Source organism: Neoarius graeffei, chromosome 2 (assembly GCF_027579695.1).
Source record: "Neoarius graeffei isolate fNeoGra1 chromosome 2, fNeoGra1.pri, whole genome shotgun sequence".
Classification (NCBI taxonomy): Eukaryota; Metazoa; Chordata; class Actinopteri; order Siluriformes; family Ariidae; genus Neoarius; species Neoarius graeffei.
The window spans coordinates 13,861,464-13,933,552 of record NC_083570.1 but is presented as its reverse complement, the minus strand read 5'-3'; the positions used below and the strand labels follow the sequence as shown (position 1 = coordinate 13,933,552).

General features: G+C 43.8%; 2 protein-coding genes across 2 annotated transcripts; one reads left to right on the top strand and one right to left on the bottom strand.

Annotated features, from left to right (window-relative positions):
* Nucleotides 1-16,974: 16,974 nt before the first annotated feature.
* LOC132881421 (tripartite motif-containing protein 16-like) lies at nt 16,975-24,394 on the bottom strand. The gene is made up of 6 exons (XM_060913875.1): nt 23,696-24,394; nt 18,972-19,067; nt 18,604-18,837; nt 18,334-18,493; nt 17,716-17,775; nt 16,975-17,609 (listed from the first exon to the last, which is right to left on the bottom strand). The coding sequence occupies exons 1-6, from the start codon at nt 24,284-24,286 to the stop codon at nt 17,071-17,073; spliced, it is 1,680 nt and encodes a 559-aa protein (XP_060769858.1). The 5' UTR covers nt 24,287-24,394; the 3' UTR covers nt 16,975-17,070.
* A 26,381-nt stretch (nt 24,395-50,775) lies between these two features.
* On the top strand, nt 50,776-54,163 carry LOC132881419 (protein NYNRIN-like). The gene has a single exon (XM_060913873.1). The coding sequence runs from the start codon at nt 51,092-51,094 to the stop codon at nt 53,411-53,413; it is 2,322 nt and encodes a 773-aa protein (XP_060769856.1). The 5' UTR covers nt 50,776-51,091; the 3' UTR covers nt 53,414-54,163.
* Nucleotides 54,164-72,089: the final 17,926 nt, after the last annotated feature.

Sequence of the window (72,089 nt, the reverse complement as noted above, 5' to 3'; positions counted from 1 at the left end):
TCATTGAAAGTCATTGAGCAGTCATTAAAATTCTAAAAGCAATTCATTTTATTTTGAAATAAATAGATGCTTTACAAATAATTCATTGACATTGATTATATGCACTAAAAACTATTGAAAAGTGTTTAAAATGGAGAAAAGGAGAAATAGAGAGGGAAAAAAAGAGTTGCTGCAGAAGGCTATGTAGAACGAGCTTCCCAAATAGCCAATTAGTGCACCTCGTGCGTCCCAGGTGATCAACCTCGTAGGTTACGTCCGGTCGTCGCTTCCTGTTTTGCGGTCATGTTTACGGTTGCTGCCTCGTGCGCTGTCTGATCCAAACACAGATAAAACCTGTTTTCATCCACGGGGTATGACCTGAAAATAATGTTTTAAACTGAGTTGGAATAATTCTTTATGATGTTAAACACTGGTTGACCGGTATATTGTTAATATTTAAACTTTATTGAGCAGTGTGAGACCGGATGATTTCTGTCGACCGGGCGAGGGTAATTGCTGGAACGCTCGTTCCTAAATTGATCTCTCAGTGAGTGAAAGAAAAAAAACACTCTTTAACTTGTTTGGTTGATTGCAAAGCATCTGAAAGTTGTTAATCGGTGCAGCTGTGATGCTAATGGGCCATTGACCTGAACTTAGCAACTTAGCTTGTTGGTGTCACATCTAAATAATCATTTCAGTGTTGTTTATTGTTATTTACTAAGGCTACATCCACACGACAACGAGATTTTTTTTTTAAATATCGCGTCCACATGGGCAATGGATCACTAAAATTTCAGGTACATATGGCAACGCAACGCTTGCTGAAAACAATGCAATACACATGCCACACCTCTAGGTGCGCTGTAAGACGGTCCCATCTGAGACACCAGAACAATAGAAGGGGTTTACGCATGTGCATAAACCCCTTCTTTTATAGCATCAGCCACATAAAGTTTTGATTATTAATCAGTAGCGTAAAATAGTATCTATTGTCTAATACACTTATTTGTATTTCATATTAAAACGTCTATGTAAATTAATACATAGAAAGCCTGGCCAGGCGCTGAACGTTCTTCTGCCTTCACTTTAAGAGAAATTCAGGGCGAGCATGAGCCTAGCTTCTTCTGTGTCACTCACCCTTTCACTGTCACACGCACTCACCTTCTGCTCGTTTTTTGAATGGAGACGCGGAAAGAGGAATGAATGGGGGTAGATGGAGAGAGAGAGGAATGAATGGGGATAGATGGAAGCCGCCAACATTCTGATATCCTCCAGAATTCTTTAATGGTCCGGAATAAATTGAATGCTACACGTTGATGGATTACTTTGTTCTTCTACACCCTTTTTGAGGAATGTATTGTCAGACTTAAACCAACATCTGAAGAGGTGAGATCGCTCCTTTTTTCCCTTTTTTTTTGTTGACAACTCGCATCGAGTTCGTTACACTTCTACCCGGCGTGAAGCACTCATAGTCATGTGGTTATGATGTCATCGTAAACAAATCCGTTCTACTCATCCAGACGACTTCGCAACGGCGCCGTTGCCAGATTTTTCCACTCTGGAACCCGTTCTCAAAAGATTTCGTTTTGGGGCACCCAAAACGCCGGTGCCGTGTGGACGCCAGGCCGAAACGATAAACAATTTTATCAGATTCACCTGAATCCGTTGCCGTGTGGACAGGGCCTGAGGGATATTTTTCTAAGCTGTTGTTCATTGCATATGTTGAAAAAAAAATAAGATATTGGTGAGACTGCTTGATGGGTTGTTTTATAATCAGGGTACAAAGTTTGTGTCACAGGGGTCCAAAATTCAAATTGATTCAAATTGGTTCTTGTACCAGTTTTTAAGTGAAGGACAAGTTAAAGAACAGATTTCAGGTAATTTTTTGACATGTGTGTATGGTAGTTTTGTGTAATCTGTTATAAGATAAAGAAGATTAAGTGTAGCTTTAAGCAGGGCTGGGAGAAACAAATGAAGTGATTCTCGGAAAGGACATTTTTTTGACAATTCAGAATCCACTACTTCCATAGTGCTTTTAAATATAAGGCTGTAAGCTTTGTGTTATTTGTTTCTAATATGTATGTCCCAATATCTTGACCACGTTTTAGGATGAAAATAATCATTTTAGATATGTTATTTTATATTGAAAAATTAGCTGTCTCGGAGAGGACTTTTTTTGACATAATTACATACTAATTTGATCAAAATAGTCTGAAAACTTACTGGCATTCAACATTAAAACTTAACTATGTTTCCAATGATATGGAACCAAATATTTGTTTTATGGTATAAAGAATGATTTAAGTGCATCCCTTTTGGAGCTACCTGTGGTCAAAAAAGCACTTTTTCTAAATGACACGAGTAATTTTGCTAAATATGACATATATTGCCATACATTCACCAAAAATAACGTTATCACCAAATTTTTTTGCATGGTAAATAGAGCTATCACAGGGCTACAATAAACAACCAAGTTTATTTAGTCAAGCCTTTTGATATTGAAGATAAGTGTTAAATGTGTTTTTTTTTAGCTTGCGTACCCTGATTGTAAAACAACCCTGATGTGTGTGCTTGTGGTACTTAAAGAGGTAAATATTTAGTGCAGTTTCTCATTGTTACCGGTGCAAGGAAAGACAGTTAAGCACGTTAGGCCTTAATGCCTCTAGCTACCATGGGGTTTCTGAATTTAATGCAGTTTTCTACCAAATTAAAGGGTACTATACAATATATTTTTTTTAATTTTGAAAAATATTTTCTTTGTTACTAATGTAACTAAAACTATTTCAGCTCTTGAAACAGTTATTAATGTAACTACAGTACTTGAATATAATTAAAAAAAGCACTTTGAATGTATTTATAGTTTCGCAACTACAAATTAATACTTGAACTCTTGAACTAAAGACAGATTTGATTTTTGTTGTACAACTAAACCTTTTGAGAGCATGATTTAAACCGGTTAATGCAAATGAGTATTATTGATTGGTGATAATCAACATGCTATTTGGATCTGCTTTCACCTCTCTGTAGGTCAGGTTTTTCTCTGTGACTTCATTTGATGAGGTCCCAGCCACGGTCCACCGTCTATCAGGGCGTTTCCAGCTGGGTTCGTGTGAGGTTTCCAGAGATCCAGAGAGATTGTTTCTAGAGTCCATGAGCCATAGATTCCCAGTGTGAGCTGGGTGGCGAGCCACATCGAAACCACCGATATTGAACTGAGAGTGTTGAAGGATTCCTTCATTCCCCCTTCCTCACGGACTGTGTGGTAGGACAGAATACACATACACTGATACACTTGACACGGATCTGAAGAAAAAGGGCCCCAACGCTAACTTTGGGACAGAGGGTTTTATTTTGCCGGCTTTATTATTTTAGTTGTTATTTTTCATTGAATGCCTTGCAACAAACTTGTATTTTCATTGTGTTATTGGTTATTAATAACAAGTGGCCACACACAAAAAAAACCTCAAACCACTGTTGCCTGTGTCTTTTGATTACTCAACAACAAAGGCTCTCACAAGCTCATAGTCTTCTATTACTGGTCCATCTATTAACATTTACTATTACTTACCTGTGCTCTGTTATTACATCATAACAAGGGGTACACTAACATCATAACCAACAGTCCAACTGATTAACTCAGAGGCAGGTGCACTTTTTTGTGAGCAGACAGAAGCACCTGAATCACTCTCACAATCATCTGCAAGACTCGGACTCTTTCCCCTTCCTGATTTTTTTTTTTTTTTGCAGGTTTCTGTTTAAGACTCATCTTTCTCTCAGGTTTCTTAAAAGGAGCCTGATCAGTATCTAGTTCCTCTTGACTCATTGGCATTTCAGCCTGCGATTTAATCGCTTCTTTGTTTTCAGTCTCATCTAACATGTTACTAGTATCGTTTTTTTTCCACAATCGTATTCTCAGAAGGTTTGCTAACATTTTCACTCAAATTATCACTACTATCCTGAGCCCCAACATTCCGCTCCTCTCCCTCCGCTCGTAACGGAGCCGGTGCAACTATGGGCCACCTCGCTCAGCAGCAGAGGGTTGCGCTTCTGCACCGGGTTCCTCAGCACCAGCGCTGGTTTCTGAATCGCGGTTAACATCAGTGTATCCGCTTGACGCACTTGCTACCTGTTCTGGACAAGTTCGAACAGCATGTCCTGTCTTCCCACAACCAAAACAGCGCATAGATTCAGTGGACACAAACACAGTACAGGTAGTCGTCGACTTACGACCGATCGACTTTACGACCGTCTGGTTATGACTGGCAAGTGTTTCCCAGCTGAGCAAGCTGAGCGTACGACAGTTTCTGCCCCAGCTCCTGGCAGTGCCTCTCGCCGCGTACAACGGTTTCCGCCCCAGCTCCAGGCACATGCGCAGTCTCTCTCGCGCTCCCTCGCGCACTCCATCATACAGTTTCCGCCCCAGCTCCTGGTTTATGAAACTAGCAAATCCTCCCACCAGCCCGAGCGCTGCAACAGCTGATGATGACGTAGACGACCCACAGCCAAGCACCAGTGATGCCAGCGGTCACTAAATTTTGTATCTTGCTATGTTTTACATTTGTATTTTGGTACGTTTCAAACTAAAATGTTTTCTATTTTTCACACCTGTATTTTGTATTTTTTGTTTTGCACATATTAAACGAATTGTACTGTACGCAGTGTAGTATGCAGTGTTTGACTTAAACCAAATAATGAGCCAAGGTAATGAAATACCTTTCATTACCTGAGTTTCTCTCCGTGCTTCCACGGAAGGTGGTCGCATTCTGCTCTCCCTCTCCCTCCTTTTTTTCCCTGCTTGTGCTTCTGTGTTTTGTCTCGTCTGCTGTACTTTTTGAAGAGACTCTTCCTGCATTACTTTCTAAACTAAAAAGCATGGAATTGATAAACTGGTCTCCTAACAAAATTGACACAGTTTTGGGTTCGGGGGAACCTGTTTGTCCTGCCGGAACGTTTGCGGCTGGTTACACGATGGACGCGTGGGAGCGGTGGCAGATCGTGTGCCTGGCGATTCTTTCTGTGGAGGACATTGAAGATATCTACCTCTTCGGACCCATGATTACAGGACTTTTGCTGATTGGATTAGGCATTGCCCTGGTATATCAAGGAAATCAGACAACGGTGACAGCTGTTCAAAGCCCCACAAAGCTGCCCGATATTGGAATGGTGGGCAAAGCTGTTGGCGCTCGGACTGTGGACATTCAGAACTTTAACCACAAAATGGTTGTTATCTCGGAGCAGCTTTCAGCTTTGCAAGGAATACGTTTTTCGGAGATCAATTTGAATTTGAATAGAATGGACAGATATGGACAAGTGGTGAGGACGTGCAAAGACTGCGTCTGGAAAGACCAAACAATTCATATCTTATCGACATTTGGCGCCCTGAGACAGCACCGGCCTTGTTTTAGGCCGTTGCTGAGAAAACATTTCCCCCTGAAGGTCAATGCCGGGAGACGCTCTCATTCCTCGCATTCCTCTCTAACTCTCCGCGGTCACCATTTTTACCCCCAGTGTGACAAGCGGGTGCGTGACCAGCGCCTTCATGGCTGCAGGAGCGGACGGCTGCTTGCTTGCGCTGGATTACCTCCTCCCCCCCCCCCCCCCCACACCCCTTACTCCCCCCCTCATGTCCCGTGTTTAAAGTGTACCTGTGTTGTAGTTGTACTTATGCAAAGGTTTTTTTAAATGTTCCCACACTGTACTCCTGACAGGAGCATAGTGTACGAGGTGTTCTTTTTTTCCTTATCTCTCCTCATGTTGTGTTTCCTTTTTATCTTTATCCCTGTCTTCCTGTCCTGTCTACCCTATGTCAATTGTATGTTGTATATGTACGGACAGGTTGACGGCTAATTTCGCTGGTACATGTGACTAGTGACAATAAAGGGCATCATCATCGTAAGAAAATGTTGATAAAATAAGACTTTAAAATGCTTACAATATCATTGCACATCACAATATACTTACATTCATTTAACATAGGCCGACTTACGGCCAGATCAGTTTACGACCGGTCAGTCGTAACCAAACGCAGTCGTAAGTCGACGACTACCTGTATAATCAAAGTCATCAACTTTAAACTTCAAAACAAGATCCGATTCCATATTACAATTATTCAAAATCATGTATGTATATCGTCTAAACGACGCAACATGTGTCACAAGTGCTGATTTGGTTCCAATAAGTATTTTCTTAACTGGAGATACCAATTTTCCATACCGACCCAACTCTCTGACCAACATTTCATCCTTAAGGAAAGGCGGCACATTTGATATCATTCTTCTCCTGGCAGGTGTGGAGAGAGGGAGCACGGCGGTAAACAACCCATTCAGAGTCAAGCCTTTTTGAACTACCTCATTCGCCTTAGCTGCAGAGCTCAGAAAAAGAACAATGGCATTATTCATTTTAGACGCAGCAAGCACCTTTTCATGTCCAACAATGTTTCCTACCGCTACACTGCACTCATCCACTCTGATTGGCGACACCACTTTAATTCCGTGAGTGCTTCAAACACTTCCGGGCCTGGAGTCGCCATGCTTCCCAGTTTTAACACTGGTTATTGGCGACTCACAAAGTACAGAAGCGCAAAACAAGGAAATTCTTTCTTTACACACAGTTTAACCAACACACACACAATTAGAAGAAAGATAGAAGAGAGAAAATACTCTTTCAAGCCACAGTGGGCACAACTCACGCTCACACACACTCCTTCCACTCACTCCCAGCATGCACTCCGACAGAGAGAGAGAGTCTCTGAGTTTCGTTTTCTCTGAAACGTGAAGTCATTTCCTCTTTGTGTGTGTGTGTGTGAGAGAGAGAGAGAGAGGAGGAGGAGCACAAAGACAGAGTTCATGAATGCTCCTCTGTTAACCATTTCTTGGACACAGTTTTTCTGAGGCAAAATGAAAACCTCCAGACTGAACAATATAAGATTCTATCCTGTGTGTGTACGTGTACACTTGTACTCTACTCTCTGCAAAACTCACATTTTCCAAGGCATCTATTAACAATCAGAATAACTGACCTTGATACTAAAAGTTCATCCTTAATTACATCCATTTTTTATTTGATCCATCTCCATCATTCATGATGCCAGCTCTTGTAATAAAGTACAAAAAATAAAATTCACAATATTTTTGAAATGTGATGACAGCTACAGCACTGTGAAGAAGTCTTGTCTTCTGTACTTGGAAGGAAGGATGCGAAGATCAAACATTTGTATACTGAATGTGGCAGAGGAGCTCGGCTTAAGCTCTCCAGTCTCTGATTCAAAGTTGCTTAGAGAGACTCTGAAAATGGATAAAGAAGCGCTGATTGACAGATCTCACCGAGCTCTCCAACCAAAGAGATCAGATGGGAAACCCCGAGCCATAATAGCAAAGCTGCATTATTATCAAGACTGCGTCGAAGTCCTCCGCCGGACCAGGGAGGCTGGTCCACTGCAGTACAATGGATCCTCCATCTTCCCTGACTATCCACTGAGTGTCGCCCATGCGAGATCGGCATTTAATGATGTCCAGAAACTGCTTCGAGGACAGGACGGCATCCGTTATGGAATACTTCATCCAGCCCGGCTCCGGATTACATACAACGGGACTGAGAGACAGTTTCATGACGTGACCGAAGCTATGGCTTATGTGAAGGCAAACATCCTCTAAAGACGGTTCTGTCTCACTGTGCTATGGAAGAGACTTACCATAATACTCACGGCATACTTTGCGAACTGTTTTCCCCGCCTTTTCTTTTTATTTTCTCCATGACCTTCATTTGGTGAGTAAGTTTATGGTGAAAGCGGAACAGTGTAAGGTAAGGATTGTGCTCGGGAGACTAGTGTAAACAGGATCACTTGCTATTGCTGATCACCACAGTTTAGAATCTAATTTGCTGTATTAGTCATTCACACATTCGGTCATCTCTGTTTCACAATTATATTTAAGAATATTGAATGACCAAGAAATGTCTATTGTTTAAAGGGCGCCACCTTTTTATTTTTTTCATCGTTTAAATTACTTGTTACATTTAGACAAGAGCAGAGCAACCTGCGAGACTAGCGTTTCCTCTCACAAGCACGTCATGTGTGGATTTTTTTGGGAGGGGTTTCGTAGTCACCACATTCCCATTGGTGGCTGGGGATGGGAGAACATTGCACCCAACTCTTATTTTTTGTTTTTTCCCTTTTCTGTTTTGTCCATTAATGTCTTCGTAGAGGAGCTTATCTTTGTATATGTACAACCAATCAAGTCCATCATATATTACGATACCTTTAAATGCATGTCCCCTATAACAGAATATGGTTAGGCCACACCTGAACGTGAATGTGAATAAACCAGGTGGTTGTCAGGTCACCTTTGTGAGTTGGAATGTTAAATCCTTAAACCATCCAGTGAAGCGTAAAAAAGTATTTTCACATTTAAATCAACTTAATGTAGGGATTGCTTTCCTCCAAGAAACCCACCTTAACACGTTCGGTCATTCTTTTTTTTTTTTTTTTTGCTGCTTATTATTGTAAAGCGACCTTGGGTTTTGAGAAAGGCGCTATATAAGTTGAACATATTATTATTAAACTACAAGTACAAAGAAATAGTGTTCATGAAGGCAAAGCTTAGACCAATAGTCATACAAAGAAAAAAAATAATTACACTAAAATAGACATTACATATTGATTTAACACATTTAATTATTGTGCTGGGCGGCACGGTGGTGTAGTGGTTAGCGCTGTCACCTCACAGCAAGAAGGTCCGGGTTCGAGCCCCGTGGCTGGCGAGGGCCTTTCTGTGCAGAGTTTGCATGTTCTCCCCGTGTCCGCGTGGGTTTCCTCCGGGTGCTCCGTTTTCCCCCACAGTCCAAAGACATGCAGGTTAGGTTAACTGGTGACTCTAAATTGACCGTAGGTGTGAATGTGAGTGTGAATGGTTGTCTGTGTCTATGTGTCAGCCCTGTGATGACCTGGCGACTTGTCCAGGGTGTACCCCGCCTCTCGCCCGTAGTCAGCTGGGATAGGCTCCAGCTTGCCTGCGACCCTGTAGAACAGGATAAAGCGGCTAGAGATAATGAGAATGAGATGAGAATTATTGTGCTGGCCCTGTAAGGGAGTGAGGGGATTGTGGACTCGGCCGTGCTGTGTGTCTCTTTAGACTTGCTGATTAGTTCCTTTTCGTGGACAGGGGGCTTGGAGTGAAGCTGTTCCACATTAGCTGAACTGGACAGGGTGCAGGCCAAAGCTCTCCGGCTGTATTGTGGAGCTTTCAGAACAGTTATATACAGCCATATAAAACAGTTATCTGTTCAGACTCTATGTCCTCCCTAACAAGCATCCAGACTGGGAAATCTGCGTGCAGACAGGATCTTTTAGATGAAGTTCACCAGATGATTTTCAGAATAACTCAGCTAAAACTCATTTTACAGTTCACTTGGGTTCCAGCACATACAGGTATTGAGGACAATGAGAAGGTAGACAAGTTGGCAAAAGAAGCACTTAAATCAGAGCGAGTAGAAGTACAGGTTCCACTTAGCAAATCAGAATTTAAAGCAATAATCAAAGAAGGTGTTCTGAAACTTTGGCAAGACAAATGGGATATAAGGGGGAGAAAGGTAGGCATTTATATGGTATTCAACAAGCGGTAACAGTTCAAAAGATCAGCTCATTCACACGACAGGAGGAAACCTGGTTCACCAGGCTAAGAATAGGACACACAGGACTGAACAGCGGTCTATACACAATAGGGAAGCATGAGACGGGAACGTGCCCATACTGCAGAGAAACAGAAACCGTGACGCATGTACTTCTGACATGTAGGCAGTACTCTGAAGAGAGAGAACATCTTAAGAGGGGAACAAAGAACTCGGCCACATTGAGCAACCTATTGAGTCTACCTGGAACACAGTTTACAGCCAAAGCAGGAATAGATTTTCTGAAAGAAACACAACTAGCAAGAAGAAATTAGCTTTTTTTTGTGTGCTAATTTATTTACTGATGTCCCAATGTGATCACACCTCAGTCCAGTAGATGGCGGTAATGCACTAAGCTTGCAAGCTGCCAATAAAAATCACAGAAGAAGAAGAGTGAAGCTGTAGTTGTTGTTGGTTTTTATTCCTTCATTTTCTCAGCTGAACCCTGGAATGCATCTGTCTGAGTGTTGGTTGGTTTTGTGTTGAACTTACCTGTTAAAGTTGCAGAAACAGTTCATATTTGATGTCGGAAAAGTTTAAAAATGGAGCGATGCTAATGTGCTAGCCTGTCAATGGGTTTTTCAGTGTAACGTTACCATTAAGTTAATTGCTAATTGTTCGTTGTGGTCAGTTAATGAGAAATTGAACTTGTTTGTGTATTTGTGTTGTGTATGATCAGTGGCGATCCTAGAGTGATTTACTCCCCGGGCGAAACCCCCTGCTGGTTAACAGCTTTACATGGTCGTTTAAACATTTCTCGTCGTGTGTTGTACGTCGCGGACGCGGCCCGTTATAAATTTGCTGTTACCAGAATGGCAATGATCAAGTCGTAATGTATTACTTAAGACTCTGTGTAATGTCATAGTAGTGTAGTACTATGGTAGTAAAGTCTTTTTGATGACTAGTACAACGTTCCGCTGGCGGGATTGTACATATTATGGGGCTACGACAAGTTAGGCACACACACACACTGATGACATCACCTGCGCAACTTTGGTATCGAGGGCTACCGCATGACGTCACCGCGCCACGAGATTTTGTTAAGCGCCATATTGGAAGACCAAGTACACATCTATGCAAGTACATACATTCATAAAACAAACTACACCTGAAATGTAGCCAGGGCCGGTTCTGCCCTAATCTGGACCCGGGTGCAACATCGCGCAACCCCCCCCCCCCCAAAAAAAAAAAAAAAACCACACCAGTCTAAATCAGAACAACCATCACATAACTATAACTATAAACATTTTATATCAACTATTTTAACTAAATGGGCTATAATAAATAAGCCTGCAGGCAGCCACGGCGGGCTGCCTCAGAAAAGTAACCATTTGTCCTACCTTAAAACTCGTTTTGCATTTTCTGCCTCCTTTTTTGTATTTTCGACCCTCTGTTTATTTTCTTTCCTTTTCTGAAAACCCAATTTGTGTCCAGACATTTTGTTCTGCTACCAACGAACTAACTTGTCAGGTCTCGTCTCTCAAGCCCGCGATGATTCCCGTGGGAGGGGCAACAATTGATACATTTTTACAAACAGCCAATAAACAGCCAATAGGGAGGTTGCAACGTTCAGGCTCTCCTTTGCTCAGAGACACTCAGTAATGCACTTATTCTCTGTCTCCGGGCAGAAAGCTCCTTGGTTTGCTCCCCTTGTGTCTCAATCACAGCTGGTATTCTGTAGAACGACTTCTTTTCACCTTTCCTATCAGCTTTGTTGGAACACCCTAACGCAGCACAAAAGTTTACCATTGTAGGTTTATGATGAACCAAGTGCCTCGTGGGTTTAAATTCCGCGCGCTGCCGTTATTTCCCCCTGATCACCAGTTTGTTGGTCTTCCAATATGGCGCAGGGTTTGTTTACGTCCGGTTTCCGGTGACATCAGTGAAAAGGGTCTGTGGGCTTCCCCATCCAAAATATTCACACACACACACACACCCGCCCGTCTTGGTTTTTTTTTTTCGGGGTTTTTTTTTTTGGGGGGGGGGGGGACCTTTTTTTTTTTCGCGCCCGCACTCGTGCCGCCGCCCCGGGCGGCTGCCCAGTCGGCCCGCCCCTAGGACCACCCCTGTGTATGATAATGGTGTTAAATAACAAAGCCAAGCAACATGTAACATTTTTTATTTTTATATTGCAGTTTCACAGCGATTCAACAGTAAACATTTGAGAAACTCCACTGGTGACTTGGTGTTTATAGAGAGCATGCACGTGATGTCACGAGGTCACGTGATATTTGTTTATCTGCCATCTTGGACGGCAAAGCCGCGCATAGAACTTAGACGAACCCGTTCTAATTATCCAGTGTGTGGGAGTAGATCTTTCGAGAACGGTTATATCTTGTTCAGCATTTGGTTGTACCAATAGACGGGGGCAAAAGGAGGGCCTGTCATTTTATAGATTCCCCGCAGACGAGGAGAGACGTGCAAAATGGGTGTCCGCTGTGCGAAGAGAAAACTGGTACCCCAGTTCTACCAGCCGAATTTGTAGTGAACACTTCATATCAGGTAGGTGTAATCTTCTAATTCAATACTCCTAGTACATCTGTTAAGTTGATTTTCGGATTGAATGATAACTGCATACTTAGAAACTAGACAGTCTCTAACGTTTAAAATGGCTATGCCTAGCCCTACTACCCTGGCCTAGTCTATGACGATGTTTTATCTTTTTGGCTCATATATGCCTTTGAAAGGCCAATCCATAGTAGGGATGGCGAAAACTAAAAGAAACTTGACCGACCACCGAGCCTCATTAGCCGGTTAAAGTCGGTTAACCTATGAGTTTAAACAGGGATGCAAACGGCGGATGCGCCTTTTTCACGGCTGAATCGCACAGATCCGATTTTTTTTTTTTTGGGGGGGGGGGCGTTGGAGTGTCTGAATAATTTCACCAAAGTAAATTCTGTATTAAAATTACTAAATGAGCAAATGCCATTACAGTCCATGAAACATAGGAAGTATACAGTAAGTATGAGAAGAAAACAGTAAATCAGAATGCTGCGCACATTTGTGCAGCTTCCGCGAAAACGTGCGCAGCTTTCTGATTTACTGTTTTCCAGACAAAAACACACACATTTACAACCCTGTCATTATCTGGAACTGAGTTTAGATTTTGAACATTCTTACGACAAAACGTCCTGCATAGTCTCTTTATGATAAACGTCTTAATGCCACTTACCCGTGAGGTTATCAAGTAGACATTCTTCTTCGGAACCTTCCAGAGGTATAGTTGGGATACCCATCCCGCAACAAAATATTTATAAGCTTCCAGGCTCTTGTAAGCTTTGAGGGCTTTGCCAGTGTAACACGATTCACGATTAACAAGAAAATTGTAAATGTCGTGGTAGGCCAGATCGGGCAAATCGCCGGCACCGCAGCTCCGAATTTCCCTGAACAAGGATTGCGGCAAGTTGTACGGATCTGCAATCCCCAACCTGGAACACTTTTCCACGTAACGCTGCCTCACGTCACCTTCAAGATGCTGAACAAACTTAGACAAGTTATCGCGCGATGCAGATGGGGTATTTTCCGAATTTTCTTGGGGATTACTCCCTGGATCCATTACGCTCGCGCAAGGTAAACAATCCTGATGCCATCCAATATGGCGGAGTACACACGTGCGGGTCACGTGACTGCACATCCTCTATAGACGAGTTCACAAACACGGCAACGCACAAGGAGTTGTGGGAAAGGTCAAAGGTTAAGGCCTCATAAACAAGCGGAAGTAGAGCACGTCAACAATGGCGGAGGCTACAGGCTCGCTGTGGGGACACTGTTGTGTTGTCGATTGCCACAATGGACGTCGACTGCTTGAACAGTGGATGCGAGAAGACTGTAGTGTACATTTAAGTGAGTGTATACAGAAAAAATTATTTGAATCCGAGCACACAGTTTAACGCAAAAGTTTGTTTATATCCCGACCGTGTCAGCTGTCAGATTCATGTTCATGGACCCGCCTTGATTTTCACTCTCGCCGATAATCATTGTCTGCAGTGAGTATTATCATGAATGCGATCACTTCCTGTCGCTGGGCACCCTTATTCAAAGGCATCATTAGCCAACCCCTTGCATCTGTGCGTTTAATTGATCTAGTAGATCTTGTTTATTTCAGTATCTATCCAATCTAGCTTTTTCACATTTATATGATGTAATTTTAGGATTCAAGCACAATGTTGGCGCCTGCACATGCCCTCCACCTTTCTTGCTGTTCACCTTTCCTACTGAAAGGCAGAATCCTGATGCACGGAAAGAATGGATTCGGCGCATTAACATTAATTGGACTAATCTATGACTGATGAGTATAGTAAGTGATACTAGTACTGATACAATAAAACAGACGACTGTAATCTGGTAGGCAGCATGACTTATATTATTTCTCCGTGTCAGATATATAACTAGAACTATGAGTCGTTGACCTGTCAAAAACTGCAGTGGGCGTGGCAGTATCACCGGGTACATACCTAGATTTTTCTTCATCTTCCTTGGACGGTACAGGCTGGATTTTCAAAATATCTGTGGCATATGCAAGCGCCCTTAACTCTTCTACCCCCATGGTAGTTGGCAATCCCCGTTCTCTCATATGCCTCTGCAATTCTGCCTTCTTCCATAAGGCCTATTTGCTAAGGTTTGGCTTGTTTGCCGCCATGTTTTCATCTCCGATGAGGCCTCGACCTTTGACCCCTGCGCATGCGCGGTGATGCGTGTGAACTGGTCTATTGAGGTATTTCACCCACGTGACCAAGTCACATGATGCAGCCATTTTGGACGGCACGCTTAAGTCCTTCAGTGCAAGGCGGTATGAGATGGTGGAGACCTTTGCACATTTTAACAAGAAAGTAAGCTGTGATTCGTGTTAAACTGGATCTGTCTTTTATCACAAACACTGTACCCAGCCTTGGTATGGAGCCAAGGTTGTCCACAGAAGTCAACAGTTTGATGAAGGATGACCCCAGCAGTTTGAAACGGTACAAGGTAGGCTATGTTCACAACACTGTCTTGTTACTCGGGGGATCCGAGATCCCCTGAAACAGACATGAGATCCTTTGAAAACATGATTTGGGAAATGTTGGGGGGTCTCTAAAATATCGGCAAAATGATGTTTATTGACATAGCAATCGTGTGTAACGGGAAGCGTTTGCATATCCGAAGTGTTGTGTTTACATGACAACGACTGCTGCTGCCAGGTTGGTTGTTGAGTAGCCTGACTGTTGTTTTTTTTTTTCTTGCGTGTGGTATCATTGTTGACGCGAGGTTGTTTTTTGAACATGCCAATGCGGACACGATTTCCCCTGATGAGTTATGACTTCAGACGCGATGCGTGTGTGGAGTCCGCGTGATATGTGCGTAAGATAGGCTTCTCATGTGTTTGGAGATCCGCGCTCTTTTTTCTTTTTCTCTTTCTTTCTTTCTTTCTTTCTTTCTACTTAATTTCCCTGTTTATTTCTGTGTCCCGTTTCTTTCTAGCCTCTGTTATTGCGTTTTATGTCTGATGTCTGCTACATGCAACCCTAGACAAATTAACACTGCCTTGTTTCACTGCTCAGATGGGTTAACAAACACTGACCCATTTACTGTTTGCTATATATTTTATCAAAATTGCGTTAACTGATAAACTAACCTGAAATGAAATGATCACTGCAAAGTCTGGAGTACTCTGTTGGCTCCCAATCCTGTCTTTTCACAGCTGTAATCCCTCTTGTCTGGGTCAGTAGGAAACCGGTAGTGATGTGTCGGTCGCGAACGATCCGGTTCAAAGAGCCGGCTCTTTGAAGTGAACGACGGGAGCCGGCTCTTCGGTGGGAGCCGAATTATTTTTTTGTCCTTAGGTGCCTCAGAGAGAGAGAGAGAGACTTTCACAAAAAAAGTTGCTGTCCGATTGCGTCTTTGTGTTGTCTATTACCATTCAAAGAAAAAAAAGTAGCATGGTGTACGCCTACTTTTTTTGGTTGATGTCATTCACAGCTGCGAAAATAGGAAAATTGGTGTAATGCTTAAAGCTGTGGAGCGCAGGGGAGAGGAGTCTGTGAGGCACCTGAGGAGGGGAAAATCAGCTGTGTATTTTATATTGGTAATATAACACAGTTTTGCATTATGTTTGTGAGAAAATAATTTATTAATTGGTAAGTTTTATTTCTATAGCTAGATCATTGTTCCACTGCTATACTTTACAAAGCTTTACAATGGCTACAAAAACTAAAAAATAAAATGGAAAACATCCTATTGATAAAATATAAATAATAATGTAATTAATTAACTAGTTAATTGCAGCAATTAAATCAAAAATAAAATCTCAGGAGTCGTTTGGGAGCCGAAAGAGCCGGCTCCTTATAGTAAGAAGAGCCGAAAGAGCCGAAATTCCCATCACTAGAAACCGGTAAAAGGAGCGTCCTGCACGCTGTCCCTGTCTGTTGTGGCAGCCCACAGCACAACAAGCAAACGCCATGGTTATTTATAGAGTGCTTACTGACAAATTAATCTATTCTAGGTGTCTGTAACACGTTTTTTTTCAAGCCGGTTCTCCCTCTCTGTCTGCAGCGTTAGTATGTAGCTTGACGTTCAAAATGGCGGACACCGGGGCGTCACGTGACCCTGCGACGTCAGGTGAAATACCTCAATTGAAGAACTCTGTTCGCGATCTGCCAAGACCACAACAACTAACAAGGGCAGAATAATTATATTCCAGTCCTCCAACAACAGATTTACAGTTTATCACAAGATGTTTACAGGAAATTGTGACTGAATATACAGGACAAGGACAGACTTAATGATTCATGTGGAAGATTAATAATTGGTGAACTTAACAAAACAGAAAATCCTTTCACGATGCTAATCTGTTAGCTGTTATGCTAACATTCCCTGAATTCTTAGCTTGTTAGCTATGTACATTATCAACCCTGGTGATTTATAGAAAGAAAAAAAAAACAACATTCACTGAGAAAAATATTTGAGGAAATGTTAATAATTTAATAATATTATACACTTGATGTATTGCTATAATTGAGACAGTCAGTAGACAGATAATATAATGAGATACAGACAGAAAAACACATTACTGCGATTCATTTTCATTTCCTCTGAGATTACAATATGATAAGTTTGTCGAAGTGATACAATGATCATTGATCTAATATTAATAAAACTGTAAAGCTGGAAAATTTCATTTGAATATTTAAAAAAAAAATAATGTGCCAGCAATTATAGCAGTTGTTTATGATAATGCAGATGATTGGGGTTTTTTTAATTTTCTGATTATTTTTATATAATGGTCACAATTATAATATTAAATCTCCTAAAAGACAGAAAATGATCTAATATAAATAAATATTAGGAAATCTAAAATACTTTCCTCATGTTCCATCTTTATTGGACTTAAACTCTCTATATAAAAGTAAAGCTGTTCATCTTAATTTTAAAAATGTCAAATCATTTAATATTTTATTTTGGATCACACAATCTCACAGTTGATCCACAATAATGCAGCCAGAACCCAGCGTATAGAGGCTGAGTGAATGTGGTGTGGACTCTGCGGAGGAGCTTCATCGTGTCAGAGACGCTGTAGAAGGACAGAGTTCCTGCACTGTGATCCACATACACTCCTATTCTGGAGGGGGATGGAACTCTGAGATCAGTCTCAATGTTGTTGTGCCAGAAAGAGAGAGGAGAAGAAGAAGAAGAACACTGCAGACTCCAGGACTGATTGTTGAGTCCAAACCAACACTCATTACCCGGTCCTTTCCTTCTGATGTCTTTATATGAGACTGATATGAACACATATCCCTTACTGCCCCACTCCACCTCCCAGTAACAGCGTCCACACACTCTCTCCTTACACAACACCTGACAGTAGGAGTCAAATCTCTCTGGATGATCAGAGTACGGCTGATTTCTCTCACTGCGCGTCACCACTCTGTTCTTCTCAGACAGAATGAGGTGATAATGTACTGTGTTGGGATCCAGAGTCAGATCACAGAAATCTAAACACATGAGAAATGTGAACATGTTAGATATTAATCACAGCATAGATTTATGTGGAGAGTGAGACACTGTGTGTGTGTGTGTGTGTGTGTGTTTTACACGTACAGTGCAGAAAATCTTCTCTGCTCTTTGGTTCTGAGGGTAAAATCATCTGAACTGCTGCAGCTGTGGAGACACAGAAACACAATGGAGATGAAAAATCAGGTTCTGTAAAAGACGGAAACAGTTTAAAGTGATACAATTTGTGCCTGATGTTTAATCAGCGTTTTATTTTAGAAAACACATTCTCTAGGTGTGGGATTTAAATGTGATTTTTGAACGACGGAGAAATAAACTTTATTAATAACATGAGCACGAGCAGAGAGCTGCTTTGGAACTAATGACTACAGAATAAATGTTATGACTGAATAAATGTTATTCATATGACTTATGAACTCTCTCTCTCTCTGTCTTTGGAGGAATGTGTGAATAAATGTGTGTGTGTGTGTCCTCTATACTTTATTAATAGTACAATCACTGAAAACAAAACAGAGGCTTTGACACTATTAAGACCTGAATAAAAAGTGTAAGTGTATAAAATCATCTTTCCAGTCGAGAGCAGCAATAACAGGAAGTTCACGTCATCATCTGAAATCATTTCTGTGTGTTTTGGGGAAATCTGATGTCTCTCTTTACTGTGCTGCAGAGAAAGTAAAGATTTCCCAGCAGGACGATTTCTCTCACCATGTTCAGGGATTTTGATGAATTCCTCCTGGCAGAATTCCTCGAGTCTCTTTTTCAGATCAGAGAGAGATTTCCTCACTCCATCAAATGAGAGATGTTGATTGACAGTGATGCTGGGTGAGTCCTCACGTCCAGAAGAGACACAGAGAGACTGGAAACTCTACAGAGAGAAAGAAAAAAACATCATGGAGAAGGAGAAAGGTGGAGAAATATTCATGAGATTATTCAGACTGGTGTGTGTGTGTGTGTGTGTGTGTGTGTGTGTGTTACCTGGAGGAAATGGATGTGATCGTGTGTGTGTGAAAGCTGCTCCAGCTCAGTGACTCTCCTCTGAAGATCAGCAATCTCCTGCTCCAGTTGCTCCAGGAGTCGTTCAGCTCGACTCAGTTCAGCCTTCTCCTGATCTCTGATCAGCTCCGTCACCTCCCAGCGCTTTTTCTCCATGGAGCTGATCAGCTCAGTAAAGATCCTCTCACTGTCCTCCACTGCTGTCTGTGCACTGCGCTGTTAGGACACACACACACACACACAAGATTTAAAGCTCATCTATCATTCCCTCTCTTACTGGGACTGTAAATGACTCGTTGTCCATGTTGTGTGTGTTTCTAGGAGCAGCTCTGTCTCTGCTCACTGCTCACCTTTATAGTGTTCACAGCCTGTTTCAGCTCCTGCACCTTCTTCTGCTTCTCCTGGATTCTCTGCTGGGATTTCATCTGCTCCTCCTTTAACTCACTCTGTGAACATTTAGCTGTTTAGAGGTTTGTTATTTTTCCTCCACTTCCTCCTGCATCTGCTCCTTCTATATACATGAGCTCACACCCACACGGCTAATGTTGTTCTAATTGGCAGAGGAGAGATCTGGCCCAGTTATGCTGGCGTAGAGCATCGATGGGATTTAAACTCATCATCTCCTGACTGGAAGGTGAATGTTTTTTGCTGCATCATTCAGGAGGTTTAACTGTTAATGAGTTTATCACATTTTACACAGCAGTGTCTCGAGCTGTTCTGTAAAGCGAGTGTGTACTGTGTGTGTGTTTAATAGTTGTGACTTGTGTGCACATGCTTAAGCTGTAAAAGTCTGGATGATGGTGCCACACCCAAGATTTGCCCTCTGAACAACAATACATTAAACATTCTCTTAAAGCAAGACAGACTTTTGATTTCATAAAATCAGTGAAATTTAGTTCCCTCTGAAATTTGGTCATTGTGATTCATGTTTATTTCTGTAATATCTCAAAAAATATCAGGCCCTTCTGAGGCTGGGAAGTTATTTAATTTGAGGGGATTAAAGCAAATAATGTGCATGAAATTGCGCGCTTTGCGCAGTCAAGTAGATAGACCGCTGTGCACATGTTTTCATCGTATGGGCACTGACCCAGTTACGTCATTTTGCTGTGAGACGAGGAGCTAATCATAACATTCACATTGCAAGTTCAGTGCTCAAGTTGTGACAGAAAATATGACGGCGCCAATGGATCCTACACATCAAATGCTGGTTCATCTGTTTCTCCCTGTCGTAAATATTATAATTAGTGAATAAAAGGCTGCAATTAGACCAAATATGTATCTTTTTGAGGTGAACTTGAGCCTGGTCACTCATCTTGTTGAAGCTCGTTTTTCATTGAGCGTATTCTAGCCAATAATAATTTGGCAAAACGAAAATTATGTATTGATTTCACAATGTAAATATTATTCCTGTGCATTACATAGTTTTCGTAGAAGGTCCTTTTTTTATCATTGCGATGGTGAAGACCGCTGAGTGAAAATGTGTGTAATTAGACGATACACCTATATTGCACAACTTCTGGTGAACAACCTCTCGATTCACTATCATACTGTGCACTGCATTTCACTGAGCAAGACAGTATACAATTATTTTCACTGTGGCAGTGGGGGCGTGGGCAAGCACTGGTTTATGAATGGAGAGTGAGGCCTGTGCTGTGTGTGTGTGTGTGTGTGTGTGTGTGTGTGTGTGTGTGTGTGTGTGTGTGTGTGTGTGTGCAGTGAGGATCTCTTCCCCTGGCTGAAATCACATCGGTACTGTGACACACAATTTATTTTGAAACTGCTGAAAAGCGTGTTTTGTGTTAAGAGACAGTTTAAAAAATAAATGAACGTGACATTGATCCCGCCTGCCTGTTTCAGTGTCCACTATATCATGAAGCCATTACGTTCATCTTTTTGATTTTTGTGTTTGCTAATGTTTTTGCCAAGCATAGTGATCAGAAGTAATAGTTTTGGGAATACGAACCCTCCACTATCTTTGTAATGCCACTAATAGACTTTCCTAAACTCGACTTTAGTATAACCTCGTGAATTTCCTGTATAACCCACCCGTTTCAGACATGATCCCGAGGAGAGAAAAAAAATCCCTAAAGTTTGATTGAAGGAGTGATAGGATAGAGATATAAAAAGTCCACACACCCCGTTGAAATGATAGTTTTTTCTGATCTAAAAAAAATGAGACCACGATAAATCATTTCAAAACTTTCCCCCCTTTAATGTGACCTATAACCTGGACAATTCAATAGAAAAACAAACAAATCTGTTAGGGGGGAAAAACATAAAATAAATCACATACAATAAGTTGGTTGCATAAGTGTGCACACCCTTAAACTAATACTTTCTTGAAGCACCTTTTGATTTAATTACAGCATTCAGTCTTTTTGGGTCGGAGTCTATCAGCCTGTCACATCTAGACTTGGCAATATTTGTCCACTCTTCCTTGCAAAAGCGCTCCAGATCTGTCAGATTGCGAGGGCGTCTCTTGTGCACAGCCCTCTTCAGGTCACCCCACAGATTTTCAATTGGATTTAGGTCTGGGCTCTGGCTGGCCCGTTCCAAAACTTTTTTGGGGTCATTGTCATGCTGAAAGATGAAATTCATCTTCAGCTTTTTAGCAGACACCTGAAGGTTTTGGGCCAAAATTCACTGATATTTAGAACTGGTCATAATTCCCTCCCCCTTGACTAAAGCCCCTGTTCCAGCTGAAGAAAAACAACCCCAATACATGATGCTGCCACCACCATGCTTCACCGTGGGTATGGTGTTCTTTTGGTGATGCGCAGTGTTGTTTTTGCGCCAAACATACCTTTTGGAAATTTGGCCAAAAAGTTCAACCTTGGTTTCATCAAACCATAACACATTTTCCCACATGCTTTTGAGAGAGGTGATGTATATATTTTTGCAAAATTTAGCGGGGCCTGGATGTTTTTCTTTGACCCTACCTCACAGTCCAGACATATGGAGAATATAGGAGATTGTTGTGGCGGCACGGTGGTGTAGTGATTAGCGCTGTCGCCTCACAGCAAGAAGGTCCGGGTTCGAGCCCGTGGCCGGCGAGGGCCTTTCTGTGTGGAGTTTGCATGTTCTCCCCGTGCCCGCGTGGGTTTCCCCCACAGTCCAAAGACATGCAGGTTAGGTTAACTGGTGACTCTAAATTGACCGTAGGTGTGAATGTGAGTGTGAATGGTTGTCTGTGTCTATGTGTCAGCCCTGTGATGACCTGGCGACTTGTCCAGGGTGTACCCCGCCTTTCGCCCGTAGTCAGCTGGGATAGGCTCCAGCTTGCCTGCAGCCCTGTAGAACAGGATAAAGCGGCTAGAGATAATGAGATGAGATGAGGAGATTGTTGTCGCATGTAGTACACAGCCAGTACTTGCCAGAAATTCCTGCAGCTCCTTCAGTGTTGCTGTAGGCCTCTTGGCAGCCTCCCTGACCAGTTTTCATCTTGTCTTTTCATCAATTTTGGAGGGACGTCCAGTTCTCGGTATTGTCAATCAGTGCATTTACATGCACATAGAGAAAATCGAATTTCTGCCGTAGCTCGACTGAAATCGAAGTTCTAAATGCCATGGAAACACCTTAGCTCGGCTGAAATCGAACCGAACTGGATATTTCGTAATCGAGCTACGCGACCTAGATTATGCGATTGTAGCCGAGCTACTTAGCGCATGTAAACCCTGTCGAGCTACTTACTTCAGCACTGCCCCTTCCGGAAGTGACGAGTGACGAGACCACAAGCGGGAAACACAACAGCCTCGGTCGGCATGACACTTCACCTTAGCCGCCACTTTATTAGGAACACTTGTGTCTGGGCATGTACGCACCCATTTCCAATTAGTTGGTAAGTTATTAGCATGTTAGCAGGCTAACAGTTAATATGTTCACCATTACAGATCAACTTCAACTTAGTGGCCATTTTATTAGGAACACTTCTGTTTGTACATACAAACACTCTTCTTGTGAAAACGGAACTGATAACTTTGTTTATACTCTTGAATAGCTCTTCTTCATGACGACAACCGGAAGTGGACCAACACGATGGGGCGTGTAGCGCCACCTGTGGCTTGGGTGCACAATGTACCTCACACAATAGCTCGATTTCCTTGTGTGCATGTAGGATTGGATTTCTCTGGCACCCCTGCTGGGACCCTTAGCTCGATTACCGACAGCAGCTCGATTTGGATGTGCATGTAAACGCACTGACTGTTGTCCCATATTATCTCCACTTCTTGATAACTGTCTTCACTGTGCTCCATGGTATATCTAATGGTGTGGAAATGTTTTTGTCCCCTTCTCCTGACTGATACCTTTCAACAATGAGATCCCTTTGATGCTTTGTAAGCTGTCTGTGAATCCTGGCTTTTACTGCAGGATGCAACTGAGTAAATGTCTGAACTTTATTTGGGGTTAATCAGAGTCATTTTAATTGATGGCAGGTGTGAACCCCAAAAGACTGAATGCTGTAATTAAATCAAAAGGTGTTAAACGCAATTAGTTTGGTCCGGCGTTTCCTTTCCTTCCCAATACAGTCTTTTCTTCTCACTTCCTGTTACTGTAGTCGGTCTTCCATGTTTCAAGCGCGCAGTCACATGTTCTATTGTTATCTCAGGTTGCAAATTTGTATCCCACAATGTGTTGCGAATGGCGAAACCCCACCATGTCATGCGTGACGTAGTATCTTGGTTTAGCTCACCGTGAGGCAAGAAAAAAATGGCAGAGAATTTAGGGCCACAGGGCTCTAAATTCATGAATTGTTCTTTTAGGGAAAAAAGTAATAAAATTTGAAGTCTGTGATTCGAGTTCAGTAGCTTTTTGTCCACTAACAAAACATAATTGGGTGTCAGGGAAAATTCTATTTATGGCCTAAATTAAAAAAATCTGAAAGGCAGTCTACCTTTAATGATGTTATATTACACTTTAAAAATCTTTTAGTTCATTGGCAAATCTTTCTGATGAACAAACAATCGTAACATTTTTAAACCTTCGATTAATTTGTAACCAGATTAAAACATCTGATTGTAGACACGAGTAAAATTAGGATGAATTCGTTCTGAAAGTGTTTCTAAAACATTCTCACCTGTTTTTCAGTTCTTTCCGCTGCAGCTGCGACTGTGTCATGACCTCTGTGTTCATGCATCGTACAGAGATAACAGATGAAGCTTTGGTCAGTACGACAGTAGATCTCCAGCACTTTATCATGCTGAGAGCAGATCTTCTCTTGTAGATTTCCAGAAGCTTCGACTAACTTGTGCTTTTTCAATCCAGGAACTTCGTAGTGAGGTTTCAGATGAGTTTCACAAAAGGCGGCCAGACACATCAGACAGGACTTGACGGCTTTGTGTTTTCTCCCGGTGCAGAAATCACACTCCACATCTCCAGGTCCAGCGTAACAGTGAGCAGGAGAAGCAGCTTGGACTTCAGTCTTCTTCAGTTTCTCCACCACTTCAGACAGCATGTTGTTTCTGCGTAGAACAGGCCTTGGTGTGAAAGTGTCTCTGCACTGAGGACAGCGATAAACTCCGCTCTTCTCATCCTGATCCCAGCAGTCATTAATACACACCTTACAGAAACTGTGACCACAGTGGATCGTCACTGGATCCTTCAGTAGATCTAGACAAACTGAACAGAGGAACTGGTCCTGATCTACTGAAATACTGGCCTCGGCCATTTTCCTGAACTCACGCACTGCGAGACAAAGAGAGAGGAAGTCTCTAAGTTTCTTTTCCTCTGAAATGCAAAGTCATTTCCTGGTTGTGTGTGTATGACGGAGAGAGAGAGAGAGAGAGAGAGAGAGGAGGAGCGCAAAGACAGAGTTCATGAACGTTCCTCTGTTAACCATTTCTTGGACACAGTTTTTTCTGAGGCAAAATATAAACCTCCAAACTGCACAATATAACATTCTGTACAGCCATGTGAAAAAAATAAGTACATCCCATGGAAATTGTGAAATTGTTGACTTTTCTCAACACATTAAACAAGCAAATATTTCACCCTCTTTGATACAATGCTTGTAGATAAACATGATATACTCCAATAAACAACACATAAAATCGACATTTTATCCACATTTTCTTAATTTAAATAAAAAATATATAAATAAAAAAGTTAGGACACCCTAGAAAAAAGTATGTACACCCTTACATTTATCATACTTTCAAGTCCATAAAATTAGAACCAGGTGTTCCAGATTAGGTGCCGTTGATTAGAACCTCCTGCAGCTGTAAGTGCAGGTGGAACCTGTCTTATTTAAACCTGCCATCTAGGGTCTGGCATTCTCTTTGCTTTTGAAGTGTGTGGTTTCATCATGCCAAAATCTAAAAAGTTCCCGAAGGACCTCAGAAAAGTGTTGCGGGTACCAATGAATCTGGCAAGGGATTGAAAAATATCTCGATGAGAAATTAATAATTCCACTGTAAGGAAAATCATCTACAAGTGGTGTCGATTTCAATCAACTGCCAATTTGTCCAGGACTAGCCGCCTCAGCAAATTCAGCCCAAGAGCAGACCATTTGATGCTCAACAAAGTCTCGAGGAATCCCAAAATTTCAAAACTGGATCTCAAGGTAACTCTTGCACCTGTTGGTGTGAAAGTGCACACATCTACAATCAGAAAGAGATTGGACAAATTTGACCTGCATGGGAGGCATGCCAGGAAAAAGCCTGTGCTGTCCAAAAGGAACATTAAAAGAAGACTACAGTTTGCCAACGAACATAAAGGAAAAGACAAGGCCTTTTGGTCTCACATGCTCTGGACAGACGAATCAATAGTAGAGATGTTTGACCACAGTAAGAGTGCACATGTGACAGACCAAAGAACTTTTCAGCAGAAAACCTCATACCATTAGTGAAGCATCATGGTATGGTTTGGTGTTTCTTCACTGCCTCAGGGACTGGGAAGTGTGCATTAATGGATTTAACTATAAATTCTGAATCCCATCAAAGAGTGTTTGAAGATAATGTGAGGCCATCTGTTCAAAAGTTGAAGTTGAACCAGAGGTAGACCTTTCAACAAGGTAACGATCCTAAGCACACGAGCAAATCAACCAAGGAACTGCTGAAAAAGAAAAAATGGAGGGTTATGGAATGACCTAGTCAAAGCCCAGATTTGCACCCCATTGAAATCTTGTTGGGAGATTTGAAAAGGGCAGAACATACAAGAAAACCCTGAAACATCTTGCAACTGAAGGAATTTTGCATGGAACAGAGGTCAAACATTTCAGCAATCTGATATCAGAGACTGTTGGATGATTTGGAGAAACACCTTCAAAAAGTTATTTCTGTTAAAGGGGGCACTACTAGATTTTGAAGTAAAGGGTGTACTTACTTTCTCCATAGAAGAATATTACATCTATTTGTTATTGAATAAATCTCTCGATAATTCTATTCAATAAATGATTGAAAGAGCTTACTTTTCCTGCTGTTTTGTTCAAGTATCTCACCTTTATCTGGAGGCACTGTATCAAAAGAGTGAAATGTTTGCTTGTTTAAATATGTTGAGAAAAGTTTCTAATTTCCATTTGATGGACTTATTTTTTTCACGACTGTATGTGTAAGCTTGTACACTGGTCTGTGCAACACTTGCATACATTTTCCAAGGAATCTATTAATAATCTAAGGACCTCCATACTAAAAGTAAATCCGTCGGTACATCCATTTAACAATTGTTCTGTTTTCATAAATTTATGACTCATTAAGACTAATAAATAAAATAAATCACAAATATTGTGATGTGGATGCTTTCACATAAAGTAAAATGAAAATAGTATACATACCTTAAAAGAGGAGAGGGGAGAAAGAGCCGAGAGGGGAGAGAATGCATTTAAGATCCAGCACAGAGCTGTTTGTGTGTACCTGTGTGTCTGTGTGTGTCTCAGAGTGAGACTGGGAAGCGATAAAATAGCTGACAAGCGAACGCTGATAGTGAAGTGAATAAAGCAGTAAAAGTACATAGGCAACTTGGCTCCATCACATTAGTCTCTCAACCCCGATGTGTCACACTGGTGCCAAAACCTGGGACCGATGCTGACAGTGGCATAGCCAGGATTTTTTACATGGGGTGGCCAAAGGGGGGCCAAGGATATCCAGGGGGAGGCCATGCTGTGACTAAATAAAAGGGAGGGGGGGTCCAGGGGTCCTCCCCTTGGAAATTTTGAATTACCGTAATTCCTCAAATAATAGCCGGGGCTAATATTAACAAAAAATTAGTTTGGACCAGACTATTAATAGGGGCAGGCTACTATTTGAAGGAGGCTTCTAATTTTCTTTTTAAAATCCCAGCGATACTGTCATTTGAAAAAAAAACAAAATGAAACTCAGTTTTTATACATTTATTAATTGTTACTTATTTAATTCATACAATTTCATTTGTTTTTAATTCATACATGTCTTTAAAGTGTTCGTTTTTTGTGGTTTACAACAGAATCCACCAGTATTCGCCCATTTTACATTCAATAGTTATTGCATTACAACAGAACACATTGCAATATAATTAATATAAAAAAAAACGTATTTGCTAAACATTGACAAGAGAAACCAACTCAATCCCATCCTCTGAACAGGAAGATTCAAAGACAAAGAAGAAAATACCATGAGGGACAGACAGGCCACACACACACACACACACACACACACACACACACACACACACACACACACACACACACACACAGAGACAATGCCTGTATCAATGCCTTAATGAACCAGCAAACGAACTCTTAACAAAAATCAGGCCTCAATGTGATGCTACTCTTCAACGTTTTCATTTCTCTCCACCTCATCATCACTCCCATCCTCCTCTATCAAGTTTTCATTCTCAAAAGTCTCTCCCTCATCTTCCTCCTCCTCCATAGCCACCACTGCCTCAGTCACTCTGGCCTGCTGTAGCACGTCTTTCCCAGCTGCACACGATTGCCCTGCCTTCAAACAGTGGACCATATCATCCTCAGTCCCATCTGCAGCCACAGTGATGCCACACACCTTATAAGAGAACACAAGAAACACGTTTTTAAACTAGGTTGCATTCATAATTAACGGTATGCTTCCGCAGATGATTATCAATGAAGGGCACACACTGCACACACACTACACTCACCTTGAACGACCGCTTGATGAGGTCTGCATCCAGCGACGCCCACGCTGCTCGGACCCAGCTCACGATGGTCCGTTTGTCTGCTGCCCTCATATTCCCTCCCTTGGTAAAAGTTTTATTTCCCTCCTCTGCCAACCATGCGTCATACGACTGCTTCAGATGAGCTTTAAAACCCGTCTTCGTTCGTGTACCCAGCACCTCAGAGTAGCCTCCATCTCCTCACTGACAGGTCGCCTCCCCCCGCCTTGTAGTCTGGCTCTCTTCGGAGAAATTAGTCTCGCTGCATCGGTGAGTGCTTCCTTCTGCTTTTTCCATGCCCTCACCTGCCTGGCATCGATGTTAAAATGCCTAGCTGTCTGTTCTCCTGAATTTTCTTCGGCGTATTTCAGTACTTCCAGTTTAAATGCCACAGTGAACTTGCGTTTCGGCGCCATGTTTGCAGTTCTGTGTTTGCCGTACGCCCGTTCACGTCTGTCGTCTTCTTCTTCTTCTGGTTTATTGGTTGTTGTTGTGGGATTTAGGGTCGCTCCCATCAAGTGATGCTATGGCGACCTGTAGCAAAATTACTGAGGTCAAGACCTCACTAAGTGTTTCTATATACATTTGCAATATATAGTACTTATAGGTACTATCTGTATCAGTTATTTACACCACAAGTGTATTGAAACCAAACCCAACATAATATGGACCTTCATTAATGATTTCCCTATAATACAACTTTAACACCCTAATCTAAAAGTGCTTATCCTGAAATGGAAAATTGAAAAGTCCCAATCACCTTTTACTCTGGGCCGATTCAGAGTGAAACCAAGACAAAGTGGGCCTGTTAATAAAGTAAGGCGAAATTGTGCACCTAAATCTAAATAAATTTTTTAGTTCCTAGCACATATTTCCATATTTTGTCATAATGACTTTTATTTCCTAATAGAGAAGTACTGTCGACTTTTAAAGATTTTGACATAAGCATATTAACAAGTTCCTCCTGCAAGTGCTGAAATTTCAATACACTCTAGCAGGTAGTGCTGGACATTTTCTGGGAATTGACAGAAATCACAATTTCCATCAGGGTGCTTGCCTATTAAGCATCTTGTAGAATTTAACCAGCAATGACCAAACCTGATTCGAGTCATACACACCTCCTTCCTTCGGTTGGAGTCTGTATACTTCACCTTAAGAGACACTTTATTTTCAGACTTGAAATAAAATCTTCCCTTAACATCTTTATTCCAGCGATCCTGCCATAACCTCATGATAACCCCCTTCATGTCCTTTAAAATATCTGCCATTTCTGGGGAAATTGTCAATTCAACATTTTCATGAGAAAGAGCTTCTTTTGCCAACTGATCAGCAACCTCATTTCCTCTTAGACCCACATGACCAGGAATCCAAGCAAATTCCACATTGATACCTTTATTTTGCAGCATAAATATTTGATACCTAATCTCACAAACCAACTTACTTAATTTATCTCCTTCAATAGCTTGTAGAGCAGATAAGGAATCTGATAAAATTACAAACTGAAAAGGAGGATTCTCTGCTAACCAAGAAATGGCTAACAGAATAGCCACCAACTCAGATTCACACACACTTGTATTATCAGTTAATCTCATGCATTTTTTAAAGCCCATTTCTGGAACATAGAATGCACAACCTGTTTTATTCTCACTTTTAGAACCATCGGTGTATACCTTTAAATGATTATTCCACTTTTGCAAATACTCCTTACTATGTGCTAAATTTATAACTGGAATATCCTTTTTAGAGATATTATTAGCTAAATCTAAACAAACTTTTATGTCTCCACATTCCCAATAAGGAATATTATCAACTATTATTTCCTGACCCTCAATATTGAGATCTTTAGTGTACTCATTTACTTTATTAAATATACTGTTAAAAGAATCCTGGTATTTACCATCATAAGCTTCTTTAAAGCATGTACTAGTAGGATGATTAGAATTAAATTTATATTTAACCGCTAGTTTACATTGCAACCACAACCTTCGTAGATCTAAAGGCATATCACCACACTCAACCTGTAGTGCATTAATAGGTGTTGTCATTAATGCTCCACAGCATATTCTTAAACACTGAGCCTGAATTTTGTCCAACTTATTTTTATGAGTTTTAACTGAAGTGTCATAAACTTCACTCCCATAATCAATAACAGACCTAATTAGACCTTTATATACAGATGACAATACTTCTTTACTTGCACCCCACTTTGAACCAGAGATCACCTTTAGCAGATTTATCCTCTTTTTACATTTCTTAACTACATAGTCAATGTGATCTTTCCAAGTAAGTTTTTGATCAAAAATTAACCCTAAAAATTTAACTTGTTTTTCTTGCTCTAGCTTAGTACCTTGAAAATAAATATCTATAGGCTCTTTACACTTTTTCCTATGAAATAAAATCACTTTTGTTTTGGCCTTCGAAACCTTAAAGCCCCATTGATCACACCATGTTTCTAGATCATTGATAGCTCTCTGAACCTGTCTTTTTATATATTTAATGTTTCTTCCTGCTTTCCATATTGCAGTATCATCAGCAAATATGGACACTTGCATACCACTTAAATTTAAATCATTGATAGCAATCAGAAAGAGAATAGGACTAATTACACTTCCTTGAGGAACACCATTTTGTACATTAAACTCATCTGATATTGCATCCCCAACCTTTACTTGTAAGACTCTATTATGTAGAAAACCATTTATCCAGTTAAACATATTACCATCTATACCTAGTTTATCTAGTTTGTATAGTAAACCTTTCTTCCAAATCATGTCATATGCTTTCTCAATGTCCAGAAAGACACCTAAAACCACAGATTTATTAGCAATACTTTTTACAACATCATCACTTAACTTTATAAGCTGATCGATTGTAGACCTACGTTTTCTAAAACCAGATTGATTAACATTGAACAGATCATGTTTTTCCATAAACCAATTTAATCTATTAGTGATCATTCTCTCCATTAATTTACAAATATTAGATGTTAAAGCTATTGGTCTATACGAAAGAGTATCACTTTTAGCTTTACCTGGTTTAAGTAAGGGAATTATTAAAGCATGCCTCCAAGAACTAGGCACATACCCAGTACTCCATACCAAGTTATAAAACTTTAATATTACTTTACAACTTGTTTCAGACATATGCTTGAACATTTCATAACAAATCTGATCTTTTCCTGGAGATGTGTTTTTACATTTTTTTAAAGCTTTCTTAAATTCACTCATTTTAAAGGTTGCATTTAAAATAGAATCATTACTAGCCCTTTTATTAAACAAATTGTTATTGTTATTTTCAAATGACTCCTTATGCTTACTAAACTTTTCAGAATAGTTGGCATCACTACTCACTTTTGCAAAGGATTTACCTAACAGGTTTGCCTTATCTATATTTTCAGTAGCTACAATATCACCACTTTTAATAGTTGTTATTTTTTCACCAGAGTATGCATTATTCATCTTTTTAACTACTCTCCAGACAGAACTTAGGTTTGAGTTTCTATTTAGTGTAGAACAATAATCACGCCATTTTCTCCTTTTAGTAGATTTTATAACTTTAACAGCTATTGCCCTGTATTTTTTATACTCAATCCAATCTTTTGGGTCCCTAGTTCTTCTAACTTTATTTCGACACCTTTCCCTATTTTTAACTGCTATTTCACATTCCTCATTCCAAAATAAACCATTCTTTTTAACAGTTTTACCACCTTTAGACCTGGGAATATATTTTGAAGCTATATTAAATATACCATCAGATATGTAACTATTGACCTCCTCTAAATCAACCTCAAAGTTAACATTATCTAATACAGTATCACATTCCCTAGAGAAATTTTCCCAATCTGCTTTTGTAAAAGACCATCTTCCTAAATTCTCTTCTTCATATGCGGCTATAGATTGAATTTTAGTTATAATAACAGCATGATCACTCCCAAATGTATTATCACCCACATCCCAACTAGAAAGGGCTGCATACCTTGGAGATGTAAATGAGAGATCTATTGCACTTTCACCACCAGAATACATGTGTGTTTTTCTGCTGTCAGTTTTACTATTGCCCCACAACTCACTTTTGGCATTAAAATCTCCACATACAAAAATATTATTTTTAGATAAAATGTCACTTAACTCATTTTCACTTACTAAATACAAGTTAAAGATTTCTAAATCACCTATATTGGTTGTAACTTTTAGAGAGATTCCTTCTAAATTTTGTAATATATTAACATCTTTGTATTTTATACCTTTTTTGACAAAAACTGCAACACCACCTCTTCCATTCAAACTCTCCTTTCTAATAACTTCATAACCACTAAGACTATACTTAAGATCTGGTTTTAAATAGGTTTCCTGCACACAAATAACATCTGGTTGGCTTTCTAACTGAGATATGTAATTTTTAAATTCTAAACCATGAGCAATAATACTATTAGCATTCCACTGTACAATACACAATCCTAACCCTAGTGACCTATTCATGAACTGTTGTATCCTTGGCCTTCATGTTAGTAGGAAGCTTTTTAAAAATTTGCTCTGCATTCAGCTCTTTTCCCACTATAGTCCCGATTTCTCTGGTTAGTATATACACAATGTTTGACATTGTTTGCCCTTTAAACCTGTCAGAGGTTGCATAGAACCATAGCCTAATCATGAGTTCTGCCAGACTTTGGATATCCACATAAACTTTATCTGTATTTCCCTTTTCGCTATCCGTACTAGTACTTTGAGAAGGAGCTTCACTAATGTCTATTTTAGACCTTACCTCCTTGACTGCCTCAGAATAACTAAGCTTGTTTTGCACCTTTACAACCATGATTTCCCTTGCCTCAGTAAACTTTGGGCATTGTGTAAATGCTGCCGAGTGCTTACCCCCACAGTTACAGCACACTGGATCCTCATGCTTAGAACATTCCTCATAATCATGATTTTCCCCACATGAAGGGCACCTCTTATTCCCATTACAAGATGTTGCAATATGTCCAAAACATTGACACTTATAGCATCTGATTGGCCTGGGAATGAATAACTTTACTGTGTAACAATTGAAACCTATGTATACCCTTTCGGGCATGATTTCCCCCACAAAGGTCAATACTACAGACTCAGTCTTTTTGACTCCCCCTAGACGCTTAACATCTGAAATCTTTATCTCATTTTGTGTTTTAACATTGGCTAGAATAGACTGGTCGGATAAATCAGTACCTACCCCATGAATGATTCCTTTTGTGGACACATCTTTTCCTACTCGCTTGGTTCTCAATTCTACACCTTAAAATTTTTTGGCTCTTGCCAATTGTTTTGCTTGATCTTTAGCACAATGAATTTGAATTCCCCCATCAAACAAAGGGACCACTTTCTCAACACTTTCTACAAATTTCTGTATTTCTTGTGCAACAATAATTGGGTTTGTTTTAGCAAGATTTATTGAGTCACACCTCCACACTACTATCTCAAGATCACCTTTTGTCCTTTTTTGACTACTATTGGGTTGTTCATATTCCCCAGAATTAGACCTTTTCCTACCACCTCCCTCACTATCCTTCCCCATTTCTCAACATTAACAGGTATAAAATATAGATAAGTATTAAAGATATGTAAATATATTGGAAATTATATAGAAACACTTAGCTTTATCAGAATACCGCCACCTGCTCTCAGAGCTCCCCTCTCTCGGTGACCACTCTCTGGTTTATTGGCGGTTGGCAAGCAACTTTTAGATGTGCATTACCGCCATCTTCTGAAAGGGAGTGTGGGTCTGGATCTACGCTACTCTACACTCAAAGGGGAAAAAGGAAAAGGAAAAGGAGAGGGGAAAAAAAATTACTAAAATAAAATAAATAAATAAATAAATAAAGGGAAATATAAACAAATAAGCAAAGGGAGTGTTGCCTACAATCTCCACAGAAGACCTGTTTCCTTCAAAAAGGTAAACAAATATGTAAAACATGGCTCTCCTGTCTGCCTTAGAAGTACTTCACTTAGCTTTAGGGGAACTTTCACTCCTTCAAGACATTTACTTAAAGTTCCTGCCTCTCATCCAGATGTCTAGTACATGACTCTACCACATGCTCTGGAGTTTCAGGGTTGCCACAGTCACTGCATTTGCCATCTACATGTTTCTTTATTAGAAACATTATGTTGTTCAGACCTGTATGGCCAATTCTCATTCTAGAAATGATATCCTCCTCCTGTGTACTCCTATGTGTACTTCGTCCCCTTCCCACTGTTTTCTGAATACTATACAGATGTCTACCTGTGTGTCCCTTATCCCATAGTTCCTGCCACTTCTGCCTAATTTTGACTTTAGTTATACATTTCATTTCCGCCTTACTGTACTTTATGTGCATCTCTACTCCAGGTTGGTCTACTGCTTTCTTGGCATGCTGGTCTGCCAGTTCATTACCTGTAACTCCAATGTGTGCAGGCACCCACATCAGTGTTACACTGACCCCTGACCTTTGCAGCCTGCTTACCATCTGAATGATATCTATTATGATATCCTGTCTTGACTGTGATTGTACATTTTTGATGCTGTGCAGAGCTGAAGTAGAATCAGTAGCAATCACAATATTCCCTGGAACAGTTCTATTACTGTCCACCCAAGACAGTGCTAATAATATAGCCACCAGTTCTGCTGTGTACACAGCCAGGTTGTCACTCAGTCTTTGCAAAACAGTCACTTTTAATTTTGGAATTACAAATGCAGCGCCCACTTGACTATCCTTCTTTGATGCATCTGTATAGACAATATAGCTGTCCCCATAGTAATTCTGTATGTACCATTCAGCATAATACTTGTCCACTTCTACCTCCTCTCTTGCCTCCAGAAGGCCAAGGTCAACTAAAGGCAATTGTAAGGTCCACCAAGGAGTCGCAGCAAATGGAACAGTAGGACATACAGGTAAGTCTCTGATCTCTACTTCTCTTGCCATTTCTCCTATAACCCATCCAAAGCTTCTAACTCTGTCATTTCTCCTCTCTTGGCAATCCATTAGTGATTGCAGGCCTATGTGACCTTCCTGGTGCCCCATAAGATTAGCCCAGTACACCAAAGACAGCTGATCCCTCCTTAGATGTAAAGGCATCTCCCCCAACTCTACCTGCATGGCCGCCACTGGAGAGGTTTTAATAGCTCCCATGCATATTCGCAAGGCTTGATACTGTACCAGGTCTAGTTTTTTTAGTATAGATTCAGCCGCAGACCTATAAGCTACGCATCCATAGTCCAGCACTGACCTTATCAGGCCTGAGTAGATGGTCTTCATTGCTGTCCTATCAGCCCCCCATTCCGTACCTTTCAGACATCTCATAACGTTCAGCACTCTTTTACATCTTTCAATGATTTTCTGGATGTGCATAGCCCAGGTCAGCCTTTTGTCAAACCACATACCAAGATACTTAAAATGCTCCACTCTCTCCAACTCTGACCCCCCAACAGTGATTTTAAGATCCTGAATACTTCTTCTCTTTGTGAAGAGCATAAACTTTGTCTTTTCCACAGAGATTCTAAAGCCCCAATCCAAAGCCCATTTTTGTACTTTGTCCACTCCTTGCTGCATTCTCTGAACTATATGCTCCACGTTCCTTCCTCTCTTCCACATAGCTCCATCATCTGCAAATAAGGCAACATCTATAGATTTGTCAACCTCCTTAAAAGCCTCGTTAATCATCACTGTGAACAATAACGGGCTGATAATGCTTCCCTGAGGAGTTCCATTCTCAACCCCATAACTGTTGCTAAACGCTCCATTAATTCTGACAGTAATTTTTCTCTCAGATAGGAAGGCCTTAACCCATGCCCATATTCTCCCTCTTACTCCAAGCTGGGACAGTTTAATAAGCAGCCCCTCTCTCCATAGCATGTCATACACCCGTTCTATATCAAAATACACTGCTGCAACAGACTCTTTATTTACTTGGGCCCTTCTGACTGCGTCCTCCAATGCTATAATTGGATCCATTGTACTCCTACCCTTCCTAAAACCTGACTGGTAGTCGTGTATAAGCCCCCTGGACTCTAGAAAAAATACCATTCTGTCGTTAACCATTCTCTCAAGAGTTTTCCCCATCTGGGAGGTCAACGCAATTGGCCTATAGCTGCTAGGGATCCTGGGGTCTTTCCCTGGTTTCCGTATGGGAACAATAATTGATTCCTTCCAGGATATAGGAAGTACCCCCTCCTCCCACACCTTGTTGTACAAATGGAGTAATGTTCCCTTACTCTCAACACTAAGGTGTTCTAGCATAGAGTAGCATACCCTATCTCTACCTGGAGTAGACCTGCCCGCCTTCTGTAACGCCCTATTCAACTCCTGGAGGGTAAATGGTCTATTAAGGACCCCTTCCTCCTCTACATTTCCCCTGTCTTGTACATCATACCTTATCCTCGTCTCCTGTCTGGCCCTTACCTCCTCTACTCTTAGATTGTTCGAACTGTGCACTTTGACCAATGTTCGTGCAATTGCTTCTGCCTTTTCTTTACAGCTTAAGATAACCTTCCCCTCCTCCATCATTACTGGGTATTCATACCCTCTTCCTTTCCCTCTCATCCTCTTAATCATTCCCCATACTTTTTCAATAGGAGTCGTACGTCCAAGAGTGTTACAAAAACTTTTCCAGTATTCCTTCTTTGCTTTCTTAATCACTCTTCTAACCAGTGCTTGAGCCCTCTTATAGTCTATCAGGTGCTGATATTTATAAGTCTGTCTTAACACCCTAAAAGCTTTGTTTCTTTGCTTGATAGCTTCACTGCAGTCTTTACCCCACCATGGCACAATTTTATTCAAGCCCCTTGGTTTAGTCATTGGGATTGCCTCTCGGGCCGCATACACAATACTACAAGTCACACCAATGCATAAATCTTCAATATTTTGACTGGTATCAATAGTCGCCAGGCTTTGGTCACTAAATTTCATAAACTTTTCCCAATCAGCTTTTCCTAAGATCCACTTCCCTTCTCTTATCTCAACTACCCTCACCACCTCTAGCTCCACTCTGGTCGTGATGGGGAAGTGGTCACTGCCTATACTACAGTCTGTGTGCACCTGCCAGTTACATTTATGCGCCAACGCCCTTGACACGATTGTAAGGTCTAACGCTGAGTCCGTCCCCCTCACCACATCTATTCTAGTGCTTGTGCCATCATTGAGACACACCAATCCCTGTTCCTCCATGAAGCTTTCCACTATCCTACCATTGCTGTCCTCTTTATTACCCCAAACAGCGCTATGTGCGTTGAAATCCCCACACCATACTGTTTTACCCTCCATGTTTTCCCACATTTCCTCCAAATGCCCCACCTCCAGCTGCTTACATGGATTATAGAAATTAATTACCCTGACACTACCCACTCTTGTCCATACCTCTATTATAATGTATTCTTGTTCATTGCCTTTCTTCAATTCCCTATACTGTATTCCCTTCCTTACAAATGTGGCACAACCTCCCCCATTACCTCCCACCCTATCTCTTCTCACACAGGAGTACCCTCTGATTACAAAATCCAGTGATTCTTTCAACCAAGTCTCTTGTATGCAAATAACGTCTGGCTTATATTTCATTTCATTTAAAACTCCTTTAAACTCCTGACCATTTGCCACAAGACTCCTGGCATTCCACTGGACTATTATCAGAGGTTCTACCCTAATGGTTGTGATTGTTCACTCGTCTCACTAATTAAAGCTGCTTGAATTTTTTCCCACGATAAATTCCCTATATTTAGGAATTTGTGGGCAGCTTTGACGATCATTTTAATCTTATCTTTTTTACTCCTTATGTCATTAGAGCAGTTGACAACATAAGCAATAAAGAGAATAAGTTTCTCTGGGTTTATAGCTTCCTCGTTGCTCCCTACTCCTGACGCAGTAGGCGTGCCTTGCGAATGCGGCGCCTTTTGACTACCCACTCTGCTTTCTTTCTGAACTGCTTTGACCGCGTCTGCGTACGACAAATTCCTGGATGTTCTGACCTGCTGAATCACTACCGCCTGTTTTCTTGCCGGACACCCTCCATACGCGGCTGTATGATCCCCCCCACAGTTGCAGCATTTCTTCACATCGCTATCCCCGCATTGTCCGTATTCATGTTCTCCTCCACACTTCCCACATCGCTGCTTACCATGACAGACTTTAGCTATGTGCCCGTATCGTTGACACTTATAGCATCTCACTGGTGGAGGGACATACTCTCGCACCCGGAAACTCATGTATCCCACCATAATTCTTTCTGGCAGTACTGTTTCCTTAAATTCCAATAGCACAGACGTGCTATCCCTCTTTTCGCCATCCCGCGTAGCCTGTAGTCTCTTTGCATTCAACACTGTCCCACCTTTAATTGTCTTTTTGAGATCTTCCATCTTCTCCCCTAAGGGGATGCCAGATATCACCCCTCTTGCTCTCCGTTCTCCAAACACCCTTACTTCACTTACATCCAGCTTGCAAATTGATTGAACATTCAGCGCCTTATCCCTTTGGGCCCTATTCTTGCACTGAATGAGCAACCTGCTATTCCTCATCGGATACGCCCTCTCCACTTCTCACAAAACCTTTTTCAAACCATTAGTCAATGTAACAAGTCCAACTTTACCAATGTCACAGCCCTCTTTAAAACCAACCACTACTTTCAGCTCATCCTCCTGCCACACTCTCAACCTCACTGTTCGTTCTCCTTCCTCATCATCTGAAAAAGCCCTTTTCGCTTGCTGCTGGTGACTACCCCCCTTCCTTATCCAGGGATTCAGTAGCAACTCTCTAAATGCCTCATCCTCATTTCCACCCCCACCACTACCCTCATCCATGATCCCCTCCAGACCCAGTCACAAATCAGATTATGCCAAAAACCACAGCCGACTAGCCTGCCGACCTGCCGGGTGGAAACAGTCTCCAGTAAAACTGTTTGCTTCCCCTGCTATCCGTCCCTCCGATACTGCTCCCGCTGCACTGAGGAAAAAAAAAAAAAGCCTACCGAGCTCACTTCCTCTGCTCTCTCTCTCCTTATATAGGGCGTGGTCGCTGGGAAGACACACAAACACAGGTTAATTGACATCAGGTGTAGTGATTCTGCCACTTACCTTCCCTGACTCCGCCCTCCGGTCACAGACCGACACTTGACCACGCCCCCACTGCCACAACAACATTCACTGAGAAAAATATTTGAGGAAATGTTAATAATTTAATAATATTATACACTTGATATTTTGCTATAATTGAAAGTCAGTAGACAGATAATATAATGAGATACAGACAGAAGAACAACACATTACTGCGATTCATTTTCATTTCGTCTGAGATTACAATATGATAATTTTGTGGAAGTGATACAATGATCATTAATCTAATATTAATAAAAACTGTAAAGATGTAAAATTATCTGTGAAAATTAAAAAATGAGAACAATTATAGCAGTTGTTTACGATAATGCAGATTTTTTTTCAAAATAATGTTCTGATCTGTATTTTTATATAATAGTCACATTTATAATATTAAATCTCCTACAGAAATGACTCATATTACATCTTTATTGGACTTAATCTAGATATATAAAAGTAAACCTGTTCATTTTAATTTTAAAAACATCACATCATTAATATTTTATTTTGGATCACACAATCTCACAGTTGATCTCGAAGAAACCAACCTGAACCCAGCGTGTAGAGGCTGAGTGAATGTGGTGTGGACTCTGTGGACACTTTTTTTCGAACAACTATCACATAAACGAACACGTTCACATCAAAGGTGAACTTTCACGTGTGAAAAAGTGACTTCTATTTTTTTCGCAGCAGGTTCAAGTTTTCTATTATTTAATCAGCAAAAGGAGCGCATTCAGCCAATCAGGGTGCAGGTTGTGGAAGCATCGTCACACTGCTACAGGCTTGGCGAAGTGTCTCATTCAGTTTGTGTCTCAAAACCCAGTGCTGTTTGACAACGGCAACAAAAATGATGAAGAAAACGACTTTAAAGACAACATCTGGGAAAAAAAACAAAAAACCAAGATGAGCTCGGCAATGAAAACGGTGGGTGTTCAGTCCATGGTCCGTAGCGTACTTTGTGATGTGGTGAAGCTTGATATCAGTCTCAGGATCTCCTCAAACAAGCAGTCAGACGTTCTCATCTACATCTCAGGATACAATGTTCACCATTTTTTTCTTTTGTAAAAGAATGAGCACCAGCTCATGATCACTCAACGTCTCCAATGTCACATGATTGTTTTTGGGAAATGTTCATATAATCGCGTCACATTTAATGTCAATATTAATGAAAGACCTTTGGCCTTCTGACAATAAGTCTGCGAGTAAACATTATTTAAGAAGGAAATATATCTGAAGTTGGCTTTTTTTCTAAGAATATTTTTAAAATTAGATTAAATTCCTTCACAATTCTATGTATAGCTAACATTAAGTTCTCTTAATTTTTGGCTGTAAAAATACAGAACTATCCCGTTAAACTATATAGCGGGTTAAAAATGGCCTGGAGTTTCCTCTGTAATATTACTTTGGATAGAGTGGAGTTGGAGTCGAGTTCATTTTAATCCTGCATTTGATATTCATCACTCATAAATCCAATATTTACACAGATATTATACCGGCACTGATACTGAATTTACTCGAGTGATGATGCTTTCAGACACGAAAAAGTCTGGTCACATGACACTCACACAGAAACCAGAATAAATAAGTTTTGTTGTTGTTGATGATTAAAGACAAATCAGTCCACACTATTAACTTCTATATTCATTCTTTACAGTTGAATAAAAGAGCAACGCAGTCAGTGTTAAAGCTCTGCAGAACCCGAGTGACCTTTAACCCTTTCATCTGCAGTTAATATTCACCCACTGAGCTCCTGATCTCATAAAGGCAGAAACAGTGACATGGATGTTATTTGTTCACACAGTGAGCTAAAGGAGGAGCTGAAACAGGCTGTGAACACTTTCTACATGGAAACATCAACCGGAGGAGGTGCAGTTCATTTCCCCTGAGTCACTTGTGCTGATATAATATTATTAATCAACGTTATTTCTTCAGTCTCACATGTTTTTCACTCCTTCAGGTTATTGTGTGTTATTGTGACTCTCGTTGATTCTTTATACCCTGAACACACACCGCAGTTTTGTCCTGTTGTTCATATTTGTTTCCTGCTTTAATACAAAACTCCAGAATTAATGGCACCCTTCATGAACAGAATAATGCATGCCGATAAGAGATATTCATTTTTGTGGCGTAAAAAGTGACTTCCTTGTGTACTTCAGAATATTCAGATGCATACTTCCCCATCAGCCTCTCTGATTTCAGACTCCTTTTCCTTTCTTTCAGTCATCTTCTTTTGGCAATCAAATTCCTCATGTCTCTGTTGATATCCAGGTCTTTTCTTTTCTTCTTTGATGAGGGATGATGTTCTCACATGCATCCTGGCAACTTTCTTTTCCAGCTTCCCAGATGGTCTCTACATCCATTTCCTTTCCATTACCGATGTCACTAACAACCTGAAATCTGTTCCTTCAAGTTACGCCAAATCTCTTATTAAAGGATATGAGACATGAAACATAAAAGCACGCTATATCAGTTTCTTTCCATTAAAAAATATGAATTAATTGCATCAACAAATACAAAATCATCTATTAAATTCAGCAAAATCGTTATATTCGTGATGATTATATGGCATTTCTGCTCGACTTCCGATATGCATTTTTTGCAACCGGAAGAGCCGCTGTCACGTGATCATACGTCACAAAAACTTTTGGGCACAGCACAAGCAGGTAGATGAATGGAGAAGTGGATGACAAGAAAATTGTTTTTATAGTCTTTAACGTACCGAAGCTGAGGAAAGTGTGGGCTCACCTGCGCATGCGCAGTAGGCTTCGCACATGCGCAGTAGGCTTGGTAGGACAACTTTACAGAACACCTGTTGAAAAAACTTTGCACCTACTGTTTCCCACAAACTGTATTCGGACCATTTCACTGAGGATTCTTTCAACATTAATACTCAGGTACTGAACAATATTAATTCATGAAACAGGAAGCATAAGGATGAGAAAAAAAACAGTTCAAATCGGGAAGCCGCGCACACCTGCGCCAGGCTGCACAAATGCGCGCAGCTTCCCGACCCAAACCGCCTCTCTCTCATCCTTACACTTCATGCCTCATGCTCCATGAACCAACATCGTTTTTTTTTTTTTTTTTAAATCGGATCTGCGCGATTCAGCCATGAAAAAGGCGGCATCCGCCGAAAGGCGTGCTGTTTGCATCCCTGCATGGAGGCCAGGGGACAGGGCAGGAATATTTTTGTTGATATGAGTGATCCGGTGCGATTTCGCGACCCCCCTGTTGAAGACCTCTGCGCTAAGTGACTGAAAGTCGAGGTAAGGATTAGTATTATAATTTTGGGTGTATCAATTATTGATTATCATAATTCTGACTCGTTTCGCCATTTTGAATGTTTTCATCTCGGACTCTGGAAGCATTGTATCTCAATCAATCTCGAAAAATATCAGCAAAAAAAAAACTAGCTTGCAACGGACTTTAGCTAGATCTATGATGAACTTTCAATGTATGATACAAAAATAATACTTCTTTCAACAAATCATTAGCCTTTGAGCAGAATTGTTTTTAACTTACCAGGAAGTGTTATGGAGCCGACGGCTTTCAGTTTCATGAGGGCTGAATGAACTCTCACTCTCAGAATCATCTGACCCATCAGAGTAAAGACAAGATCCATGTTCATGTGAATTTCCAGCTATCGGTTTGAATTGATAGGGTCTAACTTCACATCTCTGTGAAACATCGGGAATATCACTGTCGATGGTGTCCATTTCGGTAACCTGTTTACATTAGATTCCCAAGCGCTGGCTCTTTGGAAAGTTTTTGTGACGTCACGGGTCACGTGACCGCTTAGCTCATTAACGAATCCTTGTTTTACGCTGATGTATAGAAAAACTTGAATAATGTGATGATTTTAACATTTTTGACACCCTGCAGTGATTTAGATGGCATTTCTTATGTCCTTTATACATAATTATGCCCAGGTAAAAATCCATGTCCCATATCCTTTAAGTGTTCTACTAGAGGGGAGAACACTCTGGATCATGTTTACTCCAACATCAAGCATGCGTACAGAGCCATACCCCTCCCCCACCTCGGCCAGTCAGACCATCTTTCCCTCCTGCTCTCCCAGCCTACACCCCCCTCAGACGCAGAGCCAGGCCCACCACAAGGACTATCACAACCTGGCCTGACAATGCACTCTCCAAACTACAGGACTGCTTTAAACAGACAGACTGGGACTTATTCGAACACCAGGAGCTGGAGACATTCACAGGAACGGTGCCGGACTATATCAAGTTCTGCATCGGGAATGTGACGGTGGATAAAAACATCCGGGTCTTCCCAAACCAGAAACCCTGGATGACCAGCCAGGTCCGCTCACTCCTCAGGGCTCGCAATGCTGCCTTCAGGTCAGGTGATAGAGCTCTGTACAGAGCCGCTCGAGCTGATCTGAAAAGAGGAATAAATAAAGCCAAGGCGGACCACAGGCTGCGCATAGAGTCCCACCTGTCCAGCAACAACACACGGGAGGTGTGGCAGGGCATTCAGGACATCACAAACTTCAGAGACTGTGATGCGCCAACAGGAGACTGGAGTGCGCCGCTAGCAGAGGAGCTAAATCGCTTCTTTGCTCTCTTTGAAACATCTCAGCAGCACTCATCTGCTCCTGCCCTGCCCCCACCACCACACAGTTCCTGCACCACTCCTTTCATTGTACAGGAGCACGATGTCAGACGGGTGCTCCTGGCGGTGAACCCCAAGAAAGCTGCCAGCCCAGATGGTGTACCTGGTAAGGTGCTCAGAGCGTGCGCCCACCAGCTCGCCCCTACCTTCACCAGGATCTTTAACCTCTCCCTGGCTCAGGCAGTCATCCCGCCCTGCCTTAAATCTGCAACAATAATCCCAGTGCCGAAGAAGTCTCCCGTCACCAGCCTGAATGATTACCGTCCTGTGGCCCTCACCCCAGTAATCATGCACTGAAAAAAATAACCTATAGAATTTACCCAATAAATCTGAGGTAACAATTTGCATTGACTTGTTCGGGGTAGATTTAATTCCATATATTGAGTATAAAATAACTGAAATAAAAAGCTATGAAATACTGAAATAAATTGGGTAAAATTTACCTCACATTTATGTATCTATTCAACAGCTACTTTCTCATTGAAATTGGGTAAAACTATCTCTTGTTTGCTAGTAGGTAATACCTGATAATTACTAATCAAAGGTAATTAATATCAGTAACGATTACTTATTCGGAGAAGGTAAGATGTACCCCCAAAAAGACTTTCTGATGGTTCATCATCTCAATGTTTATAATCCATAAAATCATCATAAAAAAAAAAGAATAAAGTGCAGTACAACAGCTTCACACAACATTTCAAGTAATGTTTTTTTATGAGAGAAGCGCCATCTAATGGCGACACTGTGGAATCGAATGAATGGGCGTGTTTAGAATGAAACTAGGAGAGGGCGGGGTCTGAGCCCTGGCTGCAGCCCGCTGGCTTTCAGCTGGAACTGCATAGCAGTCGCACAGCAGTCGCACAGCAGTCGCAGAGGCTGGAACAGGAGAAATTCAATGGCTTTTATGGTATGTTTAATATTTTGTTGATAGCAAGTAAGAAAGCCCTGACAACAAAATGGATGACAAGAGAGCCCCCGCAGTAAAGGACTGGATTGAGGTGATTCATGACATTTATTTTCTGGAAAAACTTACATTTACTTTGAGACTTGAACAAGAGAAGTTTAAAAGCTGTTGGACACCTTGGACTGAGTATGTACGTATCTTCACATAGATCTGACTTTTCTTGACCCAAATAGATGAAAGTAATACACCACTCCCACCAGGATTCGGTTGAACTGCTCAAGTGGTAACTGTATATAGTTTATTTGTGATGTTATTATTTTTATGTATTTGTTTGTTTGTCTATTTCTCTGTAGGAGTACAGATATACAGCTGGATCCTCTTTTATACTTTTCCTTTTTGTTTAGTACAAATAAGTAAAGGGATGGGGCGGCACGGTGGTGTAGCGGTTATTACTGTCACCTCACAGCAGGTTCTGGGTTCGAGCCCCGTGGCCGGCGAGGGCATTTCTGTGCGGAGTTTGCATGTTCTCCCCGTGTCCGCGTGGGTTTCCTCCGGGTGCTCCGGTTTCCCCCACAGTCCAAAGACATGCAGGTTAGGTTAACTGGTGACTCTAAATTGACTGTAGGTGTGAATGTGAGTGTGAATGGTTGTCTGTGTCTATGTGTCTGCCCTGTGATGACCTGGCGACTTGTCCAGGGTGTACCCCGCCTTTCGCCCGTAGTCAGCTGGGATAGGCTCCAGCTCGCCTGCGACCCTGTAGAACAGGATAAAGCGGCTAGAGATAATGAGATGGATGGAAGGAAGTAAAAGGATGTACCTGGATAGGTGTATTTATAAAGATGCATGTGTGTGTATATATGTACGTATGTGGGTGCGAGGGTTTGCATGTTTGTTTGTATAAGCATTTATATCAGTATATACTTTTTAAAATGCATTTTAGGTTAATCATTGATGTATTTATTTTTAAGTATTTTTTTCCATTATTAACATTGTTACCTTGTTAATACCAAATAGAGGATGTACGTATGTTCTGCTGTGTGTTATGTACGTTTTTTGCAACTAATAAAACATTTATTTATTAAAAAAGGTCATTTTCTGTTTCTGACTGGACCATTTTCAAAAAATCATAATTTCATATTTACATACAATGACCTTTGTATTTTTTCAATAGTGCATATTCTTTTATAGATTATTGAAAAATTGGTATATTTCATCAAAAGCTTTATATAAAAATTACAAAAATTCCCAAATGTGATAGTTATCGCTTAAAACTTTGCGTTTGTGTTTTTTCTACTTTCAGCCTCAACTATTACTTCGACATAAACAAAATGTTTTATTCACTATATATAATGTACACATGCTCTTTCTGTTCATGCTGTCTAATCACGTTTCGCTAATATTTTCAGGTCGAGGTCAAAAGTCTAAAAAACTATCAAAATCGTCAAAAATGTAATTTTCACCATGAAATACTGTTTTTGGCTGATAACATGCGACAGTAAACCACCCCAAATATCCACCCATTCTACCCCAGTCAACCGTCTGATTGGACCTTTGACCTACTTTCCAAGGTCAGGGAGGTCATTTTCAGTTTTTAATGCACTCATTTCTTCAGTTGTTGGCATGTCCAGATACTTTAGGGAGTGAACACAATCTTCAGTGCATACTGTAATGGAAATAAATGGCAAACAGATGGAGCTTCTATAAAATGACACAAAGTTGTCTTTAAAAAGAGAAGGGCATCAGATTTGGTCGTCAATATGTCAGAAGAGAAACTGACATCAGGATTTTAAAAAGTGTAACTGGTAAATAGTGCAGTGAAAGTGTAGATTTTTATTTTGGTCAGAACTGATATTCCGATAGATTTGAATGTAAAATATTATTGATGGAATAAATCATCATATGAAGTGACTCACGACTCGAGTCGTCATTTAATACGATTCTTTTTTTACACATATTATTATTATTATTATTATTATTATGATTATTAAAGTCACAATACTTTGACCCGAGTACAGTTTGTGCTTACTCTACCGCCTCTGATTGTGTAGAATTTTAGGAAACGCCATGAAAAATTCCTAAATGTTCTGCAGTCGGACCCCCAGACTCCCTGCCAGATTTAGTGAGGGCCCCTCCCAGCGCTCTATTTTTACTGCCTTGGTATCTCACTGGGCTGCATGTTGCTCTCCCAGTCCTCCGGCCCCAGGTTCCAGTCTAGTGTGGGGTGACCCTCTGGTTTCTTTTTTCCTCCTCTTTGGAGGTGCTCATCCCTCAGTTTGCTTTCCAAGGCGTCTCTCGGCCCGGTCCCCTGCTCAGCACCTTGTGCACATCAGTGTTTCGTTGGTTCTGCACTTGGGTTCACTCCCCCAGTCTCAGTTCCTGGAGCAGTGGGTCGCGCTCCTTTCTTTAGGAGCCGCGACTGAACCAGTTCCCCATTACATCATCATCATCCATTACTCTCCTTCTACAGCAGTTTAATTAATGATGCCATATCCTGTGGGCGTGGTCTTCACCAGTCTGGAGGCTGAGGTTCTGACGTGGCGGATTTACGGGTCAGGGGCGAGACAGTTGATGCAGCGCACAGACGCTTTAAAATCTCCCGTGTGTTCTTCCCCCTGAGTCTGCTGTGTTCTCTGAGCAGTTTACTGTCACAAACATCACCTGTATTTCTATAAACATCACTCACTCATCACTAATCCATGTTAATCATTGAGCTTTTGATGGTGTTCAGTCTTTAATGTCAAATTAAAATTCCATTTGATTGAGGGGGAATTTTGGAGCTGATTATTTGAGCGGATTTACAGCGCAGCACCTTTACTGCTGTTTCTGTGTGAGTCGTTTACACCAACATTTATTCACTATGAGAGAGACACACACCATTTGTGCAGCATTTTTCAACTGAGGAGTTTATTTTTGAAAAGTTTCTCATTTCCAGTCAGGGCGTGTCGATGTTACTGAGGGACGACCTGAAAGAGAAAAGCAGAGGAGAGATTTTTTTAGAACAATAATCATCAAACCTTTTATCCTGGTATATAATATTCCCATTGCACTATTCTAGATCATATTACTGCATTCAAAAGTATTCGCTCCACATGTGCTTTGTTTAGTATAGCGAGCTCCTGAGGTAATGAACAAGACCCATTCTGTAAGACATTACAAATATGACTGTGACTCATTCTGAGCTCCCTGACCACTGCACCCTTCTCCTCCTCCTCAACCTTCTCCTTTACCTCCAGGATGTCGTCCACCTGCCCCTCCATCCTTTTGGCGCCCCATTTCCTCCATTAGTTCTCCCCAAGGGAGAAATGTGGGAGTTGAGGGTCTGGATGGGATTGGGTCGACGCTGTCCATTATCTCGCCCCACATCAGTGCCTTTGGACTCGCGGGTCTGGAGGACAAAGGCTCCTCGACGCCCACAGTTTCAGGTGGCAGACTGGAAGTGGGTTGAGGTTCGGGCTCTGACTCAGCTGGTGCTGGTGTTTCTGGTGCCGCATGTAGATCTGGACAAAATCAAGGACAAGAAGGAGATAAAATGGAACGGTAAGACAGAGAAAACATTACAACATTAAAGAATGCGCAAAAGAATCAACAGCGGAAAACTGAGATATATTTTAATCTGGTTTACCGAGTGTAAGATTGTGTGTGTTCTCGTGCATAGCTGTCCTGAGCTTTATGACCCTTTCACACCCTGGTAAACGTGCATAATCGCGAGAACAGACTCTTTTGTTTTCTCTGTACCTTCTAGTTTCGCTGAAACCACCTTCCTGGTTCCTCTTGTTCTAGGGGGTGTATGGTCTGCTCTTTCATGTATAACAAAAACGACTCCTTATCTGGCGAGTTTCACCTTGTCTTGTCACGCAAGCTTCTGATGTATATAAACCCTGCTTTTTCTATGTATCACTGAGCAGTGCTTGAATAAACCAGATTGATTTAACTCGTGTGGTTTCTTTTGGCCCTGCTCCAGAGCGCTCTTATGTCGACGCATCTGAACTAGGACAGACGCAGGTTCTAACAATTTGGTGACCCCGACGTGATACTCTCAATCAGGTAAGACATGTTTGATTGACTACCTGGTTGGCAGTAGTTTCGATTTTGTTTTCCCTGGTTCGAGTCCAGGAAGAGCGCGCTATACAAATTTACGACACATTTCCGTCTGTTCCTCTTCAGATCCGTCTGTTGTCATTGTACGATGGGAAACTCGTTCCCTAAGCCTGCGCCAGGGGAAACCCCGGCCGAATGGATGACTAGGTGCGGTTTTGCTTATTATGTTTCTCCTTGGCTCGATAATTTGGCAGGTTGGACCGAGGCCAACCCTCAAATTCCTTCATATCCTCGCCAAGGTACTTTCGATCCTGGTTATCTTGCATCGGCCTATCGCATGATTTATGAGGGATTAGGGGACCCCGGCTGGGATCGCCCGTATATGCGGGATGGATATGCCAAATGGTATGATATGAAGAAGATTTGGGATAATTTTAAACAGGCTTATACTCCCCGTTCAGTCCTGAAATCCATCCCGAAGCCTCGGGCTGCACCCGTCACCAAGGAAACGGAGGAGGCGGCGCTAGGAAAATCCAAATCTCATTCTGCTCCTCCAGCCTCGTTAGATAGTAAACCTCCACCTTATAGTAAGACCGGAAAAATTACTGGTAAATCGCCGTCAGCTGCAAAAACGATTCCTAAAATATATCTCGTAATTGTCAGCTTACGGGAGCTGATTACCGGTTTATTCTGCAAAATAAATTAGGAGGCGCATATGATGAGACAGCCCTGTTAGAAAACGTTCAGGTTCTCGCCCCCGTCAATGATCAAGCTGAAAATATTAAGGAAGAGTATGAAGGGGATGACGGTCGCCCGCGTCGGCGCACCGTGACTACCTTCTTTTGGAAAGACACGCCGGACGCGCTGCAGTAGCTTCGCGAGCAGTTGACGCGATACCTGCTCGCCTTAAAACAAGCAAATAGAGACCTGTCACAGGTCACTAACTGCAAACAGGAGCGTTCTGAGCTGACGTCGGCTTTCTGGAAGCGCTTTGGGGAAGTTTGGCAACATTTGGGAGGTCTTGAACTCAATTTGGCAAACCCGAACCCAATGTTCTTGTCCACCTTTTTGTCTAATTGTCGCCCCGAAATACAGAGCGTTTTAAAACATCACTGGAGTGACCGGAATAATCTGGTCCTCCGCCAGGCCGGGGAGCGGGTACGCACGCTGGAGAGCGATGGTCTTTTAGACTGTAAAACGAATAAAGCATGTTTATCCGTCGTGCCGGGCGGACGAGCGGAGGGACGACAGGAGAGGGGTCGCCGAACGGGACCGCGCGGCGGGGGAGGGAGGAGAAATGGAAAGTGCCACTATTGTGAAAAAGAGGGGCACTGGATAAGAGAATGTCATGCGAAACAGCGAGATGAGCAGGAACGCGAGAAACCCGTCATGCGCGCCGGTTCAAGCCCCACAGGGCAGAGAGATCCTGCCCGCCCATAGGGCTGCCCTCAGAGCGATGAAACCCCGACCGTTGTTATGTTAAATCTTTCATTCAGCTCCCCCCTTAACGAAGATCTCCCTACTATTGTTTTATGCCTGGCAGGGACTGAATATCCTTTTTTACTCGACACCGGGGCCACGATGTCTTCGGTGGGGAGGGAATATGCGGGTCCTTTATCTACACGGTCTGTAAGCTCTGTGGGAATAGAAGGGGTTCCTTTCCATTCCAGTTGCACGCCCCCCCTTTCTGTTACTTGTGCCCTTGATCCTTTACTGAAGTTTTCTCACTCCTTTGTTTGCATGCCTGATTGCCCTTTTAACCTGCTTGGACGGGACCTCATGAGCCTCCTAGGGCTCTCTATTTACGCACCAGACGAAACCTCGTCGGCTGCTCTTGCCCTCACCTCTCTTTCTCTCCCCCATAACCTTCTCAATGCTGCTTGTGCCGTTACCTGCCTCACACCCTCTCTTTCTGATCTCCCAGCTTCTCTTTGGGCGGAACATAAGGACGAGGTGGGCTTTGTTAACTGTACCCCTTACGAGGCGGTCATTAAACACTCTTCGCCAGTATATGTAAAACAGTACCCCCTTTCCCCAGCTAAACTGTCTGGCATTGATGATGTTCTGTGTTCTCTCCTAGAGCAAGGTGTGGTCGTTCCCTGTGTTAGCCCTTATAACACCCCAGTGAATCCGGTGCAGAAGCCCAACGGCACGTGGCGTTTCACCCAGGACTTGCGTAAGATTAATGAGTTAATTATCCCAGTCGCCCCATTAGTTCCAGACGTTCCCTCTCTTATGGCCTCGATTCCGTGTGAACATGCGTTTTTCTCTGTAATTGATCTCTGTTCTGCCTTTTTCAGCGTCCCTGTGGGCCACGACACACAGCCCCTGTTCGCTTTTACGCACAGGGGAAAGCAGTACACCTGGACCAGGTTACCCCAAGGATATGTTGATTCTCCTGCGGTTTTTACAGCCGTAGTGAGGGACGCCTTGGCCGATTTGTGCCTCCCCTCGGGCTCCTCCGTGCTCCAGTATGCGGATGATCTTCTGGTAACGGCGGAGGATAAGGACATTTGCGCTACAGCTACACTCGCTCTCCTCTCTCTTCTGGCGCAAGAAGGTTTCAAGGTCTCACGAACTAAGCTTCAGTTCTGCCTCCCCACTGTTCGATATCTGGGTCACGATCTCTCCCAGGGCTCCCGCAGGCTCAGCCCCGAGCGTGTGCAGGTCATCCTAGACACTCAGGTGCCTGCCACCAAACACGCCCTCATGGCTTTTCTGGGACTTATCAATTACTGCCGCCAGTGGATTCCTGACTGTTCCACCTATGACAAGTGTCTGCGCTCTGCAATTCTGCACTCGGACCCTTTGACTCAGCCCTTGGTATGGTCTGACGAGATGTTGTCGGCCTTCAGGGCCTTGAAACAGGCTTTATGCTCGGCTCCTGCTCTCGGACTTCCGAATTACCGTTTGCCGTTTCATTTATATGTGTGCAACCAGCAGGGAACTGCGTCTGGGGTTTTGGCGCAGGAGCACGGGGGGGGTATGCGGCCTTGTGCGTTCCTCTCTAAAACTCTCGATTCTGTGGCTCAGGGTCTCCCTGCTTGCCTCAGGGCGGTGGCTGCATGTGCTGTCATGGTCACGGACGCTGAACGGCTGGTCTTATCTCACCCGCTCGTTCTCCACACCTCACATGATGTAGTGCACGTTTTAAAGAACCTCAGTACCCAGCATTTATCTGCGCAGCGTCGCTCTGGATACGAGTCTATTCTTTTGGCCACCGAAAACCTTACTGTTAAGCCCTCCTCCTCCTTTGATTCTCTCGCGCACGCGCTTCAGCGCCTCCTCAATTCACAGGATGATTTTCTTTCTTCTGAAACACACGACTGCATTTCTGACATTCTTTTTGAGACAAGTATCCGCCCCGACTTACGTTCCACCCCCTTACTTTCAGGTGATTCGCTGTTTGTGGATGGCTCGTGTTCACGCCCCTCTGACGGCGTCTTTGTGTGTGGTTATTCTGTGTGCCGCCTTCCTGATGAAACTGTTGAAGCTTTTTCTCTTCCTTTCTCCTCGGCTCAGGCTGCCGAACTATACGCTCTAACCCGTGCATGTGTTATTGCTCAGGACACAGACGTCACTATCTACACTGACTCACGTTACGCTTTCGGCGTTGCTCACGACTTTGGTCGGATTTGGGCTTCGCGTGGGTTCACCACTGCAGACGGTAAGCCCATTTCTCATTCTTCGCTTGTTACTGATCTTATTACAGCGTGTCTTCTCCCGCGCTCTTTAGCCATTGTTAAGACTCGTGCTCATTGTATTGGGGACTCTTTTGAGATCAGGGGAAACTCTCTCGCCGATCGCATTGCCAAAGCCGCGGCTGCCTCCGGTGTTTTTCCGCCTTCGCTTACTCTCTCCCTGGTCTCATCCAGCCGTATGATTAGTGCCGTTCTTCCGGACATTGACTTGATCTCCCTCCAGGCCTCCGCTTCGGCCTCAGACAACCATTTCTGGGACTCATGCGGCGCGCAGCCGTCTGACGGCGTTCGGATCGATGCTCAGGGCCGCCTTTGTTTGCCTAGACATTGCACTCCATTTCTCGTCCGCGAGTTTCATGGTCCCACTCACCGCGGACGAAGGGGGGTAGTGGAGGATTTATCCAAAATATTTTGCATCGACAAAATACACACTGATGTACATCACATTCTAGACAGATGTTTAACGTGCGCCCAGAATAATCCATCTAAACCAGGCGCGGTACATCAGCACCTTCCCATACCTGACACGCCGTTCCAGGAATGGCAGATTGACTTTACTCACATGCCAAAACAGGGCCCCTTTAAGTATCTCTTGGTCATGGTCGACAAATTTTCACGATGGGTGGAGGCTTTCCCCTGTGGGAAAGAAGACGCTCGCACGGCGGTAAACAAATTGACGCAAGAAATCATTCCGCGTTATGGTCTCCCGGTAGGGATAGACTCTGACAAAGGTACGCCGTTCACCTCTAAGGTGACACAAGAACTGTGTAAAGACTTAAAGATCCATTGGCGTTTCCACATCCCGTACCATCCGCAGTCCTCCGGCATTGTGGAGCGCGCAAACAGAACAATCAAGGGTAAGCTGCGTAAAGCCATGCAAGAAGCTGGTACTAAAAATTGGGTACAAGTTTTGCCTTTAGTTCTCGCTGACATGCGAATGACCGCTCAAGTGGCCCTCGACAACCTGTCTCCGTATGAGCTCGTGATGGGCCGGCCTTTTCCTACACCCTGGCGCAGAGGTATGCAGGCTATAGGAACGAGTGATCTTGATGTACATCTCAGTGAGTACGCCGTGGGTCTCATGCGGGTGTTGGATGAGTACTGGACGAGACTAAATTCCAAAAAGCCTCCCATTCCTGAGGCACCCACTCACCCCTTTGAGGTAGGGGATAAAGTGTTGGTAAAGAAATTCGCTAAATTAGGCACTCCTCTAGAGGAACCACCCTACAGTGAACCCACGGATGTGCTCGCTGTAACTCGAACGGCTGTACTAACTGACCTTTTTCCACAGTGGATTCATGCCAGTCGAATAAAGAAGGCTCCAATGTAATAGAAATCTATATTGTTGATGCTTAACAGGTTTTTGTGTTTCAGAAAGTTGCTGTGACAATAGCTGACGGCCTTTTCAGGGATCCCCTTTCCAGCATCCGGAGTGATCCGGTTTCGGCTGATCTACAAAGAGGGGATGGTCGGTGCGTCCCGCAGACTTCTGAACTGAGGAATCTGGAAGACACGTGAGCCTGGGCTACCTTCAACTATCTACATCCTGTGGACACAGAAAGAACAAAGTCAGTGACCAGTATGACTTTCCTTCTGGTATTGGTCTTAGCGCTTGGAGCAGGGAATCCCGCTCAAGCCAGCCACGAGGACAACGTTTTTTGGCGATTTGCCAATTGGACTGCTAAACAACATACTAATCAGTCTTGTTATGTCTGTCAATACGTTAGAGTCTAAACTGTAGTTATACTCTGTAAACAAAGTATAAAAGAGGGGATTGTAAGATTGTGTGTGTTCTCGTGCATAGCTGTCCTGAGCTTTATGACCCTTTCACACCCTGGTAAACGTGCATAATCGCGAGAACAGACTCTTTTGTTTTCTCTGTACCTTCTAGTTTCGCTGAAACCACCTTCCTGGTTCCTCTTGTTCTAGGGGGTGTATGGTCTGCTCTTTCATGTATAACAAAAACGACTCCTTATCTGGCGAGTTTCACCTTGTCTTGTCACGCAAGCTTCTGATGTATATAAACCCTGCTTTTTCTATGTATCACTGAGCAGTGCTTGAATAAACCAGATTGATTTAACTCGTGTGGTTTCTTTTGGCCCTGCTCCAGAGCGCTCTTATGTCGACGCATCTGAACTAGGACAGACGCAGGTTCTAACACCGAGTGTGAGCACGTCAGTGGCATGAGCCTGAGCAGTGATCACACAGCCATCGTCTACACGTCCACCTTCAGGTGGTGTCACAGGAGACGTGGCGTTTCCTCCCAGAATCTCCTCCTGGACGGATGGGACGTGGTGTTCGTTCTTCCCCATCGTTGCGGGTGGAGGGTAGTAGGAGGCGGATCTCAGAACGGGGTGGGACGGGGGGTAGAACCGGTCCGGCATGATGAAGTAGGCCGGGGGTAAGAACTGCGGTGGTAGGATGGGGTAGAACAGGGGGTCGAAGTGAGCAGCCTGAGACTGGAACTGAAGAAAGAAACAGAGTTGGATTTTAGAGAAACAAATTATTTCTTCAGCAACAAAATCCAAAAAGAAATGAACAGGTCCATACTGTCTTACTGAATATTACAGCGACAAAATCCCGGTGGTTCTGTCATATGAACCCTGACCATCAAATTTACTCATCAGCATCATCATCTTCAGAAGGGGATCTGGTTCCAACTTACCATTTTCGATAGAGGATGGTGTCACGCGTGAAAAGTGAAGTTTGAAGGCATGCAGCTGTTAAAAAAAAAAAATTGCAATTGCACAGTTTGTTTGGCATGCCCCGTCACTTAATTTTTTGTACAGACACTGCTGTTGTTTTGTAGGTGAAGACAGTTCGTCTGGTTATGTTAGTTATTAATAAATATCCCAACTTAATTTATAACATTAATATTCTAGCGCATGCCGATTCAGCTGATAACGAGATCATTAAACTGCACAGTATTCTCTAGCACACTTCCAGGATTTAAGTTAGAGAGGTGAAGTGGCTGTGCGTGATTTCGGTATTTAAAATAAATGTTGTTTGTATAAACGTAGTTCGGGAGGAAGCCTGCGGAGTGATTGACAGCTGTCATTACCTGCTCCCGCCTTCCCGGAGATTTAATCCCTCCTGCTCCTTTCACCTGTCATGCGCGAAGGCTTCTCGAATTGTCCCACCACCTCCCCCTTCTCCTCCATTTCACTAGAGCACCCAGCTGCAATTCCTCTATAGGGGGTGTGTGAAGCGGATCTCATCCCGTATGATCTCCGCTGAAAGCATCCAGGTACCGAGGCCAGCTGACATGCCAAACATGCTTACTGTACACCAAGCACTCAAGGGCGAACTAGTGAAACTTGGTTTATAGTTTACGCTATTTTACGCATCTAATGACAAAAGTTAAGATAGGCTACTAAACTGTTGGGACGAAGGCTGAGCATTTTTGCACAAGTGGAATTTAAACACATAGCCTAGTTATCATGCAGTGACGTTTCATTTAATTTCTCAGCATTCCAGCTTAATGCGCGGCAGAAATGACACTGCATGAAAAGTGGGATTTACGGGAGCAAACGGGACTGTAGATTTCTGTGGAATTTCAGGTTTATGACAATTTACAGCAATTTGCAGGCAACACTGAAAACTGCCGTGAATTGTCGGAAATGGACGTGTAACTTCCTTTGGCAGTTGTCCCCCATGACCCCCCTTCCCCTAAGCCTAGGGAAGGCTATACAAATGCAAATCAGGATAGCAGGGGGAGTTCCCAGGTAACATTTTACTAAAAGGTATTAACTTAATTGTAAGAATTGAGAATTGTAAGCTTTTTAAAACTGAGTTGCTGCACACAAGTCAAGTCAAGAAGGTTTATTGTCATTTAAGCCATACATAGTACACAGTGAGATGAAAAACTTTTACTCGTACTAAAAATAACAAAGACATGAATGCAACAATAATGTGTTTCAACAGTGTACTGTGAAAGTAGCAGCCAAGGACTTGGTTTCGCTTGGTTATTGTCTATCAATAATAGCAACAGTACAAAACCTGTATATTGCTGGAATATTGATGGAAAAGGCAGTGAGGGAATTAACACAGAGAACATTTCCAAGTATCCACACAAACTGTTTGATGCACAGAAGAAGCGATGTGATGGCGTTATCAGAAATCTTGAAGGCTGATTGCCATGACAAAAGCATCATGGCCAGAAATTTCATCAAGTCTTCTGGTTTTTCACTTCTGGACTGATCACTTCCATGCCCCTCTCCATCTTGTATGTCTGGACAGGCTTCACTCTGCTCCTCAGCAAGGCTTTCCCCCTCTTCAGTCACATACTCATCCTATGCAAATGTAAAACACACATTTAAATTCATATCCATGCAATAAATTACAATGCATGCAAATGCCCACATTCGACACCTCAAACGACCATACTCAGTGCATGAATATGTCCATGTCAGAGTGAATAGGCCATCATTAGCATGGCCATTTTAGTATGAGACCAGTCAAATGACCACAGTCAGTGCATGAATATGTCCATGGCAGAGTGAATAGGCACCGTTCGAACTACGGGGGTACTCGGGGGATCCGAGATCCCCTGAAACAGACATGAGATCCTTTGAAAACATGATTTGGGAAATGTTGGGGGGGTCTCTAAAATATTGGCAAAATGATGTTTATTGACATAGCAATCGTGTGTAACGGGAAGCATTTGCATATCCGAAGTGTTGTGTTCACATCAAAGATAAAATAAACCGATATGACAACGACTGCTGCTGCCAGGTTGGGGACACAAACTAGTAGAAAGGAAGTGTGCCAACAGTGCCAACACACTTCCTTTCTACTAGTTTGTGTCCCCAGAATTTTCCCATTGTTACCATTGGTAATGTTCCCGTTGATATCATTGTTGATGCGAGGTTGTTTTTTGAACATGCCAATGCGGACATGATTTCCCCTGATGAGTTATGACTTCAGACGCGATGCGTGTGTGGAGGTGTGGAGTCCGCGTGATATGTGCGTAAGATAGGCTTCTCATGTGTTTGGAGAGCCGCACTCTGAGACAAGCGCAAGCACAAGCACCCCCCCCAAGGGAAAAAAAGGGACCCCCCGAAAATATCGGCATAGTTTGAACACTGTGAATAGGCCATCGTTAACATGACCATTTGAGTATGAAAAGATTGTGAAACTATAGTTTAAAAAAATCATATGCATCTCAAACTGCTGTTAAAAGAAGCCTAATCTGTGGCCTCTGTGTTTATTTCAGGGGAATCTTGAAATTACTTATAATTGAATTATTTAATTCAGTCAGTAAGCAGGAACTTCATACTTCTATATTCAAAAATATCCAAAATGGTTTATATCACAAACATGCGAGCATGTACCGTATAACAATAACCTCGCATGTGATTGGACCAGGACCAGGCGGTCATGGGCGTGGCTCATACAGTATAAACAGGTGTACCATAGCTTACCAGGTACCGTAGTTTTCATGTGCTCCAGAACTTTCTCTTGGTTTCTGGGATTTTTGCTGCTTGGTGATCTTCAATGGCTGGATGGCGCCTCGCGTTCTACTCTCCGTCGACTCCTGTGTCTGGACGCGATGGACCTGTGTCGGGAAGTCCGCAGATCGATGAGAGAAAACTGCTGTCTGCTCTCAGTGGGTTGTCTCGTCAGATTGCAGAGCTGACTACGTTCGTAACCGACAGATTCAACTCTATGGACGACAGATTCAACACCGTGGAAGACAGATTGACTGCTTTGGAGGGATGTAACTTTGGGGAAAACGCAAACTCCAGGAAGAAAAGACGGGTGCAGAGTCCCATGATTGCGGTAAGAATTTGTCCGGTGTCTGCTAGCTAAGCTAAATAGCCTAAAAGTAAGCATAGCAGCTAGCCCAAGCTAAAAGTAGCCAGTAGCTAGCTATGAGGGACAAGTGACTTAAAAAACGTTGTTTTGTTCTTTTCATAGGAAACAGTACGCCGTCTTCACAACTCGGAGACAAACACTAGGCGATACGAGCCGGCGCAAGGGTAAGATTTAAAGAATATGCTTTCATTCTGTATGAGATACGTTAATAGATGCAGATCCTAGCCTGATCCTAACTGTAGCCATCTTGTTTTCACAGACTAACTTTGCCTCATAACGAAGCCGTGACAAGCTATTTAGTGCGGGCTTTGTCGACAAATCCAAATCTTCATGATGCTGACGAAGACAACATTGTGTGTAAGTAACAACTATTTCACTAAATATTATGGTAGCCTATACTGTCCTTTCTCTGCTGTCTACACTTCCCTTCTTCCTTTCCCTTATTAAGCTTAGCCTACTGCTACGTTTTTAATCGTACTCTCATTTGTTTTTCTAGCTGCCTGCAAGACGTATTACGAAACCTTACGCAGGAGCTACAGATACCAGCAGCCTGATCTTTCGTTGCAGGCGGAAGCAATGAAGTAGCCGGCTCGTAGTCGCTCCAGAAGAAAGAGGGTAAGATTTTTCAGTTTTGGTCAATTTGACTTTTTTTTTCAGTGTTTTTCATGTGTTGTGTCCATACGCAGTGCATTGCTCAGTACTTATTCTCTTTATCGATCGTTTTTACAGCTGTTTGACGCGAGACGAGGTGTCCTTGCTATGGACAAGATGGATGTATGGCAGTGTGCTACCGTAGACCTGATGTCGGATGAGGAAAATGGGGTGGTGGATGGGGTGTCTGGGTGGATCGTTAAGCCTCCGCCGTCCCGTAACCCGGAGGTCAGCGAATTATTGCCGCTTTTCCACTACAAACGCGGCTGAGCCATGCCGTGCTGAGTTGGGCTGAGTCGAGCTGAGCGGGGCTGTTGGAGTTGCATTTCGACTACAACCGCGCTGAACCGTGCTGGCTGGAAGTGGGTGGACACATTGGGTGGAGTTAGCGAAAGTGGGTGGACGTCACGTGATGTCGTTAAGCGGCGCAAACAGTGACATCAGTGATCTTTTAAGCGGTAGTCTCACAGCCCGGATAGTAAACAATAAACATGGAGGACATGGTGTCGTTAGTGTTGCTGGTCTTGGTGCTGTGGCTTGTTGTCACCGACAACGCCAACAGATACTGGCAAGAGCGTATAGATGAGACGAGGCGCATAAGGCTTCAGAAATTCTCGTAATTCGTAATTCTCCTTCTTCCGGGTTTACAGATCTCAGCGTGCTCGCGGGGCGTGTGAGGACACTCCTCCTCACCAATCAGTGCACAGGAGAGTGTCTGCTCACGCCCCCAGCCTCACTCAGCTCGGTTTGGCTCGCTTCAGCCCCACTCCAAAACCGTGCGAGTTTTGGGGGCTAAGCAGGGCTGAAGCGAGCTGAGTCGTGCTGTTTTAAGGTAGTCGAAACGCGAGCCGTGTCGGGCTGAAGTGAGCTGAAAAAGGGTAGTGGAAAAGGGCCATATGTGCTACCAGTACGCTGCAATCAAGGCTTGAGGCAGATCCAAAGTACAGGGCAACCCACCACAGACGACTGCATGTCGGTCCGATGCCGCCTGCTCCCCACAGCTCAGAGACCGCAAGCATGTACTTCATGGAGCTGTAGGACTAAAATACGGTGCTTATTTGCTTTTGTTTAGTTTTGTATCCTGCACATCTCTCTTGCACTAGAGAATGTATAGGCAACTACTGTTTGTCTTTGACTGAATGCTGCCATTTTGTTTATTTTTTAACGTCTTGTACTTACTCTGATTTTGAAAATAAAGCTCTTGTTTGGGGCGGCACGGTGGTGTAGTGGTTAGCGCTGTCGCCTCACAGCAAGAAGGTCCTGGGTTCGAGCCCCGGGGCCGGCGAGGGCCTTTCTGTGCGGAGTTTGCATGTTCTCCCCGTGTCCGCGTGGGTTTCCTCCGGGTGCTCCGGTTTCCCCCACAGTCCAAAGACATGCAGATTAGGTTAACTGGTGACTCTAAATTGACCGTAGGTGTGAATGTGAGTGTGAATGGTTGTCTGTGTTTATGTGTCAGCCCTGTGATGACCTGACGACTTGTCCAGGGTGTACCCCGCCTTTCGCCCGTAGTCAGCTGGGATAGGCTCCAGCTTGCCTGCGACCCTGTAGAAGGATAAAGCGGCTAGAGATAATGAGAGAGAGATGAGAGAGAGCTCTTGTTTGATACAGCGTTCCTTGCAAATTTTCCTTCCTCAATAAATGTGTGTCATTGATAGGATAACAATGACATGAATATACAGCATCATAGCTAATCATAACCACAACAGATATATATATACCATATATATATATATATATATATATATATATATATATATATATATAGGTTGTGGTTATGATGACCCAGGGTAACCAATAGCCTAGGCCTAGTGGCATCTGCCAACCAATCACGAGTGATTTCTTTGGTTTAAAAGTAGTGTTTTCATCCAATACTGAGTGAGGAAATTCGAGGCAAGCCAGGCAATTCTCGGACCACGCGCGGTTTCGCTGCTATTCATATGCAAATAGGCTACCCATTGATGCAGCAGTTTCGCTGCTATTCATATGCAAATAGGCTACCCCGTGAGTAGAGGGGGGCCGGAGGATTTTGCTATCTGGGGCGAGTGCTCCCAAGTGCTACCTGGTGGTCGTTTGAGTACATTGCAGCTCAGTTCAAAACAGATGCGGTACGTACCGCGTCGATACCGCGTGCTTGCCGCGTCAATGCGGGCACATTGGCCTGCCACCGACGGTATGTATCCTATGGTGAGGAAAAATGGTTCCCCCATCATTAAATTGTTTAGACTGCAAAGGTCGGCTAAGCATTCTCCATTTTCATTCATCTCACTGCAGCCATATGTTCCTATAGTTTTTACTCTTCCTTCATTAATTTCTCCAACTTTAGCATTAAGATCACCTATGATAATAAGTATATCATGCAAAGGGGTATGGTCAATTCCTCTTTGGAACAGTTGGAAAAATATCATTGTCCTCATCCTCTGCTTCATTTGTTGGTGCGTAGCAGACTATCACTGTTTTCTTAACATAGTTTTGAATTAAATCTGGAGATAATGATTATTTCGTTTAACGGCTTCCATTTCAGCATGCTCTTTTTTGCTGTCCCAGTCAGAATTAGTGCCACTCCCTCGCAGTGTAGGTTATCCTCCCTTACTGAGTATAAGATGTTTGTAGCCAGGGATATTGTTACCAGGTGTGGAAACCCGGGACTCGGAGTACAGAAGAGAACAGCCCCATGGAGTCCTCCCCCTTCAAGGACCCGGTCCATGCCCTCGCCATGGCCCAACAGAGCCAGCACCAGGCGCTGGTCACCCTCCAGAAGGAGCAAGAACAACAGTTCGAAGCCCTGGTGCTGGCGCAGCAGAAAGATTGCCAGGCATTCCAGCACCTGCTCGCATCGGCGGGGTCCGCCATCACCACCGGCGTGGACCCTCCCCACCTTACCCTAACGAAGATGGGTCCACAGGACAAACCCAAAGCCTTCCTTGCTCTTTTTGAGCAGGCAGCAGAGGCATGGGGTTGGCCGGTGGAGCAGCGTGCGGCGTGCCTCCTCCCCCTGCAAACGGGTGAGGCACAGCTGGCCGCGCTACAGCTGCCCGCCGACAGCCGGCTGATCTACGCCGACCTCCGCAGGGCCGTCCTCCAACGTGTGGGGTGCACACTGGAACAGCAGTGGCAGCGCTTCCGCGCGCTGCGCTTGGAGGAGGTCGGCTGGCCGTTCGCGTTTGGCCAGTAGCTCCGGGACCCCTGCCGGCAGTGGCTGAGGGCCGACAACCACGACGCCGAGGGAATTGTTGACCTGGTGGTGCTGGAACAATTCGTCACCCGACTTCCGGGAGGAACCGCGGAGTGGGTCCAGTGCCATCGCCCAGCATCGGCCATCGAGCTGGCGGAGGACCATATGGCGGCTGTTCCGATGGCAGGACAGCATGTCTCCTCTTCTCCCCTCTCTTCTCCTCTCCCCCTGTTCCTCGTACTCGCCCCGTTCCCCCACCGCGGAGGCGGGGCCAGCTCCACCCCAGCTGGCCTGCCGCACCCGTGGTGCCCTACTGTTTCCTACTTCTGTGTCTTCCCCCCCTCAGGTGAGTGAACTCCGGAACACTGTTGCAGAGGGAGAGCCTGGGCCGGTAGGCTGGCGCTGCGGGGAGCCGGGGCACCTCCAGCATCAGTGCTCAGCAATGGAGGTGGGCGCGGTGGTCTGGATCCCTGATGCGCCAGAGACCGCCCTCGATCGGGCCGGAGCATATCACATACCTGTGAGTATCCAAGGGGATACGTATCAGGCTTTGGTGGACTCCGGCTGTAATCAGACCTCAATCCACCAAATCCTGGTGCAAGACCAGCACAATTGGTGAAGGTGTTGTGTGTGCACGGGGATGTTCACAACTACCCTTTAGTGTCGGTCCACATTCTATTTCGAGGGGAGAAATTTAGAGTACAGGCAGCGGTTAATGCTCGCCTTACCCACTCGATAATTTTGGGGACTGATTGGCCGGGATTTGGGGAATTAATGACTCATTTAGTGAAGAGTGGGGCCTGCCATAGTTTAGCGGGGGGAGGTCCCAGTGTGGCATCGGCAGGAGCAGCTGTCACAGAGATGTCTACGTTATCACCGCGTCAGAGTGAGGAGCAGCAGGCTCCTCCTCCCTCTCTCAGGGAATCCCTCGCAGATTTCCCATTAGAGCAGTCATGAGACGAGACTCTGCGGCATGCGTTTGACCAAGTGAGAGTAATCGATGGCCAAACGCTCCAGCCAAACACCACCCCGTCCTTCCCCTATTTCTCCATTATGAAAGATAGGTTATACCAAGTGACGCAGGACACTCAGACTAAAGAACCAATAACTCAGCTTTTGATACCAAAGAGCAGCCAGAACTGTATTCCAGGCGGCTCCCTTTAATCCCATGGCCGGACACTTGGGGCTGGATAAGACACTAGCCCGAATAATGGCCCGGTTCTATTGGCCAGGGATTCATGGCGATGTCTGTAGGTGGTGTACAGTGTGCCGCGAATGCCAGTTAGTAAATCCAGCAGCCATTCCAAAAGCGCCTTTGCGCCCTCTGCCATTAAAAGAGACCCCGTTCGAAAGAATTGGGATGGATCTCGTCGGGCCATTAGATCGGTCAACACGAGGATATCACTTTATTTTAGTTCTGGTGGACTATGCAATGCGATATCCGGAAGCAGTGCCTCTTCGCAATATCTCAGCACGCAGTATTGCAGAAGCACTCTTCCGTGTCACCTTCCGAGTTGGAATCCCCAAAGAGATTCTGACTGATCAAGGCACTATGTTTATGTCATGCACACTGCGCGAACTGTATGGGTTACTGGGAATTAAGCCTATCCGCACCAGCGTTTATCACCCACAAACGGATGGCTTAGTCGAATGGTTCAATCGCACCCTCAAAAACATAATTAAAAAATTTGTAAGTGAGGACGCACGCAACTGGGATAAATGGCTTGAGCCCCTGTTATTCACAGTGCGAAAGGTACCACAAGCCTCCACGGGGTTCTCCCCATTCGAATTATTAAACGGGCGTAAGCCGCGTGGCATTCTAGATGTGCTGCGTGAAAATTGGGAGGAGGGACCTTCAACAAGTAAAAATGAAATCAGTACATTATCGACCTGCGTGCCAAACTCCACACCCTCACGCACTTAACCCAGGAGAATTTGCGGCAGGTCCAAGAACATCAACTCCATCTGTACAACAGGCGCGCGCGCCTTAGGGCCCACGTCAAGCTCCAAATTAATCGCCAGGTGGCAAGGACCCTTTGAGGTCACACGGCGAGTCGGGGACGTCGACTATGAGGTGAGGCGAATGGACAGGGGTGGGGTGTTACAAATTTACCACCTCAATCTGTTAAAACTTTGGAGCGAGGAGGTCCCCGTGGCGTTGGTGTCGGTGGTTCCAGAGAAGGTGGAGCTGGGGCCGGAGGTTCATAAAGGAAAATTGACATCGCACACTGCTCCGGTCCCCTGTGGAGCCCACCTCTCCCCGACCCAACTCGCGGAGGTCACCCAGTTGCAAACAGAATTTTCTGGCATGTTCTTGCCCCTGCCCGGCTGCACCCACCTCATAGAACACCACATTGAGACGCCCCCGGGGGTAGTAGTGCGCAGCCGCCCTTACAGACTGCCCAAGCACAATAAAAAGGTGGTTCGGGAAGAACTCGAGGCCATGCTCGAAATGGGCATCGTCAAGGAGTCCCACAGTGACTGGAGCAGCCCAGTGGTCTTGGTGCCCAAGGCTGACAGGTTGGTCCGGTTCTGTGTGGACTATAGAAAAGTCAATGCGGTGTCTAAATTCGACGCATACCCAATGCCTCGTATTGACAAGTTGCTCGATCGACTAGGCACAGCTTATTTTTTATTCGACACTGGATTTGACAAAGGGATATTGGCAGATCCCCTTGACTCCGCTATCCCGAGAGAAAACGGCCTTTTCCACACCGTTTGGCTTACACCAGTTCGTCAAACTTCGTTTTGGGCTGTTTGGGGTGCCTGCTACATTCCAGCGGCTTATGGATAGGGTCCTCCGCCCCCACGCCACCTACTCGGCTGCATACCTAGATGACATCATTATTTACAGTAATGACTGGCCGTGGCACCTAAAACACCTGAGGGCCATCCTTGGGTCGCTGAGAGCGGGTCTCACAGCCAACCCGAAGTAGTGTGCAATTGGGCGGGTGGAAGTACGGTATCTGGGCTTCCACTTGGGCAATGGGCAGGTGTGTCCCCAAATCAACAAGGCAGCAGCGGTTGCGGCCTGCCCAAGGACCAAGACCAAAAAGGGGGTGAGACAGTTCCTGGGGCTGGCTGGCTACTGTCGTAGGTTTATACCTAATTATTCGGATGTCACCAGCCCGCTGACTGATCTCACTAAAAAGGGGGCACCGGATCCAGTCCAGTGGACGGAGCAATGCCAGTGGGCTTTCTCTGAGGTAAAGGCTGCACTGTGTGGGGGGCCACTATTACACTCCCTTGACTTTGCTCTCCCCTTTGTTTTGCAGACGGACATGTCGGACAGGGAGCTGGGGGCTGTTCTGTCCCAGGAGGTGGAGGGGGAGGACCATCCAGTGCTGTACATCAGCCGGGAGCTGTCGGTGCGTGAAGGCCACTACAGCACAACAGAAAAGAAGTGCCTTGCCATCAAGTGGGCAGTCCTTGCCCTCTGCTACTACCTGCTGGGGCGCTCTTTCACCCTCTGTTCGGGCCATGCGCCCCTACAGTGGCTCCACCGCATGAAGGATGCCAACACGTGGATCACCCATTGGTATCTGGCACTCCAGCCATTTAAGTTCGAGGTGGTCCACAGGCCGGGGGCACAGATGGTCATGGCGGACTTCCTCTCCTGTCAAGGGGGGGGAGCCGGCTTCAGGCCAGACTGCTCCACGGCCTGAGTCGGGTGGTGGGCGTATGTGGCAGCAGGGGCGTGGTCAAGCATCAGTCTGTGAAGGGAGGGCGGAGTTAGGCAAGGTAAGTGGCAGAATCACTACACCTGATGGGAATTAACCTGTGTTTGTGTGTCTTCCCCAGTGACCGTGCCCTATAAAGGTGAGGGAGAGCAGAGGAAGGGGGCTCTCCCCCAACCTGGACACTTGTGTATGTGTGTGAGAGTGAATATAAAAGCTGAAAAGCTAAATAAAACAGTTTTTGAGAACTCAGTTCTGGCCTGCCATGCTTCTGTGTTCCACCCACCTAGAACTCTTGCTACACCAGGCATGCCACTGGGGATATCTAAAAAAAAGTGAATGTCAAGCCAGGGGGTGTAAGTAACTCAATTGTAAGTAACTCAAAACTAGATCTAAATGTCAAATCAGTAGCATTTCATTCTAATTTTGTAACTTTTCTCTATAATTAGGATATATTATATTCTTTGCACTGTTTGACAGTTAAGAGGAAAGTGCCAAAAACTTTGGCAAAAAGTGCTTTCTTACCTCAATGTGTGCTTTGCTGTCTACAAATGGTGTCAGACGCTTAGACTGTGTAGCTGCAGGCTTTCCCGAGGCCTGTAAGTAAACAGGGCTAATGCCAGTTCTCAAATCTTGTTTTTGTGCATCTTCCCGGCGACGAGTGAAAAAATTACTCGGCAGTTGATGATTTGACCGCTTTTCATACAGTTTCCATGCATGTCCTTTTGTTTTGATCTGGTCGACCAGGGCAACGCAACCATGATCAACACAGTCTATGCATCACACAAGACGCACCTGCATTTACCAGCAATGTCAACTTTCCGGTAATATTCGCCCGCAGTGCTGTCCATTTCTTTATCGTTATAAACGACTCTTAACGGTTTTGAACACCATTCTCAATTCCATTTTACTCTGCACCCACTATCAACTTCCTTTGCTCAGTTTTCTTCTTTTCAATCAATAATTTTTGCCATTTTTCAAAATATTCGCTTTCTAACTTTGAAATGTGGTTACCACATTGTAAACAAGCAAGAACGAGTTACAATATATTCACGTCGACGATTGGCTACATTACTAATGCTTGACACATTTTCTTCCAATCACAAACCTCGTTACACACGCATAATCTGAGTCAAGGTCAGTCCGTAAAACACGGAATGGGACACAGAATTGGATGCAAAACAGTATATATTACGTTTGCACATTTACCGCAAGCCAACACCTCAGTATTTTGGCATTTCACAAAATGTTCAAAATTTATTCAAATGCGCGAATTTTCGCGGATCTGTGACCAAATAGCATGCCTGTGTTACTGTACCATTGCCTGTCCATCTGCATTCGCTGATTCCAAGAATGTCCATGTTACATCTTGACATCTCTGTTTCCACCTGTGCAGCTTTTCCTATTTCGTACATTGTTCATACGTTCCATGCTCCAATGTAGCAGGATAGTTTTGAACTCAGGAGTGATCCTGTCATGTCAAGTCAAGTCAACTTTATTGTCAAATATGCTATACATGCTCAACATACAGCACAGATGAAATTTCAGTCCTCTCTGACCCATGGTGCAAACAGGCAATGCAATAAATAAAAATAGAATCACTGAAATAAACAATATAAACACTCTAGATAAGAAAATAGAAGGCTACGTTCACACTGCAGGCTGAAGTGTCGCAAATCCGATCTTTTCGCCCATATGTGACCTGTATCCGATCTTTTATTGACAATATGAACGACACAGATCCGATTTTTTCAAATCCGACCCAGGCCGTTTGGATATGTGGTCCTAATTCCGATTCCTATCCGATCTTTTCATATGCGACTTCAGTCTGAACCGCCAGGTCGCATTCATCCGACTTGCACGTCATCAACAAGCCACAAACATCACTATTATGCGCTGAAGTAGGCGGCGGGTCTCTCAAAAAAAGTTACAACAACATGGCGCATGACCACGGGCGCAGATAGAGGGTGGGACGAGTCCCAGATTTAAATTCACCTCGTTCGGTCCCCCCCACTTATAGGGAGGAAAAAACGTCTATGCTGTCTTTCTTTGCATAAGGCAAACCTCACGGAAAAATCAAAAGACTAATTACCATTCGGTTTATTGAGGTGCACAGCAGTGTATACATAGTTGCAACAACTCACATAAAACAAAACAAAGACTGATATTCGGTTGGTTGAGCTGCGCAGACTGCACAAGTTGCGAGCTCGAGCTTGGTTGCTATGGTTACTAACAAGTTTGACAGGCATATCAGGGTTGGGGTTGGTTTGCTGGCAGCTTTGTCCCTCCCAGTTCAAAAAACGTATCTGCGCCCCTGCACATGACATCAATGCGAGGGACGCTTTGGGCTGTGAAGGTTCTGAATCTTCTCAATGGAAGGACGCAGAGGTTAGGGAGCTGATTTCCATTTGGGGGGATACAGCTATTCAAGCTAGATTGGATGGGTCATACCGCAACCGGGCGGTTTTACTTCCGTAAACACTGGCCATGCTCACTGCGTGTGACGTCGTCGTATCCTGCAATGCACATGCGGAACACTTTTAGGTCACTTTTCGTTCATACTGAGGATCACATACAAGTCGCATATATTTGTTAATGTGAACGACCTCACAAAAAAATCGGATTTCACAAAAAAATCGGAATTGAGCATTAAGCCTTGCAGTGTGAACGTAGCGATAGACTAAACAGTCATATATATTTTATCAGCTGGATAGTACAGTGGTAACGCTCACTGACTACAACGCAGGAGATCGGGGTTTGAATCCCGGTCGAGGCAAAACATCATCCAGTAAGGGCCCTTAGGCAAAACCCCTCATGATATATCAGCCTACCTCAGGAATGAGTGAAGACATAACTGATAGAGTCATACCGGCTCAGACGTCGCCCGGGTCAACAAGGTCTGTGTCAGTTGCTAGGGAACCAGGGCAAACTGATGAAAAATGGGCTACTGGAACAAGACATCGATGGACGAGGACAGAAAATACGGATTTGCTGGAATGCTACTATACAAGCAATCCCAGAGAGAGGGGATACATGCAGCGAATGTGGGACCATTGGATACTTTGAAACCCACAATCAAGGCTAACAAAGAAACAGCTATTAGCCCAGTGTTCCAACATCCGTAATCGAAATCTACTATCACAACTAGAGATTAATGAAATACAACAACAATGCTACGGCAAGGGGGAGCCAGGAAGACAGGTCAGCGGGGAGATGTCATCATCCCCCCAACCAGAGATTGGGTATCAAGCCCCAACAGCTAACAGCCTCAACACAAGAGCTGCTGACCTGAGAAGGAAGATCGTGACCCAACTGGAAACCTGGAGCCCCCGACGAATACCGAAGCCGAGTTGCCAAGTACCTTCAGAAGATCTACTAGTAGATGTGAATGCTGCTCTGAAGACAATCTCCACAAGAACCATCACTGAGACCAACAAGCTGATACACAGTACAGCAACAGTAATCATGGAGATGCTTGGACACAAGGTGGGCTCGGGACATAACAAACAGTATCCACCATGGAAGAGACGATTAGAGGCCAAGATAAAGGCAGCACGGAGAGAAGTTAGCCAGCTAGCTGAACTACAGAAAGGGAACATGGTGAATAAAGGGGCACCCAGGAAGTACAACTCACTCTCCATACCAGAGGCACTCGAAACTGCCAAACAGCGACTAACAGCTCTGGCCACCCGGTTGAAGAGATACACCAAGGAGGGAGAGGCCAGGAGAATAAACAAGCTGTTCTCCACTGAACCAGCCAAGGTGTACTCTCAGTGGCAGGGGAACAACAACTGGTCAGACCCACCAAGAGCTGAGGTGGAAAAATACTGGAAAGACATATGGGAAAGAAAGGCATCACACAACACTGATGCCCAATGGTTAGTGGACCTAAGAGCTGACCACAGCAACCTCCCAGAACAAGAACCAGTAACCATCTCAATGGCAGACGTCCAAGAAAGAGTGTCAAAGATGAAGAGCTGGACAGCACCAGGCCCCGATATGATCCATACATACTGGCTGAAGAAGCTAACTGCACTCCATGAACGCCTAGCAGCACAGATGAACCAGCTGCTGAGGGATGGGACCCACCCAGAATGGCTAACCCAAGGCAGGACAGTCCTAATCATGAAGGACCCCCAGAAGGGACCCATCCCATCCAACTACCGGCCAATTACCTGTCTCTGCACAACATGGAAGGCCCTGTCAGGCATCATTGCGGCAAAAATGAGTAAGCATGTGGCTCAATACATGAGCGAGGCACAGAAAGGAATTGGCAGTAACACCAGAGGAGCCAAGCACCAGCTACTGGTTGATAGAACAGTTGCCCGAGACTGTAAGAAGAGACAGACCTGGATTGACTACAAGAAAGCCTACGACTCAATGCCACACACATGGATACTGGAATGTCTGGAACTGTATAAGATCAACAGGAACCTAAGGACCTTCATCCAGAACTCAATGGAAATGTGGAAGACAACCCTAGAGGCCAACTCAAAACCCATTGCCCAAGTCAACGCTATCACCACTGCTATCACCACTGCTGTTCTGCATAGGCCTGAACCCCCTCAGTCAGATCATCACGAAGAGCGGCTACGGGTACCGATTCCGTAGTGGGGCAACAATCAGCCACCTGCTCTACATGGATGACATCAAGCTGTATGCCAGGAACGAGCGAGAAATAGACTCACTGATCCACACCACCCGGATCTACAGCGATGACATAGGGATGTCGTTCGGATTGGACAAGTGTGGCCGGATGGTCTCAAAGAGAGGCAAGATGATCCGGACTGAGGGGATTGACCTACCAGAGGGCAACATAGGTGATATCCAAGACAGCTACAAGTACCTTGGCATCCCACAGGCTAATGGAAACCATGAAGAGGCCACAAGGAAGTCAACCACAGCCAAATACCTCCAGAGAGTAAGGCAGGTCCTGAAAAGTCAGCTGAATGGTAAGAACAAGGTCCGAGCCATCAACATGTACGCACTACCAGTCATCAGATACCCCGCTGGTATCATAAACTGGCCAAAGGAGGAGATAGAAGCCACAGATATCAAGACTAGAAAGCTCCTCACCATGCATGGAGGGTTCCACCCCAAGTCCAGCACCCTGAGACTATACACTAAGCGGAAAGAGGGAGGCCGAGGGCTAGTGAGCATCAAGACCACGGTCCAGGATGAAACATCGAAAATCCGAGAATACATCAGAAAGATGGCCCCAAAGGATGAACTGCTAAGTGAATGTCTCAGGCAGCAGAACCCTGATGAGAGTGCAGAGGAGGAGGAGGAACAGACAACCTGGAGAGACAAACCCCTACATGGCATGTACCACTGTCAGATAGAGGAAGTGGCTGATATCAAGAAATCCTACCAGTGGCTGGATAATGCAGGACTGACAGACAGCACAGAGGCACTAATCATGGCAGCACAAGAACAGGCCATAAGCACAAGAGCCATAGAGGCCAGGATCTACCAGAGTAGATCAGACCCAAGATGCAGACTGTGCAAAGAAGCCCCTGAAACAGTCCAGCACATAGTAGCAGGGTGTAAGATGCTAGCTGGATCAGCGTACATGGAGAGGCACAACCAAGTGGCTGGGATAGTATACAGGAACATCTGCAACCAGTATGGAATAGAAGTACCCAAGTCCCAATGGGCCATACCACAGAAGGTGGCTGAGAACAACAGGGCCAAGGTTTTGTGGGACTTCAGCTTCCAGACTGACAAACAGATCCTGGCTAACCAACCGGACATAGTGGTGGTGGACAAAGAGCAGAAGAGGGTGGTGGTGATAGATGTGGTGATCCCAGCTGATGCCAACATCAGGAAGAAGGAACATGAGAAACTTGAGAAGTATCAAGGGTTGAAAGAGCAGCTGGAACGGATGTGGAAGGTCAAGGGTTGCATGGTCCCCGTGGTAGTGGGGGCACTTGGGGCAGTAACCCCCAAACTGGGAGAGTGGCTCCAGCAAATCCCAGGAACAACATCTGAAGCCTCAGTCCAGAAGAGCGCAGTCCTAGGAACATCGAAGATACTGCGCAGAACCCTCAAACTCCCAGGCCTCTGGTAGAGGACCCGAGCTTGAGGATGACATGGATACCACCCCCACCCCCCCACCCCCCGCCGGGGGTGAGAAGGAGATTAATATATATATAAATAAATAAAATGCCATAGTAACATCCTATTTACTGCTTTTATTAGTAAACCATTTCCGGTTGAGAGTACGTTGTGCGCATTCTGGCTGCCGCTTCTCACCGGAGCTTTTTTATTTTATTTTCTCTCCTTTTTTATTTTAATTTTTTTCTTTTTTCTGTGTTTGATGTTTGTTTGAGTGTTTTTGTCCGCAGGTTGTGGTGTCGCTCCAGACCCAGTTTTGGGTGTCGGTTCCCTCCAGGCCTTGGTTCGCTGTGGGTGATGCCTGTGCTCCCAGCTATGGACTGCAGTGAGCTCATTGCTCATTTTAACATTGTGGTTGTCCAGCGCTCTGTGCTTTAATGCTTGGCGTGATGTTCCGAGCGATGTTGCTCGGTGGCTTCGCGGCAGCTGTGCAGGCGGTTTGGGTCATCCCAGCGCTCTGCATGGCAGTGCCTCTGTGCTCGCTTTGTGGATCCATGGCGTGGTGTTTGAGCGATGTTGCTGGCAGCATCATGGCGGCTGTGCTGGAGATGTGGGACTTGTTTTCGTGCGCC

What these genes read in the sequence shown, in the direction of transcription:
- LOC132881419 (XM_060913873.1), top strand. Translation starts at nt 51,092, where the DNA reads ATGGCTTTTCTGGGACTTATCAATTACTGCCGCCAGTGGATTCCTGAC.
- LOC132881421 (XM_060913875.1), bottom strand. Translation starts at nt 24,286, where the DNA reads ATGGCCGAGGCCAGTATTTCAGTAGATCAGGACCAGTTCCTCTGTTCA. An exon ending in CGGAAAGAACTGAAAAACAG is followed by an intron (nt 19,068 to 23,695) that starts GTGAGAATGTTT and finishes AAATGTTCACAG; the next exon opens with AGTGAGTTAAAGGAGGAGCA. An exon ending in CATCAAAATCCCTGAACATG is followed by an intron (nt 17,776 to 18,333) that starts GTGAGAGAAATC and finishes GTGTCTCCACAG; the next exon opens with CTGCAGCAGTTCAGATGATT.